The following is a 63,432-nucleotide window of genomic DNA, read 5'->3' as shown; positions in this document are numbered from 1 at the left end:
ATAAATCATCCATGAAATTGAAAAATACACACACACACACACACACACACACACACACACACACACACACACACACACACACACACACACACACACACACACACACACACACACACACACACACACACACACACACACCCGCAACCCCGAAAGGGATAGGTGGTATAGATAATGGATGGATGGATGTGGAAATCAATGCATGTGTGTATTTGCTTAAAGATGCATTCCAGCATGTTAGTATTGCACATCCATAAAGTTAGGGGACTCGCTCAGTTGAGGTTTATACTATTGGATGGACGAAACAAACATTATGTAAGTGTTACTTGGGGCTCTGGATAACTTTGGCAACATTTTTCTCTATTTTCAGTATTTCTACAACACCAGCAATTAATTGATTAAAAGAGAAAATAAAGTATCAAAAGTACAAGTACTCAATGAGGGAAATGTCCCCCTTGATTGTTATGCTACCTTGGATTATTGTTACTCATGCTCTAATGTAAAAGCAGGATTTTACTGTTGTAATTGGTTGAGGTGGAGCTCATTTTTAAGTGTACAGGAGTCCAGCTATTGATTATTTTCATTATGGGTGAATTTGATGATTAAGTACATTGTCCTGATTATACATTTGCACTTCTACCTAAGTATAATTTTCAATGCAGGACTTCTACTTGTAACAGAGCAAGAGACACTTGACAGACTGCTCAAATATACTGTGACTTTTAGTCCTTATGGATCCCCCCTGGATCATGCATTTCCCATAATGCATCCACCAGATCCACAGAAGATACCATTCAGCTGTGTTTACAGGCTGTGTAGTATTCATATTAACTGGTCTTCATGTGTAAAATCAGCATGTATCATCTCAAAGGCTGAGAGGCTGCCAGTCAGACAAGTCATGTTGACAATGTGCATCTATGTCGCAACAGCACTACAGTGAAACATTTTGATGCAGGTAAGAACGTGTCTGAGCTGTAAGGCTGTTACGCTGATTCTGTCTGGTTAGATGAGATAATGTGACCAGGGCGACTTCACTGTCTACGTGTTTGTCATAATCAAAAACTATTCATTAAAAGCAAATGTTCAAATTGTTCGAATTATGGCAAATTTCAGAAATCAACCACTTGTCTCTCAGCTCAGTAGATATCATTCGTGTACAGTCTGTGGTAACCTATTCAGATTGTCCTGGTGAATGTGTCCTGTATGAGTATGAGCAGTATTTTTTACAGTAAGTGCTTTGGGAATTTCTGTGTCAAGAAAGAGAAAAAGGAAATAACAGAGAACAAGAGACATTGTGACTCAGAGATACAGAGGCCTGCTCATAGGTTAGTCTGCTTAGTCAAGGTGTGTCCTTTATCTGTAATTTTGACTCAACACGTACAGTGACTTTACAGACCAACAAAGAATGCAGGCAGTGGCATGAAGTCTTATTAAATATCAACACAACGCCATCTAGTGGAGGCGCTATTTACTACAGTGTCGTAATATAAAAGTATTTGATAATAATAGGTGATAAAGTGTATTTCTAAAAGAGCATAAAATGTATCCCCACACTAAAGTTTATTAATAGAAACCATAACTATTTGTACATGTGAGAAAATATCTAACTTGAGTATACAATTGTTTCTCTTTTATTAGAAACTAATGATTCTGTCTTTCCCTCTATATCATGTCTGCAGCCTTCAGGCAAGGGTGACTCTACATGACCTGAATGACAGGTAAAGGGAAATTAGTCATTGGCCAAAAAAATATTTAAGGCCATAAATTTCCTTGCTCAAGGGTACTTACAGTAAGTGCTGAAAATGCAGGTGGAAGTAAGGGTAATTTTCTGTGTTAAATAAAGTAGACATAGACATTGTTGGATTTACCTGCTAGAGATATTTAAAAAAGCATGGTCCTCTATTGACACCTGTTTGTGGTAATTTTTGAACATCATTGTGGGCCCCTACAAGTCATACAGACAAGAGGTGATGATGCAGAACACACCTGAGGGGCCTTATAGTGGATATTCTGCTTAAGGGGTGCATATCAACTAATAAGATGGGGGCCACTTTGCCTGTAATCCATTCTTAAACCATCCCCACCGCACATAGCAGCATAATCTGTTCGTTTCCATGTTTGAAAGACACAGAAACAATGGTGCAGTGATATCTCCTGGTTTTGTTTACACTCAGATAACCTGAGTCTGACCTGAATTTCAACATGGTTATGCTAACATTCAGATGGTTAACAGTATTAAATTCTCACGTATTAAAGCTCAGATTTGATCAAATTTTACTGAAACACATCTTTTACCCCAAAATATTTGTTGCATCATATTAAACCACTCTCCAAATAACACACTAGCGTTTAATATATTTGTTACATTTGCTCTCAGCTTTTGCTTGTCTTTCACTTTTGCTTATATATATATATATATATATATATATATATATATATATATATATATATATATATATATATATATATATATATATATATATATATATATATATAATTTATTTATTTTTTTACTTTTTCTATTTCTTAATATCAATGGTTATGGTCTATGTTTACAACACATCCATCCATCCATCCATTTTCTATACCGCCTATCCCTTTTGGGGTTGCAGGGGAGCTGGAGCCTATCCCAGCATCAACGGGCGAGAGGCGGGGTACACCCTGAACCGGTCGCCAGCCGATTACAGGGTGTTTACAACACAAATGATCCATAAAAGGTTGAGCTTCCACAAGTGACGTTACTGTCACGTGAAAACAAAGAGTGTTTTTCTGCAAGAGAGATATTTTCCCTGTACTCGGGCCTCCACAACTAGCTAAGGTGAAAAAACATAATTTTATCTACTATCTAATGGATGTTGGCGCACTGTCCCGTTTTACCATTAGAAATTACAGCTTAGTATTAATTTAGCTATTCTTAGTATACCCTTGTGGTGTATTCGTCACGGCTGCATGCTCCAGGAAGTAGTCGATTGTCGAAGAAAGCGGAAGTGGGAGCCATGAACTGTTTCATTCCGGATGTGTGTCTTTGCTCCATCGAGCAACTCCGGCCATCAAAACAAACAACGCACACGCAGAGAAGCTAATGTCAGTGAAAGCTACTGTGAGGTATCAGCCTGCTGTGTCACCATGCTACTGAAAACATGTTGCATTTACAGCACCGGATTGTTTTCTATACTAATTCTGATTTTAGGCATTGCTTTGGTTTTGTCTGACGTTTTTCCACATTTTGTACAGTCGCTGGTTACGAAGGTAAGTATCTTTTCCAGGCTAACGTTTTCTAACAGGCTCTAACATCAGATCAACGCCAAATAAGCTAAAGTTAGACATTTTGTTGACGGCTAATTGTAGCTAGCTTGATTTGACAAAACATCAGAGACAGTGTCTCGATTTTGCAACTGGTTTTTCATCATAGAAATGTTGGCTTGACAACTTTAGGTCTTTAGCTAGCCAACCTCTGAGGGTGAATATTTTTCTAATGACTCAGATTTAGGACTGTAATTTCAAACGACTCCTAAAGTCAGACATGTTGTGACAGCTGCTGATTACAGACAGCTATGAAGCAAAGTAGCTGTATGTTGAGATATTATGTCATTTAAAACTGCATTTTCTGCCAACATCATTAACTCTTAATTTTGTTTACCATATTCAAATCACCTGCATATCTGGCATAGGTTTCAGTTGGTCTAGTCTTGCTCTGTGATTGGCCAGCCTCACCTCAGTTGGCCTACTTTAATGTGAAATTAATTTCACGAGAGCTAATCCAAATGGTGATTTCACCACTTGCAGCACGTTTGTGCTGCAGCAGCGTTCTCGTCATATGATGTGTGCACAGCTTAGTCAGCAGCACACTATTTGTGGAAGTCATGCAGTTTTCTCATCTGGGCAGACCAAATAACCCACTACCCTTTGTCCCCCACAGAAGGTCGTTTTGAGAAATGGAACAGAGGCGTTTGAGGTCTGGGAGAATCCTCCAGCCCCCATTTACATGCAGTTTTACTTCTTTAATCTGACCAACCCTATCGAGGTGCTGAAGGGTGACAGGCCTGCTGTGGTGGAGATTGGACCATACACGTACAGGTAAGAGATGGTCTTTCTCTATTCATCTGCTCTGTAAAACAGAAGTACAGATCTCACAGCGAAAAACAGGAGGGGAACACAAAAGCCATTGTTTTCAAGATGCCTCCTAATTAACATCAAACATGAATAAACAAACTGAAGAAGCCCCTTGTGTACAGTTCTACCACTATTTTTGGGGTGAGTACAACACTTGGCAAACATGTTGCAGTTGCACATTTATAGCTTATTCAATGGAAATCAGGTCTGTCATCCCTCAAGGGAGAAAGATTCTTCAGAAATAAAACCCACATGTTTCTTCCATGACTAAATTACTGTTGTTTCAGAAATGACAGTGACATCTTGCAGAGACACATTACTGCGGTCCTGTTTCTGGCCAGCTTCAGGCAGCTCGTTTGCCCTTCCACTGTCAGCACTGACAGACACGGTCGCTTTGCACAGCTGCCTTTTTGTCTTGCTGAGAATTATGAATTGCATCACTGAAATGTTAACATGTTTCCTTCCTGCTGTTCTGCCAAACAGCATTTTATTGTGTCAAAAGGCAACTCTTTAACATAATGGTAGCCATGAAAATCTCTGTGAACCACTGACATGTACAATATTGAAGTTCATGTTATTCTGAAACCCAGCTTTGACTGATACCACTTTTTTTGTCTCTTCAGTCACAAATGTTCCACCATGAATCTCTGCTCAGTTAAACTGGAGCAGTTTCAGGCAGCTCGTGTGGAGTCGTTCAGAAAAAGACATTATTAGTGACTTCCTGACCTGCACTTGCATGTGTGAAGTTGCACAGAGATGATGAGCAGCTGTGTAGAATAGCTGAGATCCTCTTTTTTGAGGAAGACCTTCATTTTTCCAGATTGTCAGTGAGTGCATCATCACAGCAGCTGTCACTTTTGCTCAACCAGTACAAAGATGTATTTTCCTTTTCTTTTCTTTTCTTTTCTTTTTTTTTTTGACAGTCATGTGAAATTGAGTCAGGGATGGAAATAAGTTAAAAGGAAATGTCTACTTCCTGTATTACGTTATATCTCAGCCAAATATATGATTTTCAACACAGAACTTTTTAAGTGTTCAACAGTAACCTTTCCTCTGCAGTCTGAGGTACATGTACTACACTTAATGGAAAATTAATATCATCATACTTTCATATATAATATGGTACTAATGTAGTGATTTGTTTGATATTGCACACAGGACTTAGGGCGATTGATGCTGCATCTCAGAAGATAATATCACCCTGAACAGACTAATTTAATTGGTTTTTTCTGGTAAAATCTTTTGCTGCATGCTGTGATAAGGAACTAGCAACAGACTTGAAAATTTAACCCAGCTGTTACTTTGTTCTGCGCAGAGAGTACCGGCCTATGGAGCAAGTGAACTTCCAGGATAATGGCACTAAAGTATCCGCTGTCAACACCAAGACCTACATATTCCAGCCTAACATGTCCCGAGGCCCAGAGAGTGACCTCATCAGGACGGTCAACATTCCTGCAATGGTGAGCCATAGAAATCCATAATTGTCTGGTTTCTTTTATTGGGCAGCACCAAACAAAGAAAGACCTATTCATTACATAATAAACAATAAATCACATAGTCCAGGTGTTTTACATCACCAAAGTGGTTATGAGATCATTTTGGCGGCAAAAGAGTAAAATCATTGTCTAAAAAATTACTTTATTTATATGTTTATCATTCATATGATGCATGTTTTGTTCTCTGATATTTATTTTAATTTATTGGCCGTGATTTCTTTTTACTGTTAAAAAATGTCCCAGTAAATATGTTTGCTATGAGTGAAATAGATCGTTTGCTCTGTTGTAATGTGCCACTGCAATGTGCGTGCAGTGTAGTGCTGCACAGTACAAGTTGTTCTTAACAAGGTTCACTTCTTCCTCCTGCTAGACGGTGATGGAGAAATTCAAGGATCACTCCATTCTGGCCAATCTGATCTCCTCCTACATGAAGGCCACTGATGAAGGCCTGTTCACCACCCACACAGTGGGAGAGCTGCTGTGGGGTTACGAAGACGGCCTGCTTAAAGCCCTCAAAACTATGCAGCCTGACCTGGATGATGTTTTCGGACTCTTCTATAAGGTCTCATTTAAGCATATGAACATGTTACTGCATGTTTGTACAGACTGGAGTGTGTGTTTATTCATAAAAAGGTACAAAAGATGTCAGATAATTGCACAGACACTTGCAGAATCATGAATTGTAAAGAGTCTAATTGGACCAGCTAGTCTCTTGTGTTTTTTCAGCTTTCTCGTGCGAGAGCTGTTTGTTGAAAATCTTCCTTTTTCTCTCACAGAGCAACGCTTCAAACGACGGTGAATACGTGTTCTACACCGGACAGCAGAACTACAAAGACTTTGCTCGAGTGGATACATGGAATGGTGAAAGGTAATTACCTCCACTCACCTCAGGCAAAAAATGACAATGACTGAATGAGAATTATGTCTTGGCTCTGTAAATCCAATTAGTGACGACCATTGATTACATGCTATTTGAATGGATGAGAGTTGGATAACACGTGATTGCATCAGGACCAGACAGGATATGATAAAGGCTTGTTTCATCCTGTTGATATGACACTGTTCCTGTGTCCTTCATCAGACCTCTCTGTGTCTCAATGTCGCACTAATGTTAGTCCTCTTTTTTGCCATCAGAGATTTTCTTTCATCAGTGTCTCTCTTGTTAAACCTAATTGTTTCACACTCTTCTGTCGTGTCTGACAGTGAGGTCTAACTGTGATCTTGCATACTTGACTTGTTAGTCAGCTGACACTGCACTTTCAGGGGTTGTTTGATGCTTTGTGAAATACACATTTGCTTTCTTGCAGAGATTTGGATGATAAGGTTGATACCTTCCTCGTGTCTGTCAGTTAAATAGGAAGCTACAGCCAGGAGAGGGTTAGCTTAGCTTAGCACAAAATATAGCACAACAGCTATCCCTTAGTCGAGCTTTTTCTGACCTGCAAACATTTTCAGTCTTGATGTGCTGCAGTGAAAAAGAAGTCCTTCAGTCAAGCTGAAAAGGGAATGAAATGAAATGGTTGGCTGCTGATAAAAACAGAAACATTAATATTATTTGTGCATGCGTGCAGCTCGCTGAATTGGTGGACGTCTGATGAGTGCAATATGATCAATGGAACCAATGGAGCGTCTTTCCATCCGGTCATCACCAAGAGTGAGACGCTCTACATGTTCTCCTCTGACCTGTGCAGGTGAGTAGACCCCACAGTGTTTTACAGACTGCTGAGGACCATGATACTGGAAGACTTACATACATGTTCATACACACAGTAGTATTCAGAGCTCAGGGATGCACCTCTCCTGGGAAACACTTTCGTTCACAGGAATGAATCTTGCCTTTGATTTATTTTGGTTGCCTTTTGAGCACAGCCGAGCGTAAAGCATCTTCAGCTTTAGGTAATGTGAAATTGGTTTCAGTTCAGGTTTTCTGCTTCCTCTTTTGGTGAGTCATTCTCTTCCTTATCTGCTTGGCTTGACGTGGCATGGGAAATGCCAGTCAGTCAGTCTTCCTAAGAACTCCACCTGAGCCTTTCCCTCAGCATTATTCATGTCTGGATATTGGATTAGGGACACCAGTTCACCTGTTCACTGCTGGCCTCATAAATGAGGTCACTGTTAGCTTACTGCCAATTTAGTACTGCTTAAAACAAGCCATGGTTTATGAGGCAGCGAGATGTCAAATACCAGCACAACCTTTGAACTACTTTTGATAAAACCTGTTTGTGCTGTGCAGCTTTTCTGTAAATCAGCTTACCACAAAACTCATGTATGAAATTCCGACTTATGTCACACTTTCAGCTTTACAGGATTTATTTGTGCCTGCCAAGATTAACCAGCATGTGGCTCTGTTTCCAAGGTCTCTGTACGCTTTGTATGAAGAGGATGTGACCGTGAAGGGGATCCCTGGGTATCGATTCAGTCCCCCCAGCGAGGTGTTTGCCAATCTGTCCGTGAACCCGGCCAACGCGGGCTTCTGTGTCCCTGCTGGGAATTGCCTGGGCTCTGGTGTGCTGAATGTCAGCCCATGTAAACAAGGTGGCGTGCTTGAAGCAGCTGATCTGCATGGAAAAAAAAAGTTTCATGGTGTCCCATAGTCAAATGTTCCTCACAAAGTGAAATGCAGTCTTCTTTTTCTCGCTGTGTCTTCTGTGTGTTTAGGAGCTCCCATCATAATGTCCTCACCACACTTCTACCAGGCAGATCAGAAATTTGTTCAGGATGTATTTGGCATGAAACCCAAGAAGGAGAGGCACCAGACGACGATTGATATCAATCCGGTAGGAATTTCAACTTCAGTCCTTAAAGATCCGATCTATCTCAACCTTTTGTAACCTTTTGTATTTTGATGTGTTTAAGGTCAGGTTTCTGCCTGCGTGCTTTGGAGGATTTACCGGCGCTGGGTTATCTCCCAGGTCGCTTTTTCATTTCAGAAACAGATCCATTTGGTGTTACTGCATCCAAATGTTAGCTTGCTAACAGTGGCAAAGCACGTTCATCTTTACTGGAGTTGCAACAGTATGAGATTTTCAAGGGATGATAACCGTCTCAGAAAATATCACAGATTCATCCTATCATGACATATCATATTACAGTTTTTATTATTATTATTGTTGTTGTTATTATTATCAGTTACAATGACCCTTTATTATATTTCACAAAGTATTAGATTTTTTAAATTACTACTAATACAGGAGAATTCAATGTTCAGATAAGCAAATATACTGTGGCATGATAACCATCAGTTTTCATACCACAGTATACTGTGAAGCCTGTACACTGCTGAAAGCCCAGTCTCTACCTGGGGACGTGCTTTTTTTAAAAAATTCAATCATTTGGTAGCACCACTGCCCCCACGGCCCACTAGATGGCGCACTGAGGTCTACCAGTGGTTGGCTTGTGGCTGTTTGAGAGTAATACTCTGCTTGGAAGAATAATTTTTGTCCTTTTTCTCTATGAAAGTTAAATTAACTTGTTTAAATCCTTAAAATCACATCTACTCCCTCTCCCTCACTGAAAAACTAGAATCTCAGAATATTTCTTGTTCGAAGTTTAACTACTGGACACAAGATGTTTCCTACTTCAGAGATTGGTCTGTGCGCTGGAGGTTTCAAGTTTCCACTTCTCACTTCTCACAGATGAGCTTGAAAACAGCTTTCTGGTGTCAGACTCTGCACATGCATCATTCTGTACAAACGTCCAAGTCAAGTAACAATAAGGGAAATGCATTTTTAAGCCGAGGAGGACTTTTAAAGATGTCATTACTTTATACCCTCATGTTGTCAATGTGATTCATTTTTCTATGTAGAAACATTGGTTGCAGTGTGGAATGGTGATATGAAACATCCATGTTTCCCACGAGGCCATGACCTATCTCAGCTTTGTTTCCACTAGCCAATGGTTACCCACGAGGCAGAGGTTTTCTTTTTTTTAAAAGTGGTTAAAAATTAAAGCAGAGGTACATGGAACGTAGCTGTCACCAAAGATAAGCTCCAACTGCTCTTATCATGTGTAGTACTGTAATAACTTGGCTGAGGGTTCTTGATAAGTGGAAGAAGACTGAAAAACACTTCCAGGAGCACAGTCTGTCTTTAGTGCAACATAAGTGCTCAATGAGTCTGCAAAGGTGTGGAAATGAGGTTACTATTTTAAGAGGAACCCAGCTATAAATACCTGTCATAGTAAATCTGGGAAAGAAGTCATATAATGTGATGCATCACATACCATAGAGCTGATAGATTACTGATAGTGATAAACCTTTTTTTCTGGTCCTGATTATGACACTAATTTGACTTCTGCGAGAAAGCAGAGTACAAAGACATAAACAGTTAAGACGGGAATAAGATCTAATTATAGGAGAGTTCTGTTTCAGTCTTTCTTCAGATTGATTTCCTTCCTTAGCAGCCATGCAGTGCTTACTTTGCATAAAGACTTGATTGAACTCCTTTTATCTCGCTGCAGTGTATTTTTATAGGTCTGCATTGGCAAAATTTGGATGTAGTGAATTGAAGCTTACATAAGCACAAATGGAAAATGGATTGTGATGTTTGAATATCAAATATGGTGAAATATTTCAGGAAAAGGTGAAGAAAAAAAAAGCATGTGGACATTTCGTCTGTTTGCCTAACCTGTGACTTTCATTTCATGCTTAGTCATGCACGTTAACACCAGCATGTATGGTGGCGCCATCGTGAACTGAAATCAGTCCAGTAAACATGCTACTGTTTTATCTGTTTTTCCTCCTTCCTAAGCGTTAATCTTCATGATGCTGCTACGTGAAAATATTAAGACTGGTCAAAGTCCTGCCACTTCTCTCATAAATGCTGGCATCCAGTCCAACTTTATGAGTAGAGCAGCCTTGGCTGGCTGCTTTGAGGCTGTGGTTTTGGCCCGCCAACAGCAAAGATGTATGCAGATACATCTCTGCTGCGGTATGTGTGTGCGGTATGTGTAGGTTGGTGTGTAAACTCTCAGATCATTTGTGCCAACCAGACTCATAAAGTACATTTTGCTGAAAAGTGTTTGCAGCAAGATCTAGAACATAATAAATGAGTCTTGACCACATGTAGTTTTGGTGCTGAATGTGCTATAAGGAGGCATAAATGTTGATCGATGAGGAGTGACAGGTGTGAGTGTTCTGCACACCATGTAAACCATGTGCACCCTAACAATGTCCAATTCTGTTTGCAGCTAACAGGAATCGTTCTGCAGGCAGCAAAGCGGCTCCAGGTCAACGTCTACGTTGAGAAAATTCCCACCTTCAGGTAATCGACTCATGGCTTCATCAGCACCTGCAGCTGAGATACTGCACCTTCTTTGTCATAAACCCCCACTGTCACCGTATTGGCTTTAATGAAGCCGCTATAGCTGTATAACTGCTCAAGTCAAGGAAGGGTGCTGGTAAGAAAACTGTAAAGCAATTATGCCACCATCATTGTTATGCATGGACTTTTGGACAGTCGTGGCTCACTCGTTATGCATCTGCTTGGTATCTAAGGGAACAAACAGTGATGTCATCTGGGGTCCAGACTGAACAGATGGACATGTTGTCGAAGTTTGTCTGAATGTCTGTTTGCCATTTATAGTCATCAATGTTAGTTCATGTGCTAGTAAGGACAATGGTTATTATGAGAGTCAGTGAAACACTGTGAATACGTTTTTTTATTACTATTTCCTTTATTTAACCAGGAAGTCCCATTGAGATTCAAAATCCCTTTTACAAGAGAGACCTGGCCAAGGTAGCAGCCAGTCATAACATATTGAGATGCAACAAATACGACATATTAAACAAACAAAAAACATAGAATATTCCACATTAAAGCAAGAAGAACAACTATTAAAACATAGTGGACCTCTCAAGAAAAACCAGCACATGTCTCCGTCACCACATTCTTCAGTTCTTTTTATCCATGTCTTTTTTTTTTTTTTTCCAGTCAAACAGGAGACGTGAGGACAGTGGTCTTTCCTGTGGTTTATCTCAATGAGGTAGAAAAAGCACTCAACACACACATTACTTGATTTAGTCGCAGACTGAACGCTGGTTGGCCCATCAGCAGTCCATATTTAGTCCACATTCTAAGGTGAAAGAGGTTCATTGACCTTGTTCACACTTGATTCAGCTATATGTCTTTTTGTGTCATGCAAAGTATCAGAGACACCTTTAACATGATTTTGAAATGATCCACCTCATTGCCATCAAACGTCACATTGGCTGGCCCATTTTTATTATGAAGAAGATAAAGGTCAGTATGTGTTGCACATGGGCTCAGATGGTGGACAACCTGTCATTTATCCTATGTATGAAGTGATGAGTCAGAATTAGTCCCAGTCATTTTTCAGTACACATCTGGCTTGTTTTTGTCTTTTAAAGTGAGAACCTTTGATAAGTTACCCAGGAATTAATTGCTGTTCTCTCTTATCAGACTGGAATGTGGCAATAAAACCTTTTTGGTAGTTGACAGTTTGCAAGTAGAGCTCTCCTAAGACAGCATTTAACTTGCATGGAAGCAAAGAAAAGTCGTAATAATCTGAATTTTAGAAGCAGCCGAAGGCCTAATTGTGAAATTTAATCGCTACTGACTGCTCACTACGGACATTTGTGTCGCACTGAGTTCATCGTGTTGAGATATGTTACTTTAGAAGCCATCTGTAAGTTATGTGCTTTTCTTTTTTTTTCCAGGTTTACCCAATTTCTTTTTCTTGGCTTATGTGACTGATAGTTTGAAGAATCTGAATTTGTGAACCCTGAAAGAAATTGGAATTTGGAAAGTTCTTGAAAATTCACTTTGGGGAAATCAGAGCAGATACAGTCTGACAGGTGGTCAAATGAAATTCAGTGCAGTAAATTCAGTGGAAGTTCTCATTGCAACAGTGAGTATTCAGTAGCGGTTAAAGTTCATCAGTCTTACTTCCTCTTTGCTTTGAAATAAATCACAGACACGAAATGGGGAAATAGGTATGTTGACTCTGATAGGTGATCTACCTCTGCAGTGCTTTTATGTTACCCTGAACTCTGCCTCTCATCTCGCTCTCCCGCCCTCCCCTCAGAGCGTGGTCATCGACGACCCGTCGGTCCTGAAGCTGCACGCCATTGTTGTCGAGCAGAGTGTCGTGGTGAACATCCCGTTCATGCTGATTGGTCTAGGCATTATTCTGGGAGGAATCTTCATGTTCCTCATGTGTCGACAGAAGGTCCCTGAGGTGAGACGTGAATGAGTTTGTGCGCTTGTAAGAGCTGCAACTAACAATTATTTCCTTTTTTCAACAAGGTGTTTATTTATACTTGTGCACATGAAACGAACAAGCCAGTGCAGCACCTTCTCACAATGTTCATCCAAAATACGCATTTACAGGATAATATCGGTTTAAAAACATGTCTGTCCTCACTGGGAGGTTTGCTGGTAGTTCTTCCATTGAGAACACTTCAGTTAACACGTCTTGCCTTTAATAAAGGGTGGGTGGCAGTGGTTTGAGCTGATAAAGTTCAGGGTTTTTTGCCACCAATAAAAGGATATGCAGCAAGTAAGCCTGTCTTTATCGTAGTCACGTCAGGCTGCTCCGGCCCCTTCAGTTCACAGACAGTCAGTGCTGCCTTCAGCTAACGTTTCTGTGTCTGGTTTCATTTTTCAGAGCACTGCTGCAGAGCGACAGCCCCTGCTCTCATCATAGCACCGAACAGGATGTGAAAGGAGGGGGATCGCCAATGTTTGCGGTATAATTCAACATTTCACACAACAAGGGTTCAGACGATCTGCAGTTTTTTTCCCATTAACGTCCAAGTAACACTTTCCCTTCATAACCACAATTTCACCTTTTAATCTGTTTTTTTTTTTTTGGTTTTAGGAAACAGGTGAGGGGGAGTGCATGCTTTTTTGCATTGTTTGTTACAAGGTCGGGCTTAATTTCTTCCTTTCAGTTGTCGTGATGCTGAAATCCCCAGTTTTTGTATTAAATCTTACTTTGAGTGTGTTTTTCTTTTTACTCTTGAGTGTGGGAGTTTTGATTGAAGCAACGTGAACTGAACGAGTCATTTAAATCTCTTACCATATCTGATTTGAAGTGTCGGCTCTGAGCTAATCAAACCTTCAGGAATTTCAGTGAAAAAACACTTTCTGCGTGTTTGTTATTGTCATTAATTGATCATAGCCTGTAATCTTTCGTGTGTGCTGACATGTATAACGACAGGTGGGTGCTCGCCTTCGTTAAAGGCACAAAATGCAAGTTCGCATGAGATAGATCATTAAACTTCAGGCTGAAGACTCGGGTTGAGGTTAGATTTAGGCAAGCAGTGGTTCTGGTTCTGGTTAGGTGAGGTCTCCAGGAAATGAATCCAAGTTTATGGAAGGTGCCCAGAAGTGATGCAAAGTCGATTGTGTGTCTGTGTGTGTCTGTGTGTGTGTCCATAAAAAGAATGGTTACTGAACGGTTGTAGTGATGAAGGAATACTGTCAGCATGTGTTTTTAAAAGTGGGCCAGTACTCATTTCTGTGAATTCGTACAGCTTTCAATGCAAGAAATAGCGTGCAGCTGATTGGCTGAAAAAAGAACAGAAGCACGTGAATAGCCAAAGAAAGCCAGTTTGCTAACTAGGACCAAGAATTTCCTCTAAAACAACCCAAATTCAAATACAAAGTTTATGGTTTTAATGCCCCCAATACTGTTATGTGAAACATGGAGTGGCCTCTTTGTGATTTCAACTTACACATTCTGCAAAAAACAAAAATCACAAATTTTTTTTAAAAATTGATTTTTCTTTGTTTATACAACTTGCGCCGGGCCGACTTGTTGCTGGTTTTCTCGTGGCGGGTCACAAATATCCTCTTCATTAATTTCAACATCAACATTTCATGTTTTTGTATTTTAAAGTGAAACGCGAAGGCAAGCTGAACCAAACTACCTTTGGCCTAAAATGTATTATTCCAAATAAAAGGTTCTAATGTCAATGTTAATATTTAAGAAACGGGATGTTTCAGAAAATCACATTTGATGTCTTTTGGTTCGGACTTTTCTTTTCTAAGCTTTGGTGAATTGTTCAAAACCCCATTCTGTTGTAGCTTTCAACTGAAAATAATATAAAGTGGTTTAACGTCCAGGTAGATTTACCTCGACAGCAGCAGGATAAAGGGATGGTGTGGAGTACGATGTCTGTCTCATGATGGGGTGAAGCCTGTTTTCTGTCCCAACGTTTGCCATGAATGTTTGATTTTGAAGTTCAACTGATATTATGTTAAAATCCACCTCTGAACAGCTTCATGCTCGTGACACTGCCCATAAACATCTCACAAAATCTCACATTGGGTTTTTCCTTTCGATGACTGTCATCTTTTTTATGGTTCAATCCTGCACTTCTAAACAGCGTTTTATCAGGTTATTGTGACTTTATTTAAAGTTTTTTACGCAGAAAGGACTTTGTTTTTATTGGGCTACTGCTGATTAGATTACCCGTTCTTAAAATTGAATAGATTTCCTGTCAGTACAATAACCACTGTTGTCTTGTGTTTGTGTCTTTTTTATATGTAAAGAGAATATTGTTTACACTACTACTCAAACATAGTAAAATCAATTTGTAATCACTGTTTACAAGCTGAACTCGTCATACCTAACAATTTGCACATTGCTATTTACTAGAACTTCAATAAACCTACTTGACGTTTTCCGAGGGCGTGCATTTCCTCCATTACACAATGCTGCATTATTTCATAAAGTGCTGTATAATAACTTACTGTGCATTGCTTTGTCCTTGTGAATAAAGGTCACCAGTACAGCATGAATCCCCTGATGACTCTACACCCTTAAAAAGCTCTGACTAATTTATTATTAGCGCATGATGAAAGTCTGTGTTGAAACTTTTCTCTAATTATGCCTGCACTGAATACACACACCCTCTCAGACACACCCCTGTTGGTTTCTGACTGCTGAAAGTTCGGTCAGAGATGTGTGTGTTATGCTAGCAGCGGCTAACGTAGCCTGGAGCCGCTAGCCTCGAGCAGAGAAGAGGAGTGTGCTACAGAATACTATAAAGTTCACGTCTTTGAGAATAAAATAAAACTTAATAAAAAAAGTTACTTTTTGTGGTTTCCGCAGACTGTATGCAGTAATACCTTTGTACTATATCTGTGTAATATGCTGCTTTAGTCCAAAAACTCCAGCAAGGTGACAATGATGATCACCTGAAGCTCAATATCAGCAAAACCGATGAGCTTGTGGTGGAAGACAGTGCTTTAAATATAGATGTTGCTGCAAAGAAGCTACAAATTGTCAGACCTGGTTAACTCACACACATATTGAGCCCGGTAGCACAGAAGAGTTTATACAATCATCACAGTTTCATGGCGGACACCCAAGATTAGTGTCACCAAATCAGTGACCAAATGTTAAATATAGTCACGAACTGTTCCTGAGTTAGAGTTTTACCGGAGCAAAACATTGTGTTGTCACAGTGAAGTTGAGCTTTGACCTTTTGAAGTTAAATTGTCATCAGTTCTTCATTTTATTCCAAGATACATTTCTATGATGTTTTCTGGTAATTGGAATTCTTCTGATATGTTGAAAAATGTGTTTTGGCCACTAAATTCTGATGAGTTCATCCTTCAGTTTGTGCCTGCTGTCAATAAATTCCCTCCAGGAAATTTCAGGACACAGGTCACAGTGATTTGACCTTTGAACAGACATCCATGCAGCGGAACAGTGACAGGTGCATAGACGTGAAAACAACAAGCTGTTGTTTCATGTGGAGATTCATGCTGGATGTTTCTTAGCCAAGAGCAGTGAGGTTGCCATGACTCCCGAGGGTCTGTGGTCCAGCCTCCACGTAAAATTTAACATGTAACATGTTAATCAGTGAGCTTTAGGCCTGCGGTTAGGCAGATTTATTTCACTTTGGACATTGCCCGGCTAGCTGTTTTCCCCCTGCTTTCAGTCTTTATGCTAAACTAAGCAAACTGCCTGCTGGCTATAGCTTATTGAACATATAATTAGGAGAGTGGTATTGATCTTTTCATTTAACTCTCAGTAAATAATTGTATTTCCCAAAGTATGTATCTTCTTTCTTCTATCTATCTTTCCTCCTTCACAGCATCAAATTCAAACATATTTACAGCAGTATAACCAGTTTGTACTGAAAGTTGAACAGTCAATAGGGTTATTAGTTAATGTCTGGCCAAGGGAAAATCACTGGATGCTTTTTGCCCCTCTAATTTTCTGTAATCCTGGCAAACTTCTTCCACTTTCATTGGCCAGAAATTCCTTTCTTAGCTTGCAGCCTAGCAGAGGACCATTCGTGTAGAGTATCTACAGGGGGCTTAGTGCTCAAGCAGCAGTACTCTCATCTCAGCATGAAGGTCCAGGCCTCACATCTGACTTGGAGACTCCAGGAGTGAAGTAAATGGGTGGATGGATGAATTTCTACATCCTGTGACACGTTAAGGTGTCAGTTAGATACCGCTGACGTGGAATTGTCCTTAATTGCCGGGTTAAAGTGTACTTTGGCTCCCTGCAGATAATCTTTGACTTCGCTTGCCATTATAAAACTGATAAGTACCGCTCTGTGAAGAAGTTGGCTCATTGGCTTAGACTTGAGATCAACCTCTCTGCCAAAACTCCCAGCCTCAGCAATTAAAGCATCAAATAGCAGAATTAATCTTTCAAATCTGTCAAAGAGTAACTCCTCCCCAACCCAATTAAAGCCTTTAATACAGGAGGCACGGTACAGCACATCAGCCTTGCCTCGGAACAACTGCTCTCTTTCGCTTCATCTTGCAAGCGACATGAAGACTCTTCAAGAAAGAATCATCCTCGTCTCTGTTTTGGTGTCACTGATCTGCACCATTCATGTGAGTTCATCACCCTGCATTTACTGTTAACATCCTGAGAGGTTGCTTTATATAAGCAGAGAACATGTGACTTTTGATCGTTGATGTAATTTGATTTTTATCACCGTGCATCAGGAGCGTCATCACAGTTCTTTAAGAATCTTATATTTGCCTTCACAGGTCACCTCACTGCCTGTGCGTGAAAACTGGAGAGGTCTTCTGCAGCGGACCAAACGGTCACTTTTGTGGCGTTGGAACAGCATGAAGCCTGTGGGGTCCAGCTGCATGTATCACCTAGAGTGTGGCACGAAATACTGCAGGTACAGCAGAGCTTCAGCTTTTTTAAAAAAATTTATTTATTTAGGAAACATTTCCAGCTTACGTTCACAGACAGAAGAAATTTCTATGAACAAATTTTATTTCCCACTTTTAACATTAATATCTGCATTAAATGTTCTGTTTTTTATTAAAGTAAAACCAGACATGTTCTCCAAAAAGACATTCCATAATGTTCCTTTTTGTAGTTTTCACAGACTGTATGCGCTAATATGCTTGTACTGTATCAGTGTAATGTTCAAAGTTTTGTCCGTGTGCATTCTGCATGGCATGGACAAAGTCAGACATTAATGATCCCGTAATAAAGCTGCTCCTTATCTTTACAGGAGAAATATCTGTTCCTTCTGGATCTCCACCTGAGGAATACCTCCATCAGGGTGACTGTCTATGAAACAAACATTTGCTTATGGACTAAAGTTAAAGACCCATCTCAACATTGACCCTGTACTAAATTACTTCTGTGGTATTCTGCCTTGAACAGAAGACTTGCTGGCACTTTATCAGACTCTGTGCATTCAGTCAGCGTAATCAGATCTGGTAATGCACTGCAGCAAAACAAAGCCATAAATGCCACGTTCACATGAATAGTCAAATGGTTCCAGCAGGAGCGATACTAATTTTTAGAGTTTCATTTGTCCCACACACTTGCAGGACATCAGACAGGCTGTATACAGTAAACCTGAACACATTTTTAAGAAGAAAATATAAATATTGATGCAACGTTTGTGAGGTGCTCTGAGTTTATTGGTTCATGTTTTTATATATTTATTTGTACATTTTGTAAACTATGTAAATATGCAAATACAGTATTTTCAAGAGGTTGTATTGCCTACATTTTGTCTGTCAACAAATTAAAATAGCTCTTAATGTTCCTTCTACTTTTTCTAGTGCAGTGGAAAAAGATTATAAAAACTTTGACATTGGTTGGTTAAAAAAAGTGCATTTATTTTTTCAAGTACAATGAAATATTTCTGTATTCATGCAAGGTCGTGATACTGTAGGTCTTCGCCAACTGAGGGACAAGCTTTGACTCACTGCTTCTACATGTTTTAGATTTTTATTCATTCTTTATTGCTGTCGCTCCATCCGAAGCTCCTGTGATGAACAACTACAAAGTAACACAAAATATTACCCATCTGTGTGAAAAATGAGAGTTACTGTGTCAAAGGACCAGAAATGATATTAAGTAGTAGGATTGGGAATTGTGAGGATTTGTTTGATTAATATGTCAAATTGTTGGTAGTGTGTAGTTTGGAGAGAACAAATGTTAAAGCTGCTCTCTGCTCTTCAATGTCTCCCGCTGATGAGGTGAGCTGAGTTGATATCTGTTTGTGGCTCAGTCCAGCACTTAAGCAGGTTAGCACTGGAGACTTGATGAGGCTTCCTCTCTCACCATGCTGGCATAGTGGATTATATCCCGTGATGAGGTGGGGGCTGCTCTCAGATGTCCTGGTTTTGGGCCCAACAAGCATTAAGGACCTCAGTGTGGTCTGTTCCTGAATGATCCAGGAGGCACGAGACGCATTATCACCTCAATATAAACACAAAGTGTCTAGCTGAGGACATCCAGCAAAGACCAGAATGAGTTTATGAGCACACTCTGACCGCGAGATGAACCCTGTCTCCTTATGGCTTTGGACATGAACTTTACATACAGTATATGATAGGGCCAACCACATGATACATATTGCACAACAGCCCTTGAAAATGGTTGCACCAATAGCTGAGTACTGCTCACTTTTCACCACTGGAGGGCGAGCTGAGCCAGGTTTAGTGAGATGAATACGCCACCAGCACGTTTGTGACTGGACCAACAGACTGAAGCGCTGGACAGATACTAAAATTCTACTAAAATATTACAATTATAACAGCAGCAGTTTGAAACTCTGCAGTTGTTTAGTTTACACGTGCAGCTATCGTGACCTCATACATCACGTCTCCAGTATTTAGGCTCTCAACAGAGTTGCACAGATTAGATTATATAAACATTATTTGTTACTGATTTGGGGATTTATCATTATTTCAATACTCGAGATTAAAATGAGAAAAAAAATCTTATTTGTAATAATGTTTCCAAATTCAGAATAATTAATTATAATTGAATGTTTTTTTTCTGTCTCATATTTGTAGCTAAGTTCATAATTACGGGCACTGTGCCTACTCGTCGTGTTTATTTTCATCATTTCCAGGCTTTAATGATAAACTCTTTTCCTACCAGGTGTCTCGGACACGGTGAGTGGCAGGCACTTCTCCCCCCTCATTGGTTAAAGCTGCCGTGACGTCACGCTCCGCCAGGCTGAGCGGTGCTGAAGCGGCGGCGTGGGGACCGCCGTATCTGTCCGGACCTGCAATGTCGAACCGGTTTATGTTACCCTACAATATAGTTTCAAGTTCCCTGGATAAGCCTATTGATTTTCCTCGCAGATATCAGGTAACAGCTGAAGATATCGGCTTCCTAACACACCTTTGACGTCAAAGGTGTGAGAGCTGCGTCGAGCGCTGGTATGATTGTTATTATTTTTTTTTAAATATTTTTTGGTTGATTTTGGAGCTACCCATGTATTTACATCACCTGGAAGAAGAGGATGGACATCACCTTTGACTGACGACTGCTTTCAAGTAGGTGATGGTATTAAAGGGCACCGGGAGGGTCGCTGCTGATGATGGACGCATCAGATGCAGGAGCGCTTGTCTTTTTTGTGCTTTACTTTGCCTTGAAGTCAGTTATTCAGTTGGACCTTGATGCTAATCTTACTTTCTGAGGTCTAAGAATGGCTGTGCGCGTGTGATGGCGTGTGTTTACGTGTGTGTGTGAGAGAGACGCTATCCTTGCCAAGGGTGGTTCTTTTGGCATGTGTGTTCTCTGTTGTCTAACATGCTGTCCTACTTCATCATCTTTGAATGTTTCTCACACACACACACACACACACACACACACACACACACACACACACACACACACACACACACACACACACACACACACACACACACAGGTACCTGGACATGCAGTTCCCATCTATGACCTTCCTCTTCTCTCTGTCCATCTTACTTCTTAGATGCCACATCACATCTGAGCATGCTGAGCTGTTATTGAGTTTTTAGTGAAACTTTTCCTCACATGAATATGGTCTAATTATGAGCTGCAATCTCTCATTAGCAAGCAGCATCACTGATAACAAGCAGCATCTGTTTCCATGCATGACAGCAAAAAGGGGACCTCAGACTCTTAGCTTTCATAGAACAACCACAATCCCATCCCTCATGAGAGATGGCTGACTTGACCTGACAGACATTTCCAGTGAATTCATTCGGTTAATCACAGCCATCTCAGTGTGCTCCGCTACCCAGACGACAGAGCTGTTAGACAGTAGAAGGGGACCAGAGTCAAGTCTTTGCAGTGCAGTTGTTAGTCCTCTGCAGACGACTAGTCAGTCACACTGGCCTACTTTTCAGTGGTATTGAACTATTGAACTGTTTAAAATAAACAGGGACAGGATAAATCAAGGTTCAATGCAACATGGCCCCCTCGAGTATTATATTATGCTTCATGTTACATTACCAGAGATATTATTCTTATGATCAATTGACAACATATTGATTCTGTCAGAAATATTCAGCAGGACTCCCTCCACTGAAATGGATGGTAAGTTGAGTATGATTGCAGATTTAAAGATAATGCCTTAGTAGCTGAAGGTAAAAGTTTGGGATTCAGTGTCTTGCTCAAGGACAAATCACCAGCCACATAATTAAAGTCCTATGTGCTTTACCTCCTGAGTGTTATGCAGTTATAAGCTAAATAAACAGTATTTTAGTCGACTGATCACATTTAAACATTATAATGCTGTATAATCAGATCAGAAATGACTACACTAGAAATAATCAAACTGTAAGAAATGCATGCAAAACCTGGCTCTTGTGTTGCAGAATGGAATTCATTTAAAATGCTTTTTTTGTTGTTGTTGTTTTTTGTTATTATTACCTTTTGTTGTTGAGTTGAATAAGCCCTGTAGTCAACTACAGGGCCTATGACTTGATTCAAGTCATTTGATTGGCTGTAACTCCTGTCACTGTTAATGGTTTGATCCTCTTGATTGTTTTTTCTCACCCTAATGGTGAAACACGGAGATCTAATTACTATCAGATGTGCTGTGAGAGAGTGACCTATGTAACATACCAGCTCCTTAGTTGCGAAACACCACCCGAATAAAAGACAAATTCAAATGGAGCCACAGTGTGGGACACTTTTTTCCTACTCTCAAGTCCAGTTGTCAGCACCTCAGTGCAACAGTTGATGTGCATTACTTTTCTATTATGTTCAGTTGCTTAGGCCAGAACGTGTTGGCCTATAACCTCCAAACCAGTCGTCACCATCACTGCCTAACTGGAGATGAACTGAGGTTGACCATTCCAGTTTGAAACTGTGACCTCAGCAGCCAAACAATCAAAAACCTACTGGATGATGTTGTCTTTTCTTCAAGCAGCTTCTGTTCAATAGGCCATAAATTGTTATTGTACCTGCTTTAACAGGCAAGAAGAAGAGTATATATCACCTATAGTGGAATATTTAGCTGCAGCGAAACTTCTATCTGTGCATAATATCCACAAAAATCTCGAAGACGTGCCACTTGGCTACCTCTCAGTTCTATTGCCATATTAACATCGTACCATAAACACAGATTAACCCAGTTTATTAGGGATGGTACGATATGAGCATATTCTGACGTGTAAATATTTGTTGCCATGGTAAGGCTGATGTTTATTGCAGCAATGTAATGATAAAGAGGATTAGCTATTCAGCAGATGTTGTTGTTCTGATTGTTTACACATTGCGTGCCGACAGTAGTGCAACAATCTGACATCTATCAGTGGACGTCAGGATCTTACATCTAAAACTGATATTGAATTTTCTGAAGCTGATTTTTGGTCTAGATTAAATTCACAGCATAGCACCAGGCAGAAGGCAGATATCAGTTAATGGTCTGTGGTTGTATCCTAGCAACATTAATTATTACTGATAACTTCAATCATTATTTCAGCTTTATTCACTTTGGTTTCTTCCTCTATGATTGACTCTCCAGTGTTTCAATAGCTATATATATTTCATGCTATTTTGTAATTACTTTGTATTACTTTCATTATTAATCAATAGTCCTCACAGTTGAATTTCATGAAGGGATGATGATCATTAACATGCTTCCTGGTTTTGGTTTCAAGCTTGATGTCTGTAAAATCAGGAGCGATGCATATGAACACAGTGAATTAACTAAAACTGATGTGAAAATGTATTTATTCTCAGCACTGCCAGCAGAGCGTCTCTGCAGTGCAGCTGCCCCAGTTACAGAGCAGCTGAGTAACTGTGAGCGATGGTGGTTGGCCCTGGCAGAGAGAGGAGGAGTTTGTTAATGGTTGACTGAGTTACTGTATGGAGGCTGTGCTGTGCTGAGGGCCAGGAGCAGGCAGCGGAGTAGGACTTTAACTGGAGGACCGGGGTGTGAAATGAGGGAGCAGACTCTGCCAACAGAAGCCGTTGTGCTTTGTGTTTTTATCTTTTTCTATTCTGTTGGGATGCGTTTAGCCCAGAATTTCAAATGCTTTTTCCCTAAAATCTGTAATTAGGTCCCTGAGGCTTTGAGCCTGTCACGGCATTACGGGTAGAAAGGCCACTGGGGGCAGAAAGCAGAGAAAAATCAAGAAACAGATCCTCAGGGAGATTACTTCATATGCAGACTCAACAAGAACGATGCAATTTATCCAGATTACATTCACAGCAGCATTAAAACATGTCTCCATGGACTAACTGTGCAAAATGAAAAACATTTTCGCTGAAATACAGAAGGTCCATAATGGTCTCCCTGCTCTTAGGGCCAGGCCAAACTTAAATCTAACTATCCTAAGACTTCTCTTACAGAATCAAACACTTCTCTGTTCAGCTTCATTGTTACATGAACTTTTTTTTTTTTTTTTTTTTGCTGCTTTCTAATAAGCCTCAGGAAGTGTGTTGGGGAGCTATAATACTTGTCATTTATGTCCTGCATATTTTAATTCTCAAAATTATATTCTCAAGATCATTTTATCACCCGTAACACGCAGACTGTGTTAAGACTGAACAGACAGTAGCAGTGGTTGTAACTGATTGTTTCATGTATTTTGTATATCCACATATATAATCTACCACTGTACTCTTGTCTGTATGTATCGTTGCACAGTTGTGAGTGTGTTTCTGCACCACTGATACCACATTCAAAACAGATTCATCACACTTAGAAGTAATTCTGTTCTATTCTGATCTTTCAGGATTTAATTTTAGGAACATGGAAACTGTTTCCATGGTCCAGCCTCATCCAGCATGATTGGAGCATCCAGCCTCTCCGGGGACACCCTGATCGCGTGCCACTTCCCTGTGGTTCAGCTTCCCACTTGGCAACTTCCTGTCCAGGCCCTGTGCAGCTCGGCCAAGAGGCCCGGCCGGCTGTGCTCAGTGGGCCTGACCAGAGCTGTGTCCCTTCCAGAACAAGACTCGCTGAACCGAGAACATGCCTTCAGTGGTGGCCGAAGACATTTTTCCAGCAGCTACAGCAGTCTCAATGAGGACCGGGCGGAGGAGGAGGGGGGCAGTGACAGCAGTGGGAGGTACGACTCCACTTCTTCACCAGAGGAGACAAGCTCCAATTTGAAGAAGGAAAGCTCTGGAGCCAGAGTCAGCCTGCGGACACACAACTCATTCCTACCCAACACAGAGCTAGATGAGGATGAGGAGGATGATAGTGATGGAGGCAATCTACACAGATATCATGAGGACTCATCGTTTGTGTTGCATGGAAATTCCAATTGGTCTCTAAGTAATGGTGCCAGAAATCATACAATGTCCCATGGGGATGTGGGCAGTGAATGGGGCAAGGAAGGCACCATATTGGGTATTGAGAGTGACCAAGAGTGGCTCTCTAACCAGCCTAACCAGCAGGACTCACTGCAGACTGAATGCCAGTGCTTTCATGTGAGCAGATCTGGCATCGTGGCTCATGGAGCGCAGGACTCAGACAGATTGAAGGATATCATGTCCTGTTGCATCCACAGCCAACACAAATGTTCCCCAGAGCTGCTCTCCAACAGTCACACAGAGTATGTGAGCGACTCCTCCTGTAACAGTTCTGATGGCGTCTTAGTTAACTTCTGCACAATCTATAACAGGAGCAACAATCCTGCCACACCTCATGACCTCAGCAGTCCTGCAGTTCACCCCTCTGAGTCATCTGACGGATCCGTGTTCCTCAACCTCCAACCTGTTCCCAAGACTCCAGCTGGCGACCTCCAGCATGAAGACATGACGGTTTGCTCTCCCCCAAAAGAGGAGTTTGACATGACGCCCTCTGCTTCCTGCTGGTCTCCTCAGGGCCTTGACTCTAACTGCAATCTTTACTCCTTGGAGCCGCTACCCCCGGGTCTCTCCTCACTGGAGGTATCAGACCTGACTGCCTGTCTCCAAAGCCAGGCCACATTGGCCATGGGGACCAATCAGAAGTACTACAAACTTGTGACTTGTGACCTCTCCTCCCAGTCGCCCAGCCCAGCCTGGTCCAGCCACACCAGCTACCCCGAGGGTCAGAGCAGAAGTAGCCCCTTCCCTCTCACTGAGCACATTGTTGTTGATCATAAGAAAGAAGGACAACACAAAGAAGCCAAGAAGGTAATGCTGCAACAGAACAGCTCTTCTCCTAGTACTGAATTCAGTGATGTAAACAACAAATTACATTGTACCTACTGTATTCTGAAGTAAGAATATCACCATTCCTAGAAGCTTTTAACATCTCAGTACCAAAGTATTAAGTGTTATTAATAGTAATTGAATCAAATATTAATGCTTTATAGATTAGATATCAGCATTTATAAGAGCAACTGTGTGAAAATTTCCTTTGGCTGGTGCTCATCGTTGTCCAGCACCCAGAACAAAATCCATTTATCAGAAACATATTAACTTTTTCTGCAGACTTGTTAGAGTTTTGTGAAAAATTTTGTTTCATGACTTATTAATGGTCACCACTGCAGACTTGATGGCTGACAAGAAAGCAAGAAGCCCATGAGAGTCTAATTAATGGTTTACAGCATGGCTTACAACAGATCTGTAAAGCATTAATAAATGACTGAAGCAATCAGTTACAACTTACAGTATTTACAACCCCATATAAAAGGTTTCTTCTTTTCTGTATCACCATCAGGAGAAAGAGGATCAAGAAAAGGAAAAGATCTTCTCCTCTGCACACTGCAGTGCTGGGTTTGATTGCTCTCAGCTTCAGACCTGTGATTATCAAGTTGCCACCACCTCCACTGAGAAAGCCCTCTGCAGGAAGAAACATGCAGACAGCATCCAAAACCTCTCCCACACACCCTGCTCATTGTGCCCCAGCCAGTGTAGCCCACATAGCAGCAAAGGCCAAGGCACAAGCACTGCATCCACACAGCCATCTGTGATTCTGGACCTGCAGCACTCCGATATTGATGCTGTTGAGAAAGGTAAGGCAATGAATAAGAGATTTTTTCCTTTATGGGTTGGGTTTGTGAGATGGTAGACATATGTGAAGATATGACACCAGAAGTGTTAAGCAAATCTTATCTGTTCAATCATTTTTTCCTTTACCTCTATCTTAGGGGCATGTTCATTGGAAAATCCAGTGGTGCGGTACAGTAAGGCCCAGAGACCGACCTCACTGCCCATCCAGCCCTTTGTCCTCGTCCCTGCAGGCAAACCCCAGGCACAGCACTTGGGCTGCCTTCTGGAGCAGTACATGAGTCAGAAGAGCAGCAAGACTGGTGCCTCCCAACCAAGCTTCAAGTTCAAGGGCAAAAGGAGTCAATGCTTTTCTAACCTTCAGCTATCACCAATGGGCAGCCACTACCCCGTCTTCCTGGAGGCTCCTTCGAGCTCTGATACCTGCTCGACTTGCACACCGAGTCCAGAGTGCTTCAGCCGCAGACACACGTGGAGCCAGTCCAGCAGAATCCAGGGACACCCAAGTCCATGTACATCAAAAAGCAGCCTAGATCCAATTCACACCAGCCCAAAGCCTGCACTGGTCCAGGTGCAGGATAAAACAAGCCCATACGCAGGCAAAACTCAGACTTTTGTAAATGTGAGCCCAGTCCCAAATCAGTCGAACCTTGTTAAAATCCCCACCTACCAGGACCTTATTAACATCCCCCCTGAGCAAAGCCATGGCAACACTGAGCCCAAAGGTCCCAGTCAGTCCCAGACCCACTCTTCCTACCATTCTATATTCTCTCATACACCACCCACTTTACCCCTAACCACTGACACCCATCACCCAAACCTGCAGGTGTCTCTGTCTCCTCCCACAATCTTACAACCAAAAAAGAAGCTCCCTCAGCACCGGGCTGCACCTGCAGCTGACTCTGGCTTTTTTCACGGTAGTTTTACAGCTGCCCTCTCCTCGGTAGCTCCTCTCTCCTCTTTGAGTTCTCTGCTGTCCTTGGCTGCTTCTGGGCTGCACCCACACCAAATCCAGGCAGACTCTGCTGGGCTCAGTGGGAAGCCGAATCAGAGTCAGCACAGTGAATCTCTGATCCTGAGCGACAGACCGCCCACAGAGTTCTGCCTCTCACCCGATACATCTTACGAGTCCATGTCTATTAGCCATCTGCAGAGGAGAGGTGAGGACAATGAATGAGTGATGCACTGTATCTGTTTGTATAAAACATGATGTTAAATGTAATATATACCATACGTTGAAATGTGAATGGAGCAATGAGTGACCCAGTAGCAATAATGACATAATTCCTCTTTAATTGGATTGTCTATCCAGTGATGAGCTGTTGAGAGCAGCAATAAAAACTCACTGTGCTGCAGCAGTGCCTTCAATACCCTGAAGGGGCTTCCTCTCAAACATGACCTATTTTTAACTCTCCCTGCACGGGATTGGCCAAGCCTTCTGCTCTGTAGCCTATGTGTGTGCGACTGCAAGCTCCAAGAGAGGACAAAAGGGAGAATGATGCAGTAGAAACAGTGTTAATGATTTATAATGCACCTAATCATTTTGCTACCATATGGGCCACATGATGCAAATTTGATTATATAAATGTGAGTCTTTTGCAGTGGCTAATCAATGTGGGAGACATTTGCAGCTGTGATGAACAGTCAGTGTGGTGCAGCACTGCAGGCGGCATCAACATGCATAAAGAATTTACCGTGACATTTGCAGAGGCTATCTGGTATGAGATGAAGAAAGAAAGGCAGGGGAGAGCAAGTCAGGGAGGATTGCTGCTAAAATGGAAAACTGACTCTTTCATCTTGAGTTCTCATTTGCATTCCATATAATATGATAATGAACCCAGACAGCAGAAGGCATTATCTCGTATATTTATGCATTGACCTATTTAGTGAGGTGACAATCTAAAAAAGGAAGTCATTTTTCTTTATTATTGATATTCTGCCAGTGCACTAACATCATTTCAGCCTGCTTACAATACAGATCACCATGTTATAAGCATTTTCTTCATATGACCATGAGTATCTTCAAACAAGACAGACAGAACAAGAGACATCACTTCAAGAAGCAAGTTGATTTTTACTGGAAACCAAATTATCCCACCGCACGAGAAGATTCCACTTATGTGACGAAAATGAGACTTTCAGCAATCAATAATGCACATAAATTACATAAGATTGGGATTTGCAATGTAACATGTACTGTATATATGAATATATCAATGCTTTGTGTCTGTTCCAAACCCTATATGAATAAAGCATTAATTACAGCTTCAGCTTATCTTTGTTTGTCCAATGTCTGTAGGTTTGCTGAGGTCTGTGAGCCGTGCTGTGGATTTGATCATGGCTCACTTTGGCAGCAGCAGAGACCCTGAAGAAAAGGTATGAATTGGCAGAAAAGATGTGTCATGATGGAAGAGGGCCAGACTAATGTTACTTACACTCGAGGACTGGAGTCTAATCATTTATGTTGGCAGGAAATATACTGTATCATATTGCTCTCCTTCTGCCACAGATGCGTCTGGGTAACAGCTCTCGCAGCCCCACCATTGGAGGTCTGGTCCTGGAACATTTGTGTCCAACAATCCAGAATATTTTAGAGGACGGTCTTAGGGATCACAAACTGGATCTCATCATCGGGCAGCGGCGCAACCACTCCTGGAATGTAGTGGAAGTCTCTACCAGGATTGGTAAATGTAACTAGTGATCGTGATTCAAATGAAGTCATGAATGTTGTTCAGTTTTAGTTTAGCAGGGCTCGATGGCTCTTTGGTGTGGTCTCGTCATGAACTGTCTGTCCAACTCTGCTACAGGTCCATCCACAAGGGTCCTTCACAGCCTGGTCTCTAAAATCAGACTGTGTCCCCAGCTCACCAGCCACTGCATGAGACTGAGAGCCTTCATCATGGGCCTACTTAAGTAAGTGCCAAGACTACCTTTGATTATACTAATGATGCTAAAGAATGCTAATGAATTAACTGCGCATATTGATTTTTTGCTGGTTATTTACTGTCTTTCAGCTTGAGAGCTTTGGAATTCTGGCTCAGTCACCTTCAGAGTCAAAGAGGTGAGCGCACAGTTAGTTTCTCATACTTTTTATTTTTGGTCACACTACACTGTGGCAGGAATGCGCAGTATCAAATGTCAACGTTGATTGGACAGTCGAATGGTCAGCTGATCTCCCACTTTGGTTCACATTCAAATTTTAATTCTTTTAGCACCTTTATTAGGTCAAAAGTTTGATTTGTCCAACATTTTTGTCCAATGCCTTGTACCTATAGTGCAAATAAGCAAATGTTAGCATGCAAACATTCTACACTGACTTGTTGTCAGATTGTTGTTTCCATGGTCAAGAACAAACCCTGTGAATCAGCATGTTACCACTGTCACTGTGATCATGCTAACATGATGATTTTAGCATTTAGCTCAATTACAGCCTCTCAGAGCTGCTTGTTAAAACCTTGTTGAATTATTAAAACTTGACTAACAAATGATTGCATGTATTTGTATCTTTGTGTGTTCACACCCATTCCTGTTTCCACAGATGTGGTAACAACATATTACCATTCTTGGGGGTTCCTGTCTATGTCCCTGGTTCAGTGTCAGCCCTTGTTTCAGGAGCTGCTGCTTCTGCTGCAGCCGCTGTCCGTGTTGCCCTTTGACCTCAACTTGCTCCTGGAGCACCGACTATTACGTAACAGACAACTTTGTTCAGAGGAGGAGGGTGTTTCTCCACCTCCACCATGCTCAGCCCTCTTAGTGACCAGCTGGCCATTGTTGCAAGCTGACAAAAAGACAGACAGCAGTCAGCAAGTTAAGATTTCTCATCAGATAGCTCGCCATCACCAAGAGTCTCTCAATTCTCGGAATTGCGTTAAGCAGGATTGCAAAGGGATGCAGGTCGTCAGGAGTCCATTGTTAGCCCCTATTCCAGAGTGGTGGTCAAAAGAGCCTGACCTTACAGATGATGTGGTTGAAGGGGACGACTGTAGCCAGAATAATGCAGATACATGGTCTCAAATAAGTATGGACAGCAAGCAAGAAGAGAGGAGGGGAAAGACAGACAGTGAGACCCCGAATGCATCAACTAGTGTCCAGGCTGAGAGTCCATGTCAGGGTTGGCTTCGTTGGGCTAAACTGTTTGGGGCAGCTGATACCTCCACCAGGACAGAGGCAGTTTCTCAGAGTCACATGGGAGCACAAACCAGTAGGTAAGACCCAGCAGTGAGCAAATTGGATGTTTTTTCTGGATGTTTTATTTCTTTGTAAGAATGGGATCAAGATTGAGGACTGATGCTGTAACTCTCTACTCATAACCAATTTATCTTTATCATTGCTTTCATAGGTACAAACGACCATCACAGTGGCTGCATTTGGACAGATCACAGCTTGGACTGTTGGCTCATTCCATCAGGTCAATGAAGCTAGGAGTAGCTCAGACTGACAAGGACTCCTAAAAAATGGACGCGATTTACTGTAGTAACAAAAAGTCTTAATTGCATGATAATTCATACACAGTGCTCGATCACCTTGCTGAACTGATCAGAAAGCACACAAAATACAGGATTAACAGCTTTGGCATTGGCCCGCATTCATCAAGATTTGCGTTTCACCAACTATTCATAAATCCAACACTAATTTTGTGTGTCCTTTCTGTTCTTAGGTTGCCCCATTACAGCTTATTAAATGTTCAAGTAAAAACTAGGAAGGTAATATCTGTAGTGCTGTCCAATCAAAAGCAATCAACTATGTAAACACAAAGTTGCTGTTTTGTAGCATCACACACTGTAGCATAACAGCCATTTTAGGTTTCAGTCTATGTGCTAAATCTGATAATTCTTTAATGCTACTTTTTTTTATTTATATGCATAAAAGGAGAAATATGTTTAGAGTTGGTAATATTTACGCAGTTGAGTAGGAAAAACTCCAGTGGTGCTAATGTGGAAGAGGTTATAAAGCTAGTCATTTAGCTTGATGTTAGCATCGTTTTATCATTTTCACATCATGAGCTCTTTTCCAGGAAATAGCTTGATGAATGAGGGCCAATTCCACTATTCACAATTGTTCTTTGGAATAATTGTAAGTAGGCTCCTCTGTTACCTGTGACTCTATTTCCTGTAGGCAAATATCAATTACAAAATATGAATATTGACCTGCTGTTGACTGTTGGACATTCTTGTGGTGCAAAACTATCCATTTCTCATGTCCATTTCTCATTATCTCCATAACTGTACCTTTAATCTATAGGTAGGGGGAAAAAAGCAAGCACTTCGTTTTCACCAGTGCCAAATGTGGTACACACCAGCCCCGTGGATTGTCAGTGATGTTTCATTTCCAGTAACTTTGTTTCTAGAGCGAATTCCCAGCATGGATTTACTGTAGGTGCATGAGTTAACACACATACAGTACAGTGCTTCAGTACTTACTAGATCTCTTAACTTCCTGTTAATGTTTTTATAGCTGTAGAGGTAGGTTTTGGACATTTTCTGGCCATGAAATTTAAAGTGTGTGGAATTGCTTGGTATACCCAGTAGTATGTCTTCCGGTGAAGTTTATTCAGTTGCACAAATGTAAGCCATCTTGTGGCTGTTTCAGGTATTTAAATGTGTGTCAGGTATATTTTGATAGACCAGTGTTTAGATAAGGGAGAGGAAAGAACAGAAAATGTGTTATCTCCATTTGTGAAATAGGGAATTTTTAATGTTCTGCAATAATGTGAAATCTGTGAAATTATTCCACCCAGCATCATTTTCTCAACCTCTGAATGCTTCCTCTAATGCCCAGTGACAATCAAAGTCTGTCAATAAAGACTTAACATATTTACCCGTCTTCTTCTTGTAACAGTGAGCAGTACAAGTGTTGATTCATGTGCCAAATGTGAGGACATCTTAGATCTGACTCCCGTCCTGTCTGCAATCATTTTATTGAAGTGTGCAATGGTTTTATGGCTTTTCTCGAAAGATCCTCTTTTCCAGTGCATTCTTGGAAAGCTGACCGAAGGTATGTCCATACATGAACCGGTATCCTGTGTGATAGTGTAGAGTTAGACATGCTTTAAATTGACATTTTAAACACTAACAGAGTAATTAATTTCACTTCAGTAACTTTTGTAGAATAGCTAACGTAAGGCTTGTGAGGTGCGTTGCTGACTCTGACCTGGGATGTGTCCTGTGAATGACGGCACCACACCTCTGCTTGATGGATAGATTTTGGGCATGGGAGTTGTTTTACTGTCCCTTCCCCCTGTGATGTCTTGGGATGTGGGGTCACTTCGCTGCTGCATCCCAAACTGGATCAGTGCCTGGTTGGTTGTCATGGGGTAACCTTTGCCAACTATGAAACGAGATTTTGGCACATGCCCTGTAAAACCTGTAAAAAGACATCACTCAGTGACTATTTTGGGAATTCTTTGGCACAATACACTAGAGATAAAAGCCAGTATCAATATTATTCATAGTAACTGAAATAACCATATGTGCAGTATGAGAGGGATCGTTGAAAGTGTCGAACTCACAGAGAATATCACCCATTTCTGCTGTTCTACAGAACCTTTTAGTCTGTTTCAGCTCATTGTTTTGGTTTTACAACCTGCAATGTTGCATCTCCAGCCACAACAAACAACTGTTTTCAGCAAAAGCTGTGAGTGCTGATTTCACTCCGTATCTGCTGGATGTCGAATATGCAACTGTATGCTAACGAGTTTGCTTATCAGTTGAAAAGTTGACATGTTGTGCTAACAGTCTGTTTCTATTGCCAGAAAACAATCTGTTATTGCGGATTTGAGGCCAAATGCATTTTACTGGAAACAACTGTTGAAGTTGTCTGAGTGGTACCTGAGATAAAGTACTTGTGGGGGTCATCATCATCCATGAAATACGGTTTTCTGGTCAGGGGGAAGGATTTCAAGGGCTTGTAGGTGATCACTGCGTCAGAGATTGCCATCAAAGGGGGTTTTGGTCTCTGGGCCAAGACATAACAGAGAGCATTAGACCATGACTCAGAGATCAAACAACCTCTATGATCAAAAATGATTAGATGCCAACCCTGCTTCTAAGCCTTAACTGATGGTTCATAAAGCCAACAAATATTTTACATCCTATACCAATAAACACAGGTTTCATGTCAACCTCTTCCTGTAAAATCGACATGAGTAACTTTAGTGAATAGAAATTTCTGCCAGAAGAAACTTGATTATACTGCTACTAATTCCTCCAAGTTATATAAACAGTGAATTAATCTCAGAGATATAACTAGTGAATCTGTGATAGGCCCTTTGGAAAGCTGACCGGTTCTGCCTCTCAGTCTTTTTTAGGGTGGATGACATGACAGTGAACTGACACTGGAGTTCCACCATGGATAATTAAACAATAGTGAACCTATTCAGAGGAGCCCTGTCAACATCTATGTGTATGTGTGGGGGCAGTAGAGTGATAGAGCCAGAACATGTGTGTATGTAGGTTACTTCACACTGTTGGTTGGTGTAGTTGACAACAGCTGGCAGGTCCATTGATCGCCGCTGGATCTTTGTATACCTTTCCCGGTAAAACTCAGACAGCGCCTTACGACATGTTTCAGTGTGGGTGCAGGCAAAGTAGTTCTGGCTTCTTGGAATGCAGCCTAAAACACCAACAAGCAACATTAAATCTTAATTTCACCTGAATTTGGAAAGGCGTCTCGCCATGATGATCTGTCTTTGAGAAGTCTGCCTCCACCCCAATACACAGAAGGTGAACAGATTTTGTTACTGGTGCTCACAGTATTAAAAACGACACTAGCATCTCGTTCCAGAGACAGCGTCCCTGTCACTCTGAGTAATCCACAGAACACAGTGTGAACAGCTCTCAAAGGGACTGTTTCTTTAGCACAAAGAGCAGTTCACAGGGAGATCTGTGGATTATCCAGAGGAACTGGGATGTTTTATTTTAAATAACGATATGCTGTTCTTGCTCCACAGAGCACATAAAACCAAGGGAGTTTGAACATATTCATATAAGAGAAAGAATTTTAATCGTATGCTAAAATGTGTGTGTTGCATCAGGTTTCCATACTACTGCAAACACTGCTACAAATATGGCTGATTGGTGTACGTTATCTTGATGTTCCACTTCACTGGTCGTTTATACTTAATAATTTAGCAAGCTGACACAGATTAGTCTCATGGTCTCATGCTGTGGTGCTGTGAAAACACATATTTAAAGGCTTATTTCCAGATTTCACTTAAAACTGATGCATGCTACTGATTGGCATTTAGTTGTTTCCCATCACAATGAGGAAATTAACTGCTTGTAAGTTTAAATGTTTGTATTAGTGTTTGTCGCTAGTGTAAAATAATTTTCCACGAGGTGTTCAGTTACTTTGTTGACCCCCTGTCCTGTGTTAGTGTGTGACCTACCTGTGTATCCTGGTGTCATCTTCTTCAAGTCAGCGTCAGGGATGCCTCTCAGTGTCAGATCAGCATCAGACTCTGCGGAGGGGACATGACCTGTGCGGAGGACCAGGCGGCTGGAGTGTTTCACATGAGGGCTGGTCAGCTGCTCGGCTGTGAGCTTGCCATAAGACTTCCCCATGCTGAATTTCAGCTGTGGACAATAGCCTGTATACCTTTAAACAATATGGAGTCTGGGTTCAGTACAAACTCCTGCATCGTTTGACTAAAAACAAGAAGATATCATTTTGTTAAATTAACAGATTTAACAGAACATTTTGAGGAAAGCAGTATGTTGAAGGGACATTTTTGCTAAATGCTAACTAGTTACATTAAGGTGCTGCCCAACAGTGGGCAAAAACTTCACTATTATATTCATATTATAACTACTGCAATATCCTTTCTTTATCCTGTCTTCCTTTAATTTTGGAGACAAATTGCCTTCAACGCATATCAAATCAGTCAATTAAACAAATAAATAAAGTAAGGTTATTACACTTTTAGTACTTTTTTACAGGAGTATCACATTACATTGCGTTATGTTTGACGCGTGAGTAGAGAGGAGCCTATGCTGTCATGCCACATATCATTTTATCTTCAATACTAAACTTATGCGGTTATTTTTTTCTTACACGTGTCAGGAAGCATGCACTTACCCCGGTATGTAATGTGGCTCAGGTGTCAGCAGAGCGTATCTCTCCATAGTAATCCTGTTTGATGCTGCTGCAGGTCGCCCAAAGACCGCAGTGTTTACTGGTTGCTACAGAGAATTAAACGCAAACACACTGATGGAGCTCAATGGAATTTAACCTGACGTGTGCAAAGAAAAGCCAATAAAAATAAAGAAATACACTGTCTGTGGCACCAGTGTGTGGTAGTCTATACACCTACAGTACTGTTTCTCACACTTTTCTGTTTATATTGTCACGTCCACCAGTGATATACGGACAGTTTTTGTTGATTTGTTGCCTGTAGCATCCTCCAATAAGGCTTTTAAATAAAAAGCCTCAACAGAGAAGATGGAGATGAGACTTATTGAGCAAACATGAAGAGTCAAAAAGAGGGAATGGACGTAATTGTCTTCAGTGACTTTTTGAATAGACGGTGAGGAATTCTCGAGACATGCTCAACAACGACCCCTAGCGACCACATACTGGTAATGCCGATAGTCTGAAGAGGAGGGATGATGTCAAGTTGTTCTTTGTTGTGTGCATGTTTTCGAGTAAAAATACTGCTAAGAATAAAAACATGAATAAATATATATAAATAAAGATTCATAAACCCCTCTTTCATCTTAACTATTAAAAAAATATATACCTTTATTGTGCAGTTAACTGTGGAAATGTATTTTCTGCTAATTTCATTTAGCTATATAAAGGTCTAAACAGGGTTTCAAAGCCTCCCCCACATTAGCAGGAATAAAATTCAACATTTTTATTTTTAGATTTATTCATGTATTTTATATTTTTTCTTAAATTGTAGAATATACATTGAAATCCACCAGATTAATCCCCTAAATCATCCCCCAAAATACAGCTAGGATGTAACTACGTAGCATGAGCATGTGTGTAATTTATTAAGACCGAAACAAGACAACAACAGATGTAACTGTGGGCAGACTGTGTGCTTGATCAGATGATCTCTCACTGATCACCTGGAGAATGCAGATTAAATCAGCACACAGGAGTGTCCATTCTCCACATTCCTCTCAGATATATCTTACTGAAATGACACGCACACTCGCCATAATACCGTACATCCACTGAGGAATGTGAACATATTATGTTACCACACTCATATACTCATGTATGTTAAGGCACGAGTTTTGTTTCAATCTCAACTTGTGGGAAACATTTTAATGGCAGTTCTGAGACTTGTCTTATCCTTGATGTGCATTATTCCTTTACAGAACATCTGTTTCAGAAAATTACTCCATAACTGAAGTTTCCCTCCCAGTGCAGTCTGTAAATACCCATGCAGGGTAAATTTATTACTGTGTCATGGCTTGTTCTTATCCTTGCTATGTCTTGGATTTCTAACAGGTATGAGGAAAAATCCAACATTTCAAGTAACACTGCAGATGAGTCACTGTTTTCCCAGGATTTGGTGACAAGGGGAGCAGGTATGAACATGCAGCTCGGCGCTGTGACAGGACAGATGCTGTGCATGGGCGTGGTGAAGCAACAGAGGCGGATCAGAGGGGATGTTTTGAATTCTACATGGCCAGTTCACCTCAGCTAACGACTGCGTGGGCTGACTTTTCTGCTGTTCATTTTCTTGTTGCAGTTCAGAAGCAGAGGAGGTGTGAGGGGACAGAGGGGAAACATTTGGAGATGAATCTATACAGGAGCTTTGGAAACCTCATGGAGGCTTGGGTTTCTGAGGGAGGCCAGTGTTCGGACTTAGAATGGATGGAAAATAATGATGAAGACTCTCCTACGCCTTCGTCTGACATGGGGACAAACCTGCGCTCGGAATCGGTGGACTCTGGAGTGGAAACAGCCAGCTCCGAGACGTCCTTTCCTGCTAACGCAGAAATTGAAACATTTACCCCAGAAAGGGAAGGACTCTCTCCAGCTTCAACATCACAGTCTCCTGTCCTCTCTTGTCCTCGGCCTTCCTCTTCCTCCTCCTCCTCCCCGCGGCTCTGTCCCAGCAGAGCTCAGGAGGGCTCCATGGCCTTGCACCGAAAAGTGGAGGAAGCGCTACAGAGGATTGACTCTAAATGTCCAAAGGCAGAGCCCTTTACAGTGGAGGAGGTGATCAGGCGACGACCTCGAGCATCTTTCCTACCCAAGAGGCACTTATCTGAGTTAGTGAGAGGTCAAAGGTTGGAGAGTTTTAGTCAAAGGAGGACAGTTAACCCGTTATTGTCCACGAGGCAGGCATGCAGACGACCGCTGTCTATGAGTTGTGACAGGCCAGCTCAGACAAGATTAGAGGTGAGATACTGTTTATGTCACAAAGCAAACTGTGTTCAAATATCTTAGAATTTTGCATTTTTGGAAAGACAGATGAGATACAAACATTTCCATAGTGTGTCTGATTTCTCTTTGTGCTTATGTGGGACCAGTTTCAAGATTACATCAGTTTCACAGTAACAAGTGTGGTCTTGCACAACACACTCTTATAAACGTAAAAGGAAAGTCAGAATGAAAGTGCCAGAGGTGTGACAAGGCCTTTACTTTGACCTTAGTTGAAGGGTTGCAACACACCAGATTGCTCTCAAATTTAAAGTAGGACAGGCATGTCTTTACTCATACAGGATCTCTTTCACGCTCGCAACCCGTCACAGTTCGTCTGCAGGGCGAGGGATCATAAACCAGTCTGCCCAGGTGACTTTACGCCCACAGGCATGAGAGGAATGGACAGAGACATGAGGCAGAAGTCTGTTGGGTTTTGGATAAATATGACACAAATGTTGTTAATCAGATTTGGGGAAAAAACAAGTCTTGATTTGAAATTTGATTTTGACCAACAGTGTAAAAGAACATTAGCGATAATCCTTTTCAAGTTTGTCCTGAGTTAGAGTGCTCAGCGTGGAATTCAGGCTTTAAATGTATTGAAACAACAGGATTAATGGTACCGGTTGGTATTTAATTTACTTTCTCAATGTTGTTTTAGTCTTTGGGTGTGTGGACACTTCACTTATTCATTTATTTGAATGAGAGGCAGGGTTAAAGTCTTAGTCTGAGAATTGCAATACTGAGAAGCCATACAATGTCAGGTTGACATAATTACTCACTTAAGCACTTATTGTAATTATATATAATTACACTTTTATTATCCTGCTCAAAAACTCCTGCCCTGTATGCCAACATGCATTGATGTAAAGTGAGAAACAATCAGACAGACAGATCTGGAAATTCTGACTAAACAGGTCAAGGCTTTCATTGCTCTTTGCAAAGGTTATGTAACATAATGTTACATTGTTACATGTGTTGCTTATTATACCAAACTCCCTTTAGGCACAGCGATGCTTTTGAACTAACTTCAGCATGTTAACATGCTCACAGTGTTAGCATGCTGACGTTATAGCAGTTATAATAATCTGTACCATGCTAATCATCTTTGCTTTGCATGTAAGCCTGCAAACAAACACAAAATACAGACGAGGCGGAGGCATGTGACAGCTTAACATTCTGATCTGGCTGCAGATGAAATGTCAGAGGATCATCAAAGTTATTACAATTCATCCTTGATGGACACATGAATTGAATTTCAGGGTAATCCATCAGATGATTGTCAAAAATTGAACTCAAAGCCACAAATGTCAACCTGTTGGTGGCGCTAGAGGAAAGTCAGGGGATCACCAGAGTCTGCAGGATTCATGATCTGGGCATCATGAATGTGTGCACAACATGTCATGTCAGTCCATCCGGCAGATGATGAGATACTGATGTCTGAAACCATGTGGTGGATTGACTGACTGACACAGCATAATGTCATCTATCATTTGTTTGTACTGCTGATTTTTCTTCTTTTTTGATTTTCAAATTGACTAAACTTGTATAGATTGTATTTTTTTATTAGACCCTACATGGCAACACTTTTTAACGCTCAACAATCTGTGCAGGTCCTTGGTGAGGAGGAAGGGAAAGTACTGAGTCCCGGGCTCAGCTACTTGGAGCAGGTGTGCCAAATGCTAGAAGATACTGCCAGACAACAGATGCACAACCAAGCGTTACAAATGGACATGAAAGCCTGGCGGCAGCATCAAGACTTGGAGGTGAACATCTTTGCAAAGGCTATTATGAAGTTGTCATAGCTTCCACACCTCACTGCATTTATAAACAGGACATGAGCTCATCAAGCTGGTGATGACAACATGTCTTCTCGCAGCTCGAGGGTTAAGACTGTCTTTCCCATCATTTGATTCTCTTTCAGGCTTTCAGCACCTGTCAGAGTGACTCTAAAGCTGCTGAGGAGGACCTCTCTTCTTGTCGAAGTTTTGAAAGTACCGACTTTTCCAGGCTCAATTCCAGTGAACCCCAGCGGCGGAAAGGTTACAGACATTTTCGGCAGAGATCAGCTTCAGACACAACTCTTGCAACACTACATTTTAGTGAGTCTTAGTCCACCCGTTTCTTTCCGTTTTCACCTTTTGTTTAGCATACTCCATATATTTGTGTACTATGGAAATGGATCGCCGGTCTTGTGTGCATTGCAGCTGTATTGTGTGTGTGCTGATGCAGGAGCGTTGAATGCAGACTGCAGAGGGCAGCATCTGAGTATAGATGACCTGCTGGAGAAGGCAGAGGAAGAGCATGAAGTGCAGGTAGAATACACTCAAATACAGCCCATAATCTGTACCTATGCAAGAAACACCATCAAAATACCTGATAAAGAATATATTATGTAATTTCTATCGTGTCATTTTGGTCTGCAACGATTTTGTGTCTTTTCATCAGTCTAAAAAAGAAGAAACCAATAAACCTAACAGGAAGTGGACGTTTAGAATTGGGACTTTGAGAAGAGAGGACTCTGCGGAGAGAGTAAAAGTAAAGGGGTGAGATATTATATTAATAACTACAGTGCAGTGTTATTAGTCTCAAATGATGCACGAGGCTCTGAAGAAATGCGTGTGCTGCTCCAACATGGCAGCCAGCCACACAGCGGTTCACGGCTAATGCACAGTGGATGCAGAGATGCTTTGTTTGCTTTCCATTTTCAGTCTGTGCTTCTGTTCCTCTGGAACATCTTGTCCTTTTTTCTCGTCAACCTGAGCTTACGTACAGCTTCCAGCTTTCTACAATGGCTTGCTTCAGCTCTGTTTCATGAATTTTTTATGTATACAGCCAACAGATGCAGTTATCTGAGAAAAACTCAGCCCGGCGACGGTTGAGCCAGCTGTTCAGGAGGAACAGGAAGAAAACTGCCTGCATAAATGATGACAGACATATTGGTGTCAGTTGTGAAGAGGAGAAAACTGTCCAATAAAAGTCTGAGCACAGTCACTGCTTTCAAACTGCCTTCCTATTCAGCCCATGTAATGGAGCAATCTGCCATGTGTATTTATTGCCTGCCATACTTGCCAGTATTATTTATACTGATAAATAATACGATTTTCTCTAAAACTGTGATGGGGGATTCAATTTCTTAAAGCCTGACTTTACAGATGTCAAACTTGCATCTATTTTTTCCCCATTAAAGCAGCAAATTGTAAAGAATAGTGATGTGCACTCTGGAGTATATTACACAGTATATTAAATGTCAAGAAATAAAATGTAAATATAACTATCTCACTGAAACTTTTAGTCATTTTGTCTTGGTGTACTTGTGCAACAGAGAAACATGCTTCAACACCCAAATGCTGCATGTCCGCATGTGGAGAAACAATCTGATATGAAAATGTATCTGAGGAGGAAAATATGACTTATTTGGGGCGGCACTAATGATTATGTTGATGTCAGTTTAGCTCCACTTATAATCACTTTACAATGACCTGAAAGTAGTTAATCCTCACATTCGAAATATTGGATCCAGTGAACCTTATTATTATTGCTTGATAAATGGCTTAAACAATTCATTACTTATCAAACTTCCTGATGAGGAATTTTCAGTTGATTCACTAATGGATGTATTGAGTAATTAAATGAATGGATGAATTAATAGGTCATACTGAAAGATTTTTAACGGGGTTTCTGAGGGAGTTAAGGGTATTTGTAAGGGCTACATATATCTTAAAAGAGTTAATGAACAATGAACAACAAACACCCTTAAACTGTGTAGAAAACCCATTCAAAAATACTTCAATATAACAATGATATGACAATATTATAACAACAATAATGCATTGCAACACATTATTTATCCATTATCTATCCCCTGAAATCTACATCAGTGCTTAAAGCAAAAATAAATAAAGTACTCAGTTTAAATCTAAATAAGACAAGGACAGCCAAATTTCTGCAGCCAGGTCCTTTCTGCAGCTTGATGGATAACAAGTGCAGGCCACACACGTAACTTTTATCATTTATTGAATCTTTATTCACCTAGGTTGGGGGGATAGACCTCCCCTGGCATTCCCATGTAAAGAGATGTCAATGACAAACACATCCAACCAAACAAGAGAGGGTGAATAGGGTTCCAGTCCATACATAAAATACATTTATTTACTATTTATTGAACCACCGGCATCCATTAGTCCCACACAGCATCCATCTGTGCTATTAAATATATAGAGATAACATCTGTGGAGGGATTTATTTACTGTATGTGTGTGTGTGTGTGCGTGTGTGTGTGTGTGTGGGGGGGGGGTTGGCAGAGAGAGGGGAGAGCTTATAGACGAAAAGAGTGGTGGTGGGCGGGGCGGCAGCGTCGAGTCATGCCTGCAGTGTCCCCCCTTGTCTACATGATGCCACAGGAGGACAAGGGGTTGGCGATCTGGCAGGTGCAGGCTGACTGGCAGTATTGGCGCACAGTCTGGTAGCAGCTGCGGTCGGCATCCCCGCCCCACTGCACGGGCCCGTTGGGGTCAGAGGGCAAGCGGCTCAGGATGCTGGTGTTGATGGCCAGAGCAGCCAGGCCATAGTCAGTGAACAGCACTGTCTCACGCCGACACGTGGGGCAGGAGATGAACTTGTACTTGGGACAGGACTCGTAGAGGATCTGCAGGCACTCCTCACACACTGAGTGCAGGCAGGAGAGGATGCGCGGGCGCTTGCCGGCGAAGTTGTAGGTGTGACCGCAGGTGGGGCAGTCCAGGGGCTCGCACGGCATGACTGGTCCCGAGGAGGAGGAGGAGGAGGTGGAGGAGGAGGTGGAGGAGGAGCGCAGCACGTACTGGTTGACTATGACGTCTTCCATCTTGTAGTGGAACTGGTGGTAGCAGATTTCGTTGGCACTGGTTTTGCGCTGCGCCAGGAAGCTCTGCTCCCTGCGCGTCACGGGGGCCACGGGGGACACCATAGGCCGGGGGGAGCCTGTCATGTCCAGGGCCAGGTCGCTGCAGGCCTGGTTGACGATGATTTCGCCTTCACCTCCCCCGTCCCACGCCACTCTGGGGGGCGGGGCATAGCGTGGCTGGGTGACAGGCACGGGGCACTCTCTGGGGAACTTCTCCGACTGGATGATCTTGACGGTGTCCATGGGGATGGTGACGGGCTGACGCCTGAGGCAGGACATTCGCACGTTTTTGGAGGCGGAAGAGAGAGGGGCTGTGGCTCTTATCAGCGCTGGACACCCCTGCCTGGTTCTGGGCAAGGGGAAAAGAATTGAGCTCTTTCTCTCAAGTCAGCCATTCGAGGGGACATGGGGACGGATGGTTGTCTCCATGTTTCCCTCAGATATCCCCCCTCGGGTGGGCGCTTGTGTGAGCCTGAGTCTTTATGAAGGGAAGACAGATAGAGGAGCTCAGCCAAAGCACCGCAATCTGCAGCTCTTATTCTGTCACTGCTGATATGTACAGATGATTTAACAGTCCAGCTTACAGTATCTGACCAGTGTTGACTATTTAAAGGTAGTTTTTTTTCGTTGTTTTAAGTCACCTATGCTGATGTTCCTGTGCTCTGTCTGATGGCTATTAGCAGAATATTCACACACAAGGACAGTTAGTACTTTAGCACAAAGATATGTTCTCACTCAGTGATAACACTATTAAATAATCTCATATGCACACGGATGCTCACATATATACATACAGTACAGGTTGGTGGATATCTGCATTCAGAGTCGGGGGTGGGGGTTGAGTTCAGGCAGTTCAGAAAGGTCCAAGAGGTATTGTCTTGAACTATATCCTGTGGCCTGCCAAGGAAACGTTTGCCTTCTCAAACTAGCCCTTACATGTGTTCCTTGCCTAAACGTCCGCTTCACTTCCTGTTGTTGGCTGCCAGTTTGTTACGCACCGACTTGAGTGCGTGAGAAAGAAAGAACAACCTCCAGTCTTTGTCTCTGCTCTTGGTCCACTTTGGTCAGGTGACCCTGTGTGACCCTCTAGGTGGCTTGTTGATAAGAAAGAGGGAGGAGGTCTTTTATAAGGAGGTGTCCTATAATGTTTTGTTGGAATGACTCCTTCAAGCTCCAAGGCTCCTGAATTCCTCAGAGGTGGGAGTGAAGGGTTTTTATTTTGGACTTTCGGGGAGTCCTCCCAGCTGAGCAGAAGATGTGATAACAGTCTGAAGAATGCCTCTGTGCTTGTCTCCCTTTTCAGTGTCTCAGACTCTTAACGTCACCTCAGGATTCCTTTGGTCCATCTACCTGTGGAAACGGAGAAAAGATTTAGAAAATACATGCATTTCTGCTCTGATAAACACACTGTGTGTAAGATTGAATGAGTTTTAGTGACATATAATATGAACAGTCGAACAGCAGCAGAATGAACAGAACAAGTTCTCTTAAAACATTTTTTGCTATTTTTATTGTGTTTCACAGACAGACTTTGAAGCTCACATGCGTCTTTGAAATGTTATATTTCTGTTTATGACTGATTGGATTTTTTTTTAAACTTGCAAAGAATCAACAGTAAAATCTACTGTAGCCGCATGAAGATCAGTTTTCATCAGGCGGCGGCTGCCAGGGTGGCTCACGTGGAGGAAGAAAACCTTTTGTCCTATTTCCTTTTTCATCTTGGCCTCGGCCCAGGTGTGTCTCTTTTAAGACGGAGATAATTATCATGTTGCCACACGCTCCGGGGCACGGCACAATACAGAGAGTCTTCTGACTGCATGCAATCAGTTGGAAGATTATGTTGATATGTGGTGCACTTAAGCGTAAGAAATAGAAGCCCAGCAAACCAACTGCATGTCTGAAGCCTGTGATGAGGGTGATTCAGATCATTTAATTAATAAGTGGCGTTGGTGGTGTTGTGCCAGACTGCATTACATTCAAAGGTGTTTCTAAAATTAAAAATACCTCTCAGCGTAATATAGGCCAGTACACCACCTTTAACTGTGACCTCAATCATAAACACATCATTAACCTTACTTAGTTATTCTCTCAACATCATTCCATTTGTTTAGCATCAGAACACAGATTTGTTTTATTTGGTGTGTTTAAGACGCACAGATGCATCAAAATTTGGACTTGGAAGTAGGACTTTAGAAATACTGAAGTAAAGAGACCAAGTGCCCCCCTACACCTCCCACCAGCACACGGATAAGTTTCACCAGACACCAGAGACATTTCCTGCTCTGAGCAGGTGATTGTGACACATGTTGTGGTTCTGCTCTTGTCATATTTCCTGCTTTCTATCAGCATCATCTTTTGAGTTGCGTCAGTTGGACTCGAACATGTGTGGGAACAGGTTACAGTCCCCCCCTACGGAGCGTTTGTGTCATACTGTGTGTGGGTTTGTGAAAAAGAACAAGTGCATGGATGAAAATTTTTAGTTTGACCAAAACAATAGCTGCCAAACAGCAGAGGAGGGATGATGACACATCGTTCATTCTCTGCACGGCTGTCAACAGCGATGATTCATTACAGCAAAGAAAAAAAAGCTGAGCAGAGGAGGTGACCTACATGGCGAGGAAGAGTGAGAGAGAGGAGAGGGAGCGCAGCTCTGGTTCTGGCTTCTATTTATGGTTTGTTTATCTGTGTACCTCTCAGTGGTTTCCTGCCCCCAACCCCTGCTGAAGATTCACACCGAATGACAGAGATGTACCTTACAGGCGGAAGTGCTCTAGCAAATAAATTTCACGTGATGCAGCGAGCCATATTGGGCAAACAGGCAGACGTTTGCTTCTCCCCTTTATCCTTTCTCAATTAATCTGTTGACATGTTTAAGCACCCCACACTGAAACACACAGGGCTGTTAGCCAGAGTCACTCACAATCTCACCCAATGTGTTCCTCCAGCACTGCAGCGCTGCAACGCGTCTCCCAAAATAGCTTCTGTTTCTCTCTCATCCTCTTTCAAATGCAGTATGCCTTCATGCACGTTTAATAAAGATAGTGATACATTTAGGGGTCGTTGCTTTGTGCTTTTAGAACATATCTATGCAAGAATTTTCCCAAACAGGCATCATAAAAGTGAATATGAGGCTAGAAGGAAATTTTGTATAAAATCATTAAAAATGTAACGGTTAATAATTGCTCAGGCTGTAAGATCAAGAAGAAGACAGTTTGCCTTCAGCACAGTATTATGATGACCAAAAAAAAAAATAAATCATGGTTTGAATCATAATTTTGCTCCTTTTAGACTCCTTTTAAAGTCCTACTTGGATTCAGACAACGTTTAACAATTGAAAAATTTGGCCCCTTTTGTCAAATAATAAAAAAAAATGTCTCACAAAACACATTTTGTATTCATCACAGTTGAAGGTATCAAACATTTAACATTTTTCTATTAGTGACTGAACTCAGAAATAATACCAGCAGCATCAATTTTAAATGATGCCCTATATGACACTGGAGGATGCTTTAGTATATTGATGTGTCTCATCTCTATACAAGGTTGAGTTTAGGCCTGAATTTTGAATTTGATTCAAACTATAGCAAATTAATTAGAGGTCCACTGAATACCAGAAAATGTGGTATTTTTTTAGACTCAAACAGCGATGTTGGTTTTGGCCTCAAAAATCCAGTATCAGTTGAACTATAGTTTCAAATTCAAATAATCAGCTTCCTCTTTCACGGGTGCTGTATATGTCTGGACTCATTTTGTGGATATAAACAGCTTGTGGAAACATGTCTGCTTGGCGGTAGCAGGGGTCAAGTTGATAAAGCATCCAGGCTGCATGAGGAGCCTTTAAGCCTGGGGGAGACGAAGCAGCTAAAATTACCCTCTAATTTGGTGACAGTGCTATGAAAAGGGCTGATAACTGATGCAGCCTGCCTGCTGATGGGCCAGCTTTGGCGCAGCCTCTTCCTAATCGACAGAGCCCTCTCCGATTATGTAAGGAGCTCATCTCCGACCCAGCCACCATATTAACACAGTGCTGCAGCTCTCCCACAGTCTTGACATTGAGTGTGTGCCTCTGTGTCTGTGTGTGTGTGTGTGTGTGTGTGTGTGTGTGTGTGTGTGTGTGTGTGTGTGTGTATACACAGCTCTCGATCCTCTCCCTGCAGAGGAATTATTACACTAATGAAATCATGGCAGGCATTTGACCTCGTCATCACAAGCAAGAGGAGGAAGAGGAGAGCTGACCACAGAGATGTCAGAGGAGTCTGTCTCAGCAGCAAATTCCTTATACCATTAACCACATACAGAGCTGAATACACATAAAGTCACACACACATACCCGAGAACATTCTTACTCTCAGACAACTCCCCATCACGTACATGGCACCACCCTTTACATTCCAGTGGACACACAAACAAACAGATAACAGATATGAGCCACTGAAAAGAATATTTTTAAACGTGCATATCATACGAGATTTATCTCTGACTGATGAAACTGACACTAACACACACCTGAGGGGAGAGAAAACACACATAGCTCCACACGCCTAGAACATTCCTATCCTCTCACACTCCCACTAGGTTTCTTCATCTCTCTCTCTCTCTCTCACACACACACACACACACACACACACACACACACACACACACACACACACACACACACACACACACACACACACTGACAGCTCAGGTCCTCATGATAAAACAGGATAGATTCCACCTGTGCAGATCGGAGAGCAGGAGAAGGTCACCGTGTTCTGAATGAGTCATAGAGACCCTGCATCAGTCTGTCTCCCTGCCTGTCTCTCTCTCTTTTTCTCAATGAAAATCTGTCTATCTATCAGTCCCTCCCTCTTGCTGTCCATCCATCCATCAGTCCATCTATGTGAGCAGTCTGTTGGCGTGGACAGAACAGACGGTCCAGGTCTTTGTGCCCCTACACTACATACCAGCAGTATGTCAGGTATGCCAGCTATGTTGAGATGTATATCCACATTCATGCCTCGGCTGGTAAAAAACATCGCCACGTCTCTCCTTGGACCTGTGTGGGACATTATGCTGTTATTTTGATTACATAACATGTTATGACCTTAGCGTGATGTGAGGACAAATCCCCAGATTTACTGTATGTTTGCTGGCTGCTGCTTCTCTCTGGAAATCTTGTGGGGATTCAGTGAAATATTGTGAATGATTTATATACAGGAGGACTTGCTTCTGTGGCATATTTTCCAATTTGACAAGTATATTAAGTGGGGTGCTGTATAAATGCTGATGACAGATGAGGCTTGGTGTGTTGTTTTATGTCCCTTATGTTTGTTACAGCCCTATTATATAAAACTTGAAATGCCAAGATTTCATTTCTGCATAATAAGTATTTAGATTTCATTCGTTTCTCAATGGGCTTTTGTTTACAATTGTTTTCTGAATAAATGAATGAATTTCATTCACATATAACACACAGTAGGTTGAATGTAATTTAAATACCAAAATTTAAATACAAAATTTAAATATTTCTCCCAGGATTCAGATATAGATATAATGTTTGGATCTATTTCTCGTATTACATTCAGTCCATCAAGCTGTAATTGCATGCAATTATTCCACAGGTCACTGTATGATGGCAGTCTGAAGTTTGTGTTTTTGTATGGGCAGAAAGCGCTTAGTGGGTATGTGGGGAGATGTTGTTTTTAATAATTCAGCCCGCTGTCATTCATGGCAGACATCGGCCATTTTGCCTCGCAATTCATTACAGCCAAGTGCTCTTTGTTCTCGTCTGTGTAGCTCCCACTGCAACATGGTAGAGCTGCACACAGGCAGAAAAATAAGAGCAATAACCATCATCGCTCTGCCTGACACGGACCTCATCGAAGATTTATGAGGGAAAGGTTCAGCAAACGTCCAGCTCTTCAATAACAGCGCTGCCTTGATTGATAAAGGTGATTGATTTTTCTTTTTAGGAGCCTGTCTCAGCACAGGGTTAAGGTGGACGGCGTTATTGATGAGCTGATGAGCAGAGACTCAGGCGGGACAGTGAGATAGAGGTAAGGTGGCCAAAATATTTGGACTGTGTGCGATGGAGCAGCTTTAGCATGTGGGAGGGGTGTGTGTTCAGGAGCAGTTATGCAATCGCAGCATGGTGTACCCAGCACTCTCACTGCAGCGCCAATGTATGGCCAATATGGAGATGCCTTAGCGCTGCTGACAGCTACAGAACAGGCCGTTCTGCCCTGTCCCTATCAACCCCCAACCCCCTCCTCCTGCCCCCACAATCTGTCTGTCTGTCTGTCTGTGCAGAGGTCTGTGAAATGTCATAACCACTGGAGACATGACACTCTGGAGATACCATCTACACCCAAACTCACACATCCTCACGTTCTTCGACATGGATTCTAATCACTGTTCGTGGCCGATGCAGATAAGTAGGTGTGCAATGTTTGCTCTGTGCATATATGTGGCTCCAGTCATGCATCCGTGTGTGTGCGTGCGTGTCTGCAAAATGAACGGCCATGATGCAACAACCATGTAAACCCCAGCTTAACGTAACAAAGCAAATGGCAAAGACCACCTCGGTCTAATTGATTCCTGCGCAGAGAGCTAAAAAAGAAACTCAGTCACAGAGGAGCCCCACCTCACACATTTGAAACATACAGGAATAAACTATGAAGATCAGCCCACAGAAAAGCCTCAGTATATTCTCAATCAAACACATGCAAAGCCCTTTCTCATCCTCACCTGTCTGCCTACGCACTTGTCTTGTTCCAGTCCTTTCTCGCCTCCTCGCTCCTGTTCCAGTTGTTGGTGTTGACGTTGCTGATGCTGCTCTGTGAGGATAAAACCAAGCCGCTCAGTCTCTTTGTTCAGTGGATGTCTCACCAGAGGGCGGATGCTCTCTCCTGTCCATTTGATTCAAGCAGGATGAACGACAAGCAGCAGCAGCAGCAGGGGCGGGAAAACATGGAGGAGATGTAAGATGGAGGAAGCCGTTTCAAGGTGGATGCGTCATGTCTCAGGCAGCTTGCGTCGAGCTCTGCATCCCTCGATCCTCTCCTCCTCTCCTCTCTGGCACCTTTGTCCTTCACTCTCCCACCGCTGCTCCTTCTCTGTGCGAGGAGAACTGTGCCTCTCCTTCTGGTCCCTCTTTCTCCATCCCTCTACCCCAGCCTCTCAAATTATTCAGCTTATTCTGGGCAGTGACATGAGCTTCTGCACTGTGTTTCTCAGCATGTGCGTCCCCTTCCCTTCCTTTCTTTCTTTCTTTCGTCTGGTCTTCAGGTAAAACTCCTCTCCTCCCTCATTCCCTCTCCTCTGCTGTTGTCTCTCCTCTTGTCTCAGCTGCCGCTCATTACTCCGCTTTCTCCTTCTCCGTCTGCTCCACTCAGTGCGCCTCACAGTCACACATGCGCAGTGTTTTCACACATACATGCACACTCACACTCTCCCTCTGTGCCTCTGGCTTCCTCCTTATGCATGTGGCTTGTTTTGCCTGCCCACCTCCCCCATCTGTCTCTCTATCTCTCTCTCTCTCTCTCTCTCTCTCTCTCTCTCTCACACACACACACACACACACACACACACACACACACTCCCTCTCTTTCTCTCTCGTTGCTCTCTCTCGCTGCAGCACACACTGCAGTGCCTCTGCAGGCAGGATCACGTTTTCTAGTTGCCAGAGAAAATATTCCAGCCAATGAGGAACGTTAACAATATTACCCACCCTCCCCGACCCCCCGTCTAACACGCACATCGATACACATACACACATAAACACAGATGTACATTTATGCACACACCCATCTGAGATATGAAGGCTTTGCGCTGACAGCCACGAATCATACTCTATGTACAACATTAATACTCACATACGTATGGTTAAATATGCCAGTCAGGCACAAAGGCAATACAGGAAGCTCGTGCACACAGATCTAATCTAGGCAGTGCAGTAGATCTGAGAAAGCAAAACAAAGCAGAAATTCACTTGCAAATTAACTTTCTATCAGGCTGCTGACAGGAAGCTTTGGAAAAACAGGTCCATCACACTCAACACTGACCGCATGTATCTCATTCATGGCTGCAGAAATAAGATTCCTAAAAGCAGGGCCTCAAAGCAAAAATGTTAACACGGCAAAGAGGTGCCATTTGTGTTCTCTCCCCTTTAGGACTTTGAAACCTTTGAAACGGCTGTTTCTATAAAATTCACCCAGAAACTTGAAGGCAGCATCTTAAGCTCCCGCCACAGATCTGCACATCCAGTGATGTTACATAACAAGGATTTTAATACATTTTGCGTCTGCTCAAGCCTTCATGCTGACCAATAAATAATCCTCAGATCAAAGTGGAGAGAAAAAAGATGATTTGATTTTTCAATCACTTTAAGAGGGTTATGGTTACATAATACGGGCATCAAATCCATAATGTAATGAGAGGAAATAGATCAGCAAGTCACAACGGAACATCTGAACACCAAATAACTAAAATGAGTTTTAGCAGTAAGTGCTGTGTAAACGTGTTCTTCTGTAGTTCTCCGAAATGCAGGTTTGAGGAAGATCCACTCTATGTGCTCAACACCTGACTGAAGCAATACAAGTTCCTCAAACAACTAGTTTGTGGGCAATTTTCTGTTATATTTGGGTATCTCTCGTTTCTTTTACCCAGCACTCTTTTTTAGGCCACTGAATGTGCATGTCATGTTCAAATGTTTGGTCATTTTGTTTAACATTTAACAGCCTAAACTGTTGCACACTATAATGCAGATGTAAGCAGATATGCATTATTGTATTTGTGAATTACCACCTCTGATCTCTCTATAAGTGGATACTGATGCTGTGCAAATACTGCACATCAATAAGCAATTAAAATGTCTTTTTAGGTGCTTACCACTGTATTATACTCAATATCTATATTCTGCAGATAATTAGTAAATATGGGAGGTCTTACAAATATTAAAAATTAAAATTCATTGACCACATTATAGTAACTAATTCCAGACAGTAATGCTGCTTTACTTCAACATTTTGCAGTTATATTCCGTTTTGAAGGCTTACCAGAAGTTTGATGGAGGATTGATGTCGATTTCGTGGACAGACTGGCCAAAGGTGTAACTTTATTAGCTTGGCACCATATCCTGGACGTGTTGGGAGAAATAGACAGACTCAATAAGTTCATAATTAATAGGATTAATTACATGCCATGAATCCCCTGGTTTTGTTCAGACTTGGAGGGTTTATGAACCCTGTGACTTCATGGTGATTCCTGGACTCTAGAGCTGCTAAGCTAATGTTAAAATAGCTTACCCAAACAGTAATGCTACACTAGCTGTTCAGTAGATTACCTCCAACTGTAACGTTAAGCTAATCGTTAAGTGAAAACTTCCGTGATGTAACGCTAACATTAGCTGTTCAGTAAATACATCTAACTGTAATGCTACGCCAGCATTTCAGTAAATACCTCCAACTGTAATGTTAAACTAATTGTTCAGTAAAAACTTTCAACTGTAATGTAACGCTAACATTAGCTGTTCAGTAAATACCTCTAACTGTAATGCTACGCTAGCTGTTTAGCCCATACTGTTACCTCTAACTCTAATGTTATGCCAGCTGTTTAGTATACCTTACCTTTAACTGTAATGTTAAGCCAGTTGTTCAGTAAATACCCCCAACTGTGATGTCAGGCTCGATGTTCAATCAGTAAATGTCCTTAACTGTTATATTACGCTAGCTCTTCAGTAAATACTTCCAACTGTAACATTAAGCTAGCTGTTCAGTAAAACCCCATAACTGTAATGTTAAGCTAGCTGTGGTAGGTGGTTAAGGTAGATTTACTTTTGAACTAGTTTGCAAAGGATTACAACTACTGATCGTCTTCATTTAATCTGGTGATTATTTTCTCCATTAATCGATTGATCATTTGGTTTGTAAAAATTCAGAAAATAGTGAGAAACACCAGTCACCCAGAGCCCAAAGCAAGCAGATTGTAGTGCTTGTTTTGTCCAACCAACAGTCCAAATCTCAGCATTATTAAGAATAAATTAGATAATTTAAAAGAAAAGCAGTAAACCCTCAACTGTGAAGCTGTTTGTATGAAAAAAATTGTTTAAAAAAAAAAAAAAGATTTGACAATCAAAAGATAATCAAAATGGTGACATTTTCTGTCAATTAATCAACTGATCAATCAACTAATCCTGTAAACTGTACTTCTATAAACTGTATTAACAGTGTAATCTGTAACAAAATGTATTTTATAGGCGCTTTGTGTGTTTTGCATGCAAAAATCTGCATTTGTAAAGTAACTAGTCAAATCATAATCAAATAATTGTCAAATAATTTTAATGGATATTTCCTTTTAAAATGTAGTGGAGAAAAAGAAGAAAGTGGCATAAAAAGAAGACAGTCAAGTAAAGTGCAAGTACCTCAGATTTGTATTACACAGCATTTGATTAAACGTGCCAAGTTACATGCCCCCCCTGGTCAACACTGCCATTGAATAAATAAGCATGAGTCAGAGGTAACATACTGGTAATCATTAATTGCAGGTTATCACTCATAAAGTCAGCTAATCTGCTTTTGAATAACTGCTTAGGTGTGGTTTGATCAGGTTTCATTGATAGCGGTCTGGCAACATGAGCAAACAGCTCCACAACTGTCATCACGCTTACTGGAAATGCTGGAGTACAACTAGTGGAAAACCAAGGTTTTCACAACATAAGAGATACAAAAAGCACTTGAAGTCCTAACTGTTGTGGTTTTAAAATGCTGTCAATATGAACTTTTCATATATGTTGGGATCAAAACACGACAAAAATTTCGATTATGGCCAAGTGAAATTAACTAGCCATAAACTAAGGTTTATGGTGAAGTCAAGGTGTTTTCTCCTTCAGAATTTCCCCACTGCAGCCGTCAGAGGTGCAGTTCAGAGACAGGTCACCTCCAGTATTTGTATACTTGATATTTTGTTTAGCTGTAATCTGGCATTGAATGAGGCACAGAGGCTTTTGCAGACCTAAACTAAGACCACCTTATGCAATATCATAGCTACATTTATTTGTACTGTACATTTTGCATTAGTTAAAATGTTAATCTGCATTTTGTTATGCAGCTTTTTCCTGTGTGCAGTGAGAATCAAGTTGAATCTAATCTAATACATTTGGAAATGCCAAAATGAAATCAACTATATGTGCAAAACTGTACTGTGCTCCAGTGTATGGTAAGCTTCGGCCACCAGTTTCTCCAAACCCACCAGATCTGATCTGGGCATGATGAATGGACTCCAAGCAGCAGATGTTGCCTCAGGAGACTTTCCAAATAGAGCTGGTACAGACACATGACACATGTGACAATAATCTCTGAATACTTGTACCTGAGGTTTGATGGCTGATACGTCATGTTAAAGATCAACTAACTCCAGCCTAAATAGCTTCCACAGAACAATGACATAAGCAGTTTAAATGTTGTCAATGTCCTGCATGGATTGATTGTAGTATCTTGTCCTCTGTAATGAGGCCCTCGTGCCACTAGGAGGCCACTGTGACAAGCCAAGCCAAGCAGACCAATCTCATTACATCACCACTATCATAAATAAACACAATAATGTGCATCTGTACAGATTCATGAAAGCTAACATATTAGTTCTGAAGCAAATATTACCTTTTTGAAGCTTACATTTTGAGACTGATTGTTAATTTTTCAAATCACATGTGAAGCCTGAAGTTTGTGAAGTGTGTTCTGGCTAATAAAAACTAAGGTTTGGCTATGAATATTTGGCTTGTGTATGTGGATGATCACATATGCTGCACATTAAGCACGGACGTATTTGTCTTTTACCCTTATACCCTTTAACCTTATAAAATGATTTGGATGTCATATTTTGAAAGATATTACATATCGAAATCACCTCAAATTGGCTGCTGTGGCCATTTGACCGTCTTTATCTGACTGGGCCAAGTACACAGGCTCCATAGTTATCAGCAGCCTGGGTTAACGAAGCCTAGAATGAATTTACAGTACATAAAATAAAGACAATGATTTCTTCAATGCTTTCATTTTATTTAGGCTCTTCTTCTAACTGTTACACAAGGCTATCTATCACAATCCACCCAGTCTTTGTTTGCAGTTTTCAAAGAAATGAAAGTATGTCTTGTCTCTTCATGGCTCATCACTGGGGTTAAAAGTGGCTGACAGATGGCGCTTGGGTTCCAGCACTGAAACGCCTCCTCTGACGGCTGACCTTTGACTGTGGATTGTTACACTTAGTCACCAAGCACGCCAGCAGATTCACTGCCAGGCTTATGATTCAAAAGTTATGAAGTTGATATACGGCTTGTGGAGAATTAGGCAGCAATAAAAGAGATGAAACTACAGAGGACAAAGAATGCTAGTCTGAATCAGAGATCGTGAATCATCCAAGACTGATGCGCATAGTCAAGGTCTGCACTACTGCTTAGTGCACATTAACCACAGAGTTAGTGATAAGAGTGAGATAATGCATGTGAATATCAATGATTCACAAGTCTAATGATAAATTCAAAAGGGATGTGCGTTTGTCATTCAGCATTTATTTACTTGATACATGACAGATATAATTTACTACGACAAGAGCTGATTTTACCAACATTTTAACTTGCAATAAAATAAACAGCAAACCAGTAGCTTCCATTGTCAGCAGGAACAACAGTGAACCAGCAGAGGGAAGCACAGAGTGTCAGATAGCCCTCTGTGGAATTCATGTCCCTCCTTCCCTCAGATGCTTTTATTCATTAACACCTAAAACAACATACAGTAAAGGGCATTGATTAAACAGATGACAGCACTCATGGACTTTGAGCACACGTGATGAGGAAAAACAAGGTGTAGGTAGAATGAGGTAGCACATACAGGAATTTTAAAGTCTTCCTATTACAGACAAGTTACTGGCATTTTGCTTCTCTAGTTAGCTCATAAACATGCTGATTATTTTAAACGAGATGCTCTAATTTACATAGCCACCCTTGCCCTCTCTCATCATGCTCACAATCACAAAAGCAACAGTAAAGGAAAAGAAGAAAACTTGCAGGGAACAATGGAAAACCCACACAGCACCGGGGTTCAGGACATCTCATCTCATCTCATCTTCCACTGCTTATCCGGGGTTGGGTCGGGGGGGTGGGGGGAGTGGGGCAACAGCTTCAGCAGGGGACCCCAAACTTCCCTTTTCCCGGGCCACATTAACCAGCTCTGACTGGGGGATCCCGAGGCATTCCCAGGCCAGTGTGGAGATATAATCTCTCCACCTAGTCCTGGGCCTTTCCTGTGGTCTCCTCCCAGCTGGATGTGCCTGGAACACCTCCCTGGGGAGGCACCCAGGGGGCATCCTTACCAGATGCCCCCTGGGGAGGCGCCCAGGGGGCATCCTTACCAGATGCCCGAACCACCTCAACTGGCTCCTTTCAATGCAAAGGAGCAGCGGCTCTACTCCGAGTCCCTCACGGATGACTGAGCTTCTCACCCTGAAACCCAGGACAATGTGCAGCAAATACATGTGCTAATATACAGCTGCTGATTTGCTAGTTATTGATGGTTAGGGTAAGCCTAACCTTACTTTGTGACTGGGTGTATTTTCAGCAGCACCGATGCTACTGAACAATCATAGAAATATCAGAAATATTATGGGAATACTACAGAGTGTCTCTATGATCCTCTCGCTCCTCCGTGCTGTGGCACATTGGTACTTGTGAGTTTGATCATGAAGATGACACGACTTTATACAGCAGAGTTCGAGTGTAGAATTCAGTATTTTTAGTATATGGTTTAGGGAATATTACAGATCCAAGACAAAACTGACAGAGGGGTGGGACTGAGGGAAAAAGGCGTTTGCTACTTCAGTACCATGGACAGCAGCATGAATTTATCAATACACAGCACAGTCAGGCTGTGGATATTTCAAAGCCACGGTCAGGGCCACAGATTCTCACACAGACCTCAGTCAGATAAAAGATCAGTGAGTCAGACTAGACTAACGTATTCAACTAACTTTCTGCGTCTAGGGGATGAAGAGGAAGGTTAACAATGGGGATGCATTTTGGCAAACCCTGTCATTCCCACTAAAATTGCCTGCTATAAATATTTATGCACAATATTAACATGTTTTAAGTGTAAGACGTGTTATCATATTACAATATTGTTTTGCTGTAAAACATAACCAAAAAAAAAAAAAAAAAAAAAAAATCATATATCAGCTTTTCAGGTGTGAGACAGTCAAATACATTAGAAAAATAGATGTTATGCCTTGGAGGAATTCAGTAGCCATGCACAATTGTACAATATGTATGGTTATAATTATGCAGTATAGAAAGTTCTTCAAGTGCATGTCTTATTTTAGAGAGTATAAATTACATCCATATCCTGTCCATCCAATCCACTTAAATATAGATTATAGTATCCAAGAGCAATCAGGCTCAGTTGAGTTTCTTTAAGCGAAATAGCCATGACAGAAAACAGCCACACACAGGAGGATGATGGCATTGATGTTGACGACGTTCCTCCATAGAGGCACCTCTGTGGTGTCTGTGAGCTTCTTCTGCAGCGCCTCCTGCTCTTCTGCACTCAGCTTTGGGCCTTTTTTCTGCTCCAGGCCACAGAAGCACATCACTGCTTTCTTGAAGAAGCTTGGCTCATCCTCGGGTTCTGTGACCGAAGACACAACGGAGATGAAGAAAATCTGTTCGTGAGTATGTACACTCTTGAATGCATCTATTTATGTGTATACTGTGTGTGTGTTGATTACCGTCTATGCTCATGCTGTTGGAATCTTGCTGATCAACCCAGTCATCCTGTTCAATGTCCACTCTCTCCGCTGTAGAGTTCCTCAAGCTCCAGCACAGTCGATACAGCTAGACAAACAAAACAACACACAGGTTTGAACTGATTATTTCTGAATTTGGTGATTGCTTTGTCTTCAGTCTGCAGTGAGTGGTCATGTTTTAGAAATTAATGATTTATCCAGCTTCATCTCACAACGCCCACGTACATGCTTGTCGTCGATCGGTTTGGTCATGAGAGAGACGCTCAGGATGATGATACAGGAGACAACAAACAGGATGATGGAGAAGTAGAGGTAATGGACTCCACATATGATGGTGGGACAGGCACTGGGGTGGACACAGCTGCCTGTGCCATAAGCAAACTCAGCAATCATCCTGGACAGGCCGATGGCCAGGCCAATCATGAGGCCGTAAAAAGCACCCTGAGGAAAGAAAAAGTAGGGAAAATTGTCATTTTAGATTATAACATTTGATTTAGCAAGACGAAGAGTCTAGAGTCATGCTAGGAGCTCTGTGAGGCTCTATGTTGGTGGTGCTTTGGGCTAATGTAAATGCTAACACTGGCATGGCAACATGCCCACAATGACAGTGCTTACATGGTGATTCGTGTCATGTTTACTCTGTCCACCATCTTATATATCGGCATGCCAGCATTTGCAAATTAGCAGTAAACACAAAGTACATCTGAGGCTCATGGGAATGGCAGTTATTTTGTCACAAACTAAAGCAATGGGCGACATAAAATGACCTGATGATGGAGCTAGGTGAAAAGTTAAGGCATCACCAAATTTTATGATAATCTATCCAATAGTTCTTGAGCTATTTCACTCAAAACCACAAATTTCAACCTGCTGGAGGTGCTGGGATGAAAAGATGAAAAGTCAGTAGGCCTATTCCTCTGGGGACTGTGAACATGTCTGTAAAATTTCATGACAATCCACCCAATAGTTGTTGAGATACTTCAGTCTGGATCAAAGTGGTGGACCGACCAACCCACCCACCCAACATTGCCATCCCTGGAGCCATGCTGCGAACATGGATAAAAGGAGATTGCATCTATTCTTGCAAAGTATGGTAAGGAGGTTGCATTTAATGCTCTGCGCTTGAGGATGCGTCCCTAAATAAATCCAAACAGCATGTAATGGAATCTGTCGGGCCACAGAACCACCGCTGAAAATGTCGAGCAGCATCCAGCAAACACACACAACAAAGATAAGAGATATACAAAATGCAGATTGCAAGACAAGATATGACAAATGTGATTAACAATGGTGGGGGAAGCTGGAGAAATGAGCTGAGGCAGTACTAGCAGCAGCAGTGTGAGTTTGTCAGGTTATAAAAACCTCCTCACTGACTTGTCTCAATGTGAATGATAATTGTTTGAATCTGCTGCTAACTGACACTGATCAGCTGATAGCATGCATAACCTGTGTTATGCCTAAGCTAATGCCACAATCATGAAAGCAGGAATCATATCAGTAAGGGGGGGTTGGAGTTCACACCACACCAGCTCACATAACACATGTCCATGTTATTCAACATGCTTTATGGTTGGAAGGCACAAGTTACACAAGGGGTCAAAGGAAGCAGTAAAAAGACAGAAGCTACCAATGACCCTTGGAGAGTCATTTCTTAAGATGTTTATGATGGACTGCATTTAACCACATACAAGAGTTCTCTTCTCAGGCCCAGGCATGGCAATATATATCAGTCTGTCAGTTGACTCAGACTGAAATATCTCAACAACTATTTAGATGGCTTCATGGCTGCATGTTAACATGCTAAACTAAGACTGTTAGCACAGTAAACTTTCTACCTGCTTAACATCATCAATTAGCATTGTCACTATGAGCATGTTAGCATGCTGATGTTACCACATAACAGTTCATAGAGCTGTGAGCATGTCTGTACACTCATGAAACTCTCTGAGACTTGTTTATATTGAACAATCAGAAGACTGTACTTAAACTGAAATGTGTACATGTAGAGATAATTGCTGTAGAAACTCACAGATTCATTGACACGTTTGCAGAAGATGGCAAGCATGAAGACGGCTGCAATAGGTGGTGTGAGGTAGCTGGTGATGGACTGGATGTAATCAAAGAGCTGACCACTCTGGGCTGACTGCACCACAGGGATCCATGCTATGCTCACAGCAATCAGGACCAAGATAAACAGTCTGCACACAGTCAAAAACGCACATGTGGAGATAGTGAGGCACATATGAAATCTTGTAATCAGAAATCATATCAAACTGAACCCCAGACGTGTTTTACCTGCCGGCAATCATGAGTTCCTTCTCAGTGGCTGTGCGCCGAACCTTAGTGTAAATGTCCATTGTGAAGAGTGTACTAGCGCTGTTGAAGATGGAGGTAAGTGAGCTCATCAGAGAGGCCAGCATCACTGATAACATAAGACCTCGTAGGCCTAAAATAGATAGAATAACAGATTAAAATGGTGGAAGATATCCTGGAGCAAAAAGCTGTTGTTTGCATTCTCAGCTTAGGAGACAAAGGTCTTTAGCTACCCACCATTGGGCATGAGATCCACCACCATTATTGGATAAGCAATGTTGGTGCAACCTACAGTGGCCCCGCAGTATTCCAAACATTTATCTGGCTCCACACATGCCACCTCATCTGAATGAAATGAGTAAGATCAGCAGAAGGTTAAGAAATATTCAAACCGACCATTATGTCTGTGGTAAGATGTGCATGAGGCACCATTGTGCTTTCAGTCACTGAGCTGGCTTCAGCCGAAACCAGTCACATTTTAAACTTTAGAAACCATAAATCACTCACTAGTATAGAGGATCCTGCTGATCATGCCAGGAAAAACCATGAGGAACATGGGCAGCAGCTTCAGGTAGCCACATAAGATACAGCCTGCCTTAACGTGAGATAAATTCTTGCCTGAGAGGCAGCGCTGGACAATCACCTACAGTAAAACAACATGTCACAGATGGGAAAAGATCAGTTGTGCCATGATACAGCCAATGGTAAATGGGATATTAATGCATGGAAAAATGGTTGTAGTGGATATTCTCTCTATTTCAGGTTCAAGTCAAAATGTTAGTGGGGTCTTTGTAACATTAGGCCAAAGAAGCCAATCGTATATGCTTGCTGTTAAGCATTCTCTCCTGTTAACTGAACAAGGATAACTTAGGCTGACCATAATGTGTTTATGTGTGCTTGATGTCAACACCATCTCATTCATCACAGAGATCCAGCTTTAGTCTGCCCGTTAATCTTATCTCAGTCTCTGAGAGTGCATTAAGGTCTAAAAGCATGTCTGTCCTCTTAAAACAGGGCCCCTCAGGTCGCTTGAGTGAGTCTGGCAAAACAGGAAGATAAAGGTACATAACTGTGTGTACAAATGTGTGGCAATCCATTCTGTGTGTGTATTGATGGCCACAAATTGTTGCTAGACTTTTCTAATAGCTGCCATTGAGTCAGAACAAGTATCCCAGTGGTGCTGCTCATTTGCTTGACTGACCTGGTCAGTGCACCAGTACCAAGTCGCCTGAATGGTGAGTCCAAACACAAGGCCAGGCCATGGCAGGTCTCCTGTAACTGCATCCCTAAAAAGATGGAAGGAGTCTGCCCGAGGCTCGTAACAGTTCGCACTGATGTTGACCGTGTCAGTAGGGATGGCCTCCATGTATTTCTGCTGGAAGCTTTCATAGCCTCCCACCTTATCGAAAGCTGAGGACATGTGTACAAGTTAGACTAACTTACAGTCATTTTCACTATAATAATTTGATGTCACAAACAGGATTAGTATTAACACAACAACTTGCAAAAAAAGATGGGATAGGGATTAAAAACAGGAAAAAAACATATTACCAAAGCCCATAAGGATGAATGATCCAACAACCATGATGATGGTCTGTAAGGTGTCTGTGTAGATCACTGCAGCCAAGCCACCTGAGATACAATATGTGACATTACACATATTAAATTTTTCATTAAAACCAACACATATTTATCACCATTAATGTACATAACTGGACTGATTATAGATAATAAAATCAAATTAACTTTGTACATGAGCCAGTTCATCACGCCAAATTGGATGTTCAGTGTTTAGCTTTGTTATGTAAATGCTCTTTCACTGCTGATCCTGTCGAGCTAAAGTTCAGAATCCCATTATTACAAAACAGCAGCAGAAGGCCACTTTGTCCTTATCGCAGTTTATGGGTAATTGACCACAATAACACACCACAGATAAACTAGCCAGGAGGAGTGTGTGTGTGTGTCTGTGTGTGCCTGCATGTCTACATATGGCCCTGCGAGGACTTTACCTCCCATCATGGTGCCATTTACACTGTAAATTAGATAAGACCTCTGACTTTAGAGTGATCTGTGAGTTTAGTGGAAAAGGAAGTGAATGCATCCTGAGTGGACAGACCTGTGACAGTGTATAGTGCAGTGATCAAAAGTAGTATAATAACAGCAAGATAGATATTCAATCCCATAGCCTGGTTGATAAAAATGGCGCCAGAGAACATGTCTGCCTGAGTGGAGACAAGAGGAGAAAACCCATCATGTTAATTAATAATGCACAACACTGGCACAGTGTTGAAATATCACTGAGGGTTAAGATGTGGCATCGCTGTGACTTACTGAGATCTTGGTGAAAACATACAGGAAGAGGGACAGCACAGAGAGATAGATGCGAATACGCTGTCCTCCAAACCTCTTCTTCAGGTACTCGGGCATGGTGACCACCTAAACACAGCCATAATAAATGAGATTTTTTTTTTTTTTTTTACATACTTGCTTTTCTCCTCTAATGCTGCTGTTTTTATAACCTCCCACTCCTGTTTTTTGCTGGGATAAATAAATCATGCATTGCAACAAACACCTTCAGTCTGCCTTTAAAGATATATGCATATTAGGAACTCAGTGATTAAAATGTAAATTAAGATATACCATAAGTTTACAGTGGTTATGAATGCATAGTTCAAATGAATATGTGTATATGTAAGATTGGCCTATGTGTTCTGTTTACCCCAGCTTTGATGTAGATAGGCACAAAGAGCCATCCCAGAATGACGACCACAATAAGAGCCTGGAACACACAAAAATATGAGGATACGATAAAGAACTGATGCCACCAGTTACTGAAAAAGGATAAAGATAAAGCTGACTTCTGTTGCCGGTCAGTGTCATTCCATCCGTAATCTACAGACTTATCAGCTCACCTGACAGAGATAATATCTGTGTCACAGTTTAGAAATAACATTTGTGTAAGAAGTGATAAATGTCTAGTTAGCACATCAGACATGAATACTCACATTCCATTCAAATCCACCGATGGCTATCCCTGAAGCTGCAGCGGTCCCAGCGATTCCTACGAAGTGGCCACTGCCGATGTTGCTGGCAAAGAGTGAAGCTCCGATCTGTGGAGTGCATAGTTACACGTTTAAATAATATGCATGCGACTTCTTGCAACTTTTTGGGAATGTGTTTGACACCAAGGAATGCGTTGAACTGATATCAAAGAAGATGAATTTGTTTGCACTGAAGATTCCAGCTGACTTTCTTTGGTACAACACGTGTCATGTAATAGATAAGAAAGACATTTTTACACACTTAATTAGTCTTATAAAACCTGATTATCATGCTCATCATCATATCATCATCATATCAAGTGCCTAAATTATGGCACACTGCATCACATTTTATAATAACAATTAGTACAAAACAATAAAAAAAGTTGTTAGTCAGCATTTGCCTCTGCCTGTCATAATGCCCCTCAGTTCTGTAAGACTTGACAGAGTTTAATTTCAATAAGCATGAAATGAGACTTTTTGTCTTCTTCTGTGCTGTAAGATACCCACCGGCCACCACACCATACTCCTCCCTGCAAGGAAGAAACCACCGACAGTGGCTCGGTTGGTGCGAACCATAGCCTGGAACAGGAGAAGGGCACGTTTAAAAAAATCTATAAATGCATTTGTGCAAAACACGAGCACACTCTCTATTTCAACAGTCAGTGCGTATTTGTTAATGATTGTGTTTCATTTTGTATACAGCTGCGGCAGAAAATAACTCAACAACTGCCCATAGATTAATCTCATTTAAGTAAATGTGTACACTCCGAATTGTAAATATTCT

At 41.7% G+C, this 63,432-nt stretch overlaps 7 protein-coding genes across 11 annotated transcripts; 4 read left to right on the top strand and 3 right to left on the bottom strand.

Moving 5' to 3' along the window:
• Positions 1 to 3,047: 3,047 nt before the first annotated feature.
• scarb2c (scavenger receptor class B, member 2c) lies at positions 3,048 to 15,261 on the top strand. Its single transcript, XM_070989065.1, has 12 exons — positions 3,048 to 3,246; positions 3,917 to 4,074; positions 5,426 to 5,570; positions 5,977 to 6,168; positions 6,383 to 6,474; positions 7,178 to 7,297; positions 7,963 to 8,141; positions 8,265 to 8,383; positions 10,794 to 10,867; positions 11,537 to 11,588; positions 12,651 to 12,803; positions 13,233 to 15,261. The coding sequence occupies exons 1-12, from the start codon at positions 3,124 to 3,126 to the stop codon at positions 13,269 to 13,271; spliced, it is 1,446 nt and encodes a 481-aa protein (XP_070845166.1). The 5' UTR covers positions 3,048 to 3,123; the 3' UTR covers positions 13,272 to 15,261.
• Positions 15,262 to 17,368: 2,107 nt separating this feature from the next.
• Positions 17,369 to 18,109, top strand: LOC139349054 (liver-expressed antimicrobial peptide 2). The gene is made up of 3 exons (XM_070989522.1): positions 17,369 to 17,434; positions 17,594 to 17,733; positions 18,076 to 18,109. Exons 1-3 carry the CDS (start codon positions 17,369 to 17,371, stop codon positions 18,107 to 18,109), a joined length of 240 nt encoding a protein of 79 aa, XP_070845623.1.
• Positions 18,110 to 20,015: 1,906 nt separating this feature from the next.
• LOC139348782 (AP-4 complex accessory subunit RUSC2) lies at positions 20,016 to 31,498 on the top strand. 3 transcript variants are annotated; one of them, XM_070989121.1, is made up of 10 exons: positions 20,016 to 20,368; positions 24,047 to 25,436; positions 25,966 to 26,260; positions 26,396 to 27,415; positions 28,555 to 28,631; positions 28,765 to 28,939; positions 29,063 to 29,168; positions 29,270 to 29,316; positions 29,794 to 30,460; positions 30,595 to 31,498. In XM_070989121.1, exons 2-10 carry the CDS (start codon positions 24,099 to 24,101, stop codon positions 30,704 to 30,706), a joined length of 3,837 nt encoding a protein of 1,278 aa, XP_070845222.1. In that variant the 5' UTR covers positions 20,016 to 20,368; positions 24,047 to 24,098; the 3' UTR covers positions 30,707 to 31,498. The 3 variants fall into 3 exon arrangements, with proteins under 3 accessions (XP_070845222.1, XP_070845221.1, XP_070845223.1); XM_070989120.1 differs by having other exon boundaries at positions 20,051 to 20,180; XM_070989122.1 differs by lacking the exon at positions 20,016 to 20,368 and having other exon boundaries at positions 21,983 to 25,436.
• A 667-nt stretch (positions 31,499 to 32,165) lies between these two features.
• Positions 32,166 to 35,638, bottom strand: cimip2b (ciliary microtubule inner protein 2B). The gene is given in 7 exon segments (XM_070989437.1): positions 32,166 to 32,215; positions 32,218 to 32,274; positions 32,406 to 32,618; positions 33,083 to 33,209; positions 33,712 to 33,866; positions 34,642 to 34,850; positions 35,331 to 35,638. Coding segments are annotated over 7 exon segments (858 nt in total). The 5' UTR covers positions 35,378 to 35,638.
• A 3,561-nt stretch (positions 35,639 to 39,199) lies between these two features.
• Positions 39,200 to 40,774, top strand: LOC139348419 (uncharacterized). The gene is made up of 5 exons (XM_070988504.1): positions 39,200 to 39,403; positions 39,562 to 39,739; positions 39,870 to 39,952; positions 40,086 to 40,183; positions 40,473 to 40,774. The coding sequence occupies exons 1-5, from the start codon at positions 39,215 to 39,217 to the stop codon at positions 40,612 to 40,614; spliced, it is 690 nt and encodes a 229-aa protein (XP_070844605.1). The 5' UTR covers positions 39,200 to 39,214; the 3' UTR covers positions 40,615 to 40,774.
• An 865-nt stretch (positions 40,775 to 41,639) lies between these two features.
• On the bottom strand, positions 41,640 to 50,150 carry rnf208 (ring finger protein 208). The gene is made up of 2 exons (XM_070988503.1): positions 49,252 to 50,150; positions 41,640 to 43,872 (listed from the first exon to the last, which is right to left on the bottom strand). Exon 2 carries the CDS (start codon positions 42,799 to 42,801, stop codon positions 42,025 to 42,027), a length of 777 nt encoding a protein of 258 aa, XP_070844604.1. The 5' UTR covers positions 42,802 to 43,872; positions 49,252 to 50,150; the 3' UTR covers positions 41,640 to 42,024.
• Positions 50,151 to 56,958: 6,808 nt separating this feature from the next.
• Positions 56,959 to 62,378, bottom strand: slc5a1 (solute carrier family 5 member 1). 3 transcript variants are annotated; one of them, XM_070988670.1, is made up of 12 exons: positions 62,324 to 62,378; positions 61,936 to 62,040; positions 61,721 to 61,826; positions 61,156 to 61,236; positions 60,806 to 61,014; positions 60,112 to 60,247; positions 59,842 to 59,949; positions 59,587 to 59,737; positions 59,321 to 59,489; positions 57,517 to 57,732; positions 57,256 to 57,379; positions 56,959 to 57,173 (listed from the first exon to the last, which is right to left on the bottom strand). In XM_070988670.1, the coding sequence occupies exons 2-12, from the start codon at positions 62,029 to 62,031 to the stop codon at positions 56,959 to 56,961; spliced, it is 1,611 nt and encodes a 536-aa protein (XP_070844771.1). In that variant the 5' UTR covers positions 62,032 to 62,040; positions 62,324 to 62,378. The 3 variants fall into 3 exon arrangements, with proteins under 3 accessions (XP_070844771.1, XP_070844770.1, XP_070844772.1); XM_070988669.1 differs by having other exon boundaries at positions 57,274 to 57,379; XM_070988671.1 differs by having other exon boundaries at positions 56,959 to 57,228; positions 57,311 to 57,379.
• Positions 62,379 to 63,432: the final 1,054 nt, after the last annotated feature.

Source organism: Chaetodon trifascialis, chromosome 20 (assembly GCF_039877785.1).
Source record: "Chaetodon trifascialis isolate fChaTrf1 chromosome 20, fChaTrf1.hap1, whole genome shotgun sequence".
Classification (NCBI taxonomy): Eukaryota; Metazoa; Chordata; class Actinopteri; order Chaetodontiformes; family Chaetodontidae; genus Chaetodon; species Chaetodon trifascialis.
Note: the sequence above shows the minus strand (reverse complement) of the source record. Positions and strands in the feature narration are given on the sequence as shown.

Excerpts from the sequence above, each read along its gene's own strand:
- scarb2c (XM_070989065.1), top strand. The coding sequence starts at position 3,124 with ATGCTACTGAAAACATGTTGCATTTACAGCACCGGATTGTTTTCTATA. Across the intron at positions 5,571-5,976 it reads CGGTCAACATTCCTGCAATG|ACGGTGATGGAGAAATTCAA; the intron begins GTGAGCCATAGA and ends TCCTCCTGCTAG. Across the intron at positions 12,804-13,232 it reads GTCGACAGAAGGTCCCTGAG|AGCACTGCTGCAGAGCGACA; the intron begins GTGAGACGTGAA and ends TTCATTTTTCAG.
- LOC139349054 (XM_070989522.1), top strand. The coding sequence starts at position 17,369 with ATGAAGACTCTTCAAGAAAGAATCATCCTCGTCTCTGTTTTGGTGTCA. Across the intron at positions 17,435-17,593 it reads CACTGATCTGCACCATTCAT|GTCACCTCACTGCCTGTGCG; the intron begins GTGAGTTCATCA and ends TTGCCTTCACAG. Across the intron at positions 17,734-18,075 it reads TGTGGCACGAAATACTGCAG|GAGAAATATCTGTTCCTTCT; the intron begins GTACAGCAGAGC and ends TTATCTTTACAG.
- LOC139348782 (XM_070989121.1), top strand. The coding sequence starts at position 24,099 with ATGATTGGAGCATCCAGCCTCTCCGGGGACACCCTGATCGCGTGCCAC. Across the intron at positions 27,416-28,554 it reads TAGCCATCTGCAGAGGAGAG|GTTTGCTGAGGTCTGTGAGC; the intron begins GTGAGGACAATG and ends CAATGTCTGTAG. Across the intron at positions 29,317-29,793 it reads TCACCTTCAGAGTCAAAGAG|ATGTGGTAACAACATATTAC; the intron begins GTGAGCGCACAG and ends CTGTTTCCACAG.
- LOC139348419 (XM_070988504.1), top strand. The coding sequence starts at position 39,215 with ATGGCAACACTTTTTAACGCTCAACAATCTGTGCAGGTCCTTGGTGAG. Across the intron at positions 39,740-39,869 it reads TCTTGCAACACTACATTTTA|GAGCGTTGAATGCAGACTGC; the intron begins GTGAGTCTTAGT and ends GTGCTGATGCAG. Across the intron at positions 40,184-40,472 it reads GAGAGAGTAAAAGTAAAGGG|CCAACAGATGCAGTTATCTG; the intron begins GTGAGATATTAT and ends TTATGTATACAG.
- rnf208 (XM_070988503.1), bottom strand. The coding sequence starts at position 42,801 with ATGTCCTGCCTCAGGCGTCAGCCCGTCACCATCCCCATGGACACCGTC.
- slc5a1 (XM_070988670.1), bottom strand. The coding sequence starts at position 62,031 with ATGCCCGAGTACCTGAAGAAGAGGTTTGGAGGACAGCGTATTCGCATC. Across the intron at positions 60,248-60,805 it reads GGTACTGGTGCACTGACCAG|GTGATTGTCCAGCGCTGCCT; the intron begins GTCAGTCAAGCA and ends GTTTTACTGTAG. Across the intron at positions 59,950-60,111 it reads CAGCAGGATCCTCTATACTA|ATGAGGTGGCATGTGTGGAG; the intron begins GTGAGTGATTTA and ends CATTTCATTCAG.